The 71265-nt window shown below is 38.6% G+C and overlaps 1 protein-coding gene across 9 annotated transcripts; it reads left to right on the top strand.

The window, feature by feature from the left end:
• Positions 1-20878: 20878 nt before the first annotated feature.
• TRIP12 (thyroid hormone receptor interactor 12) lies at positions 20879-71008 on the top strand (the record flags this gene model as incomplete). Of its 9 annotated transcripts, XM_084267710.1 has the most annotated exons (42): positions 20879-20986; positions 29232-29357; positions 30254-30906; positions 30994-31053; positions 37999-38104; positions 39243-39379; positions 40300-40383; positions 41739-41834; positions 42841-42989; positions 43289-43324; positions 43412-43507; positions 43882-43974; positions 44109-44270; positions 45858-45926; positions 46054-46219; positions 46955-47072; positions 47206-47362; positions 47664-47817; positions 48341-48569; positions 49148-49266; positions 49854-50061; positions 51103-51203; positions 51315-51489; positions 51879-52020; positions 52958-53149; positions 53866-54017; positions 55752-55909; positions 56312-56385; positions 56492-56691; positions 57488-57615; positions 57857-58008; positions 58483-58625; positions 59867-60023; positions 61117-61215; positions 61742-61856; positions 62137-62291; positions 62794-62958; positions 63999-64163; positions 66495-66608; positions 67539-67633; positions 67781-67884; positions 68775-71008. In XM_084267710.1, the coding sequence occupies 42 exons, from the start codon at positions 20889-20891 to the stop codon at positions 68969-68971; spliced, it is 6099 nt and encodes a 2032-aa protein (XP_084123836.1). In that variant the 3' UTR covers positions 68972-71008. The 9 variants fall into 9 exon arrangements, with proteins under 9 accessions (XP_084123836.1, XP_084123835.1, XP_084123834.1 ...); XM_084267709.1 differs by having other exon boundaries at positions 30254-31053; positions 47745-47817; positions 55737-55909; XM_084267708.1 differs by having other exon boundaries at positions 30254-31053.
• Between the last annotated feature and the right edge of the window lie 257 nt (positions 71009-71265).

Raw genomic sequence — 71265 nt, 5'->3', positions numbered from 1 at the left:
GGGTTCGAGCACACATAACCAATCTGTTTACTCTCACTGTCTATAATAAGGCTTGTCTTGCAGTGTACTGACTGTTGCCAGTCTTACTTGACTCATGAACATACTTGGTACAAATATGGTAGAAAGCTGGATGTATAAGAGCAACAGGTAGTCAACTTCTGACATGAGCACTTTTGTGTAGGGAAAAACTGGGTAAGTTAAGTGTATGTCAACAAAGTTAATCAGAGTGCTCTAACACTAAACTTCAATACTAAAGATACCTGAGCAATGGCATTAAAGCCACAGTTGCCTTTAGTTGATCCAAAATAGCATCTTGTGCTCTGATTCATGGAGTAAGCCAGTTCGAAAGGGCCCCTGGAAGTCCCTTGGCCTACCTCCCCACTTGCCTTCCTCTTATTTAGAAAAAACAGTTTTTCACTGGTCTCTCAACTGAAGACAGCTCTTGTCTTCTGGAGTGATAAAAAGGGGGACAGCCCCCCTTCCCCCCATCCCCCATCCTAAACGCTAACAAACCTACAAAGGCGTTGGTGGAGAAGAAACTGGCAGGATTCTGTGATGTTTAAAACAGTAGGATGCTGTCTCATGGAGCAGGGGGAGAAATCAGTTTCTCAGTATTTTCTGTACGTATTGGTCTGACTTGTGATGATGTCTGTGATCAGCTGTGCATGCTGAACTGCAAAGATTTCACCTTAAGAGGCATGACAGGGACTGAGTCATCTCCTGGTATATGAACCTTGAGTTGTAGGGAACACTTTGGCATTTCAAAATAGAAGCTGAGGTTCCTGGTACTTGTTGAAGAAGGAAGGTGGCTTTTTTAAGATCTGGAAGGCAAACTATCTTATGTTTATTCTGCTTTCAGAGTAATGTGATACTGACAATCCTTTTTTTAGTGTGTAACATCCAAATAGATGAACTTCAGCAAATACTTGCCCTTCTTTATGCTGACTTTTGTAAAGGTTAAAATGAGAGAATACAAATAATACACGTGCACAGCACAACATAGTTATTTGGGGACAGAAGTTTTCAACTTCTGGAAGGCTTTCTTGTTGTGAGATGGGCATTAGACGCAATGCCAGCAATCTGCATCTCCTTTAGACTTGTGGCTCAGTACTGTTGTGTGTTTAAAGCGTGGCTGATACCAATTGTTACTGATGCAGGGCAGCAACTATACTTCAGCGTATTTTTAGGGGTAGTTCCTAAAGGTCAAATGATTAGGAAAATTAGGCCTGGGACAAACCTTCATAGGTCATCTAGTAGAAACTTATATTTCAAGGTAACTAGGTCTAGTTTTAAGCTATTTTGGCTTTTAGAGAGCATGCATGCTGTCTTAATCTTTATCCATGATGAACTTCGGTCTTACTAGCCTTACTATGAGCTTGTTATGGTTTGTCATATTCATTCTGGGTAGGAGAAATTATCTTTTTTCTGCACTGTGGGCTTCTGTGTGCTTGAAGTGTGTTTTGTATCTTCTATCTTAGTCCAAGACAGCTTAGATATAGAAGTATAGGTAAATAGGAAGACCAAAACCATATTTTGTGTAGTATCTTCTAAGTTCAAAACATGATTTTTTTTTTTTTTTAGTAGCAGTATAAGAGCTGAGGCACAATAAAAGGAAAGCTGTGAACAATGCATAGTAACCTTAGTGATGGTGGATTTCAACATTGCCCATGTCGGTTTCCCCTTGTTCCCTCTCTGTCCCCTGCAAAAAAAGGGCAGGGGAACCTCACACTGCCTCCCAAGCAACGTAAGAGACTTTGGTTAAATGTCCATGATGCTGGTGTTACGATTAGATGCTTCATTTAACTTCTGAAATTGGTGAGGAGAAGCTGTTTTTACATCACTTACCTTTGTGGGCTATGAATTTTTAGTGGATTTATATTTTTGGACAAGATAATATTGTAAGATGTGGTTAACATCAGGGCTAGAAGATGGCATCTTATCCATGTTAATAATGTTCTGTGTCTTCTAATGACAAATCCCTTATGTAATTAGCTTATTCAGTATAGAGAGTGTCCCTTCCTGGAAGGTGCATGCAATGTAACTGAACCTTCTGATCACAGGTGAGATGTGGTTATGCATTTAAAGGGAACTAATGAAGAAAGTAACCAAAGGTGCATATTAATAGCCTGTAATCTGGATACAAACTTGGAATGCTTCCTTCCTTAGAGTGAATGCTCTCTATTTTGATGATATGGTTTGCTAAAATCTGGTTACTGACTGGAAATTGTAATTTATCTTTAAAGCTACACTTGTTATGACTACAGTTGTTTCAAGTATAATGGCTTGATGAACTCATCCATCATAAAAGGGTGGGGGGAGGTGGGAAATCACTAACTTGAACAAAAGCATGCAGTCATAGTCCATATGGATAAGCCTGAGTGATCAGCACCTGAGAAGAAGCTGCGTAGTGAAGTGGCTAGGTTGCCAATCTTTAAGTAGCACCAGTATAGTGCTGGATTCAAGTAATGGAAGGGGCAGGAATGCCATTAGTGTGCATCAAAATGCAACTTCATTTGAAGTTAGTAAGAAAATTTCTGGAGAAAAGTTTCAGGTGTATGACAATTGAAGTGATGGAAGCTACATAAGTTTAGCAGACTTTAAGGTAGGATTCCAAGTGTTAAAAATCGTGTTTTCAAGATTTGCTTCAGTCTATTCCACTGTGTTTCTCATATTTATGTAATGTGTGCTTTCATATCTTACTCTAGTAGTATTCTGCCTCATTTATTTAGCAGATAGCTTTCTACAGTAAAACACTGGTAATAAAAATGAAGATCTACATTATACCATAAGATTATGGATTAAAGAAATTAGCTTAATTCCCTTACTCAAAACTTGGCAAAAAACCAAATGTATTTCTTTCCTGAAAATAAGACAGCAAATATGTGTTCTTTTGACTTGTAGGACAGATTTTTAAGTTGATACAGTTCTGCTGCATACACTTTAATTTCTTGTTCACCTCAAGTATTTGTAGCAGCCATGTTTTATAGTAAACTCAGCACTCCAGCTCAAAACTTTCATTAGCACTTCATAGCTAGACTTGGAAGGAGCATTGTAAAGAGAAATGCCGTTGTGCATCTTGATCTGCAAATTTAATTATGCCATGGGAGTGTGGAAACAGCTGTCTTCAGGTTAACTGTGAAGAGGAAAAATTATTTTTCCTGAATTTAGTATGTGAAATTTCACTAATGTTTAAATGCTCAACCACTATGGACACAGTAGTAAGGATGGGAGCTTTTCCTTTTTTTTTAAGAGCCCAGGGGTTCTTGACACACTGCCAAAACTAAACTGGAGTTGGAATAGAGTGGGCACTGAGGATTCTGACTGAACTGTGCTGTAGGCAGATGAGTTGAAGTAAGCTAGAACCTGAGAACTGTATATTTGGAAATTTGAAGTAAATACTAAATACAGTACTGAGTTAATTTTTGAGACCACACTTAAAATTAATGTAAAGGTGTTTATCAGACACTGCCAAAGTAACAAGCAAAGTAATCTCAATATTTTCCTTTTAAAAATACAATGAAATGAACACAGTTGTTGCTATACTTCATTGCCTTCAGGGGTGGTGTGGAATAAAGTATGTTCCCTGGGTACATCAGGCTTTTTCCTTCTGTCACAGACTTAGCTGAAAGCTGGTAAAACTATTCTTGAGATCTTAAAGTAAATACATTTCTATTCAGTAACTTAAGTCAATGGATAAACTTAATGTAGCTATATCATCTATTTTTTAACTCTTTACTGTGTGTATTTTGTTCAGTTAAATCTGAGTTTCTATCAGATTGAGATCTCAAATTCTAACCACGCTTCCTGCAGGCATCACCTGTAGTATCACAAGAACCCTTTGTCAACTCTCTACCTGTTCTTAACAGTCTGGCTGTACAGAACTAGTGTGGCTTCTGGCTGTAGTATCTGTCATTGCAGTTTCAGGAGTGTTTAAAATTACTCGAAACCCAATTAAGGTCTCACCTGTACTATTAATGCAATGAACTTAAATCTTGTTTTGGTAGTGTTGGAGCACTTTAGAAACTTGATCAGAAGTAAGACAAGTAGGTTGCTGTGGATAGCAAAACTGCTTAACGTGTTTTCATCTGAAAGCTGTTCCCTTTAAACTTGAATTGTTTCTTCCTTACGGATTTTTAGCTTTGGAATATTATATTCTGCCAACGAAAATATGTAAGGCTGTTTGGAAAGTCAGCTCAGTAAGATGGCAAATCAAAACTAGATAGCAGGTGAAACTGTTAATTGATCTAACGGTATAAATTAGTTTTGATTTTTCTGTGCTGTGACCCATTCTGAATTATCAGTTATCTTGAAGGTTGGTAACTTACTTAATTACAGAATCTCTGGTACGCTTTCACAGCATACTTGGTGTTTTTGTCTGCTACTTCTGTAAGGAGCTTTTTCAAAAGAAATAAATCAAGTAGCTGGTTTGGTTTTCTGACTGTATCAACCCTGGCACGTTTGCCTTCTCCCCGCCCCCCCCCCCGCACACACACATTTGGGAGATATCAAACGTGAACATATGGGCACAGAGTGACACAGCAACAGAAGGATCAAGCTGGATAAACAACCTCTGCATAGAATAACCCAATCCAGAAGTGTGGTGTATGGTTTGTGGTTTTTTTATATTTGAATCCTAGAACTTGCTGCTTACTGCAGTAACGTGCTTTGTGGAGAGCCAGCGTTGACTTCTGTCCCCCTTTCCCAGTAGATGGCGTGGAGACAAGTTTCCTTTCCTTAGTCACAACAGAGGTGCAGTGGTAGGTGCTGTGGGACAGGACAAGAAAAGCTTCACAAACTGCAGATAGTACAAGTGTGCTTCCTTGCAGTCTTCTCAGACTTTTTGCCTTCGGAGGAAGAATGGGTGTTGTAACAGGAATGAGTGTTCCAGTTAATTCCTTGGCTAAAAGATCCATGTGGGGGTACTAGCTTTTCCCAGGAACTGAGCTTTTAAAGTACTACTTGTACCTGAGCATCAGTCCTGAGGAATTATGAGCTGTTCATCTCTCCATTGGCCTAGTAGAACAACAGAATGGTATTTCTGAGGTCACCTGTAAGGACAGTGAAGATCTTAGTGAGAGACCTCATGGTGTCAAAAGTGTAATCTGCTAATATTGTTGGTACATCACTTAAATCTCTAGCTTTCAACCATCTAAGAATTAGCTAAGTGCATGTGTTTCATTTTCATACTCATTTTTTTAGTTCCTCAGTCCTCCTGGAGATTCTTTCAGCATGTCATTTCTTGAAAGTTAAGATTATCTAATTTCTAGCCTGAAAGTTTGTCTTGCTGTTTTGCCTGCTAACTGTATCAGTGCTATCCTATCATTAAGTAATTTTTTGGATGTTTTACCCTTTGTAGTAGCATGTGTCCCAAGTTCTGCTGTCACAAAAATCTTCCACTTCTGGAATCTACTGATGTTGTGTCATTACTGAGTTGAGTTTCAAGATTTAATTCCATAACAAGTTTCAGATTATTACTAGCCTTCAAGTGTTACAAATGTTTAAGCACTCATAGTTTTCAGAAACTGTAATTTCCATCTCTTTCTCAGCACTGGGCCTCTGCACACTGATGTAGTTTTGAATATTTGAAGTCCAGCTTTGTCAGAAAGACAGACAAATATTCTTTCTGTAGTGTCTGCTGTAACACAGTTTAGAAATAGACAGGGTAGAAAGCTGTGGTGTAATAGTCCTTGGAGTACTTGTTCTCTTGCTGAACTCTGGTTCAGTGAGAATGAATGTTCAGAGTAAAAAGCCACAATTCCATGGCACTATGGACTTAGTATAGGAAGGTAGGCTGTTCTGTGGAAAGTACTTGGAAGAACCAGCCTTAAAGCTTACTCTAAGGAAGGGAGAGGGCCTATTCCTGGAAATACAGTCAACAATAATTGGATCTCATGAATAGTTTGGGACTTTTTTAAAGCAAAAGGACACTTCTTCCTTACTATGTTTGTGGATCACTTGTCATTGGAGTACTTTAAATACCTGATGTGTAGCCTAAAATACTTCATTGTCAGCTAAAGGCTAACAAAGAGAAAAAAACAAGACATGGGAGTATGTATGTGTGTCCAGTTTCTGTAGCACTGACTAGCTGTGATGTTACAGCTGTACCATGGAAGGCAGTTGCTCACAGGGGCATTTCTGTACTTCGTTTCCCCTAAGGGAAGGTGTTGTAAAAGTGTTAATCCAGCATGCTTAAGCTCTGAACAGCCGAGGCAGGAAATTCATGGACCTAGTTTTGTGCCCATTGGCTCACTGGTGCTGCTCTGAGGTCATGAGTTGTGACAAGTAGAGATGATGCAAAGTATTTCCTCTGATTCTCTGATAGCTTGTCTGAGAAATAGCTGAGTTGAGGTTTGCAAACCTCTATTGTTGCTTTATGTGTATTATGTAACTTTACAAAAAAAGGCTACTTGAGAAGGGTTTGGTCTTTCCATTGACAGTATCAAGAGTGGAAAGTGACTAGTGAAAGTCCAGACCAGTGGCAGCTAGAAGCAGAAGCAGAGCCTAGAGTAGAATATAATAATTTAGATGTCTGAGTTTAGTTACAGTGTGTCTAAAAATCAAGGTAGCTTGTTACTACAAAATAGTATTTCAGGTTATGACAAAAATGGGAGTTGCACCTATTGTTGGTGTTTGCTGCATCTTTGGGAAGGTTGGTGGCCCAGCTTTGAGGTGGGAAGGATTTTAAAATACATATGACTGCCTATCATCTAGGTTGTTCTTGTCTTTATGCTTGCAGGGACTGGAGTAGCATTTGTGGTGGTAGAGTGGGGGAGAAGCTGACCTAATTTCAGGTTGCCTCAGCAGAATTTGAAAGCTTGTACTGATGACAATTAATGATCGTTCTAAGTGTCAGGTTTTAAATTATCTGTATGAACTTGTACAGATGCAACCATCTGTATTTGTGACCATGCCCTGACACTTGGGACGTTGAATTTGAACGTGAAAGTGGCCTGCACAAGCATTAGAGAGAAACTAACAATAATACTCTCTTCCTGTACTTCCTGAAGTGTTTTTGTGAGAGAAGTACCTTGAAGTAGTGACATACTCAAAGGCAGGAACGTACATAGTAGTTGGAAAATATCTCTACCAAGTATACAAGAACTTTCAGTTAGTTTTTTGGATTCGAGAAACTAACTGTCCTTTCTAGGTTATTTAAATGACCACACTGATGAAAACTTCTCCCAATGAACTCTAGTTGGGTTTTTAACTTCCATCAGTGCTGTGATTGTTGCTCTTGGGAAGACAGTGGAATTCAGCTGCCATTTGATAGCTCTAATGCCCTAAGGATTGCCTAGGTTTCCTCTCCTTAGTCTTTACTGTAACTTCAGTAGTAATTTAAGTCTTGTATGTAAAGTGTAAGGAAGTGTAGTAACTAGTGAATGCAGCATTAATAGGGTTATAAGAAAAGGTGTGTTTGGCTCAATGTCTGTAATGCTTGAAAATGTGCAGAATGTTTGTGATGTCATTTTAATAGGAAAGTGTCCATTATAAAACACACTGCTATAGTACATCTGAAATACTTTTCTTGAAAACAAAAAAGCATCCCTGAAGCATCTTGCACCTGCTTAATGTAATATTGTCATGTTCTTGGATGCTAATAGCATATGGTATTTGAAAGTATGACAGCAGACTGCTGTGTTGAGAATGTAAAGTTAGAAGCTTTGTACCCTCCACTTCTGATCAGTCCAAATATTTAATAGCAAATAGTTCAAACTGTTTTTTAGTAGATACTGTAAGTTTGGTGAGCAGTGTTTTCAAACTATTCAGTTTCTAGTTCTGTGGAAGAAGTAGTAGCAGGACCAGTCAGACTGTTTTTTAAACTGCAGTGTGTAGTATCTGTGTCCCAAAACCTTTCTGCCATGGGAGCCTTTAAGTAACAAGAAAACATACAAATAAAGCTTGAAAAGCATATAGAGAAGACCCAAAGTTAGTATCACTAATTCAATAATACTTGGTAGCTGATGAGGGTCGGAGGTGCTGGGAAATAATTGATGAGAGAAGATTTGTTTCAGACTTAAAGCAGGGAAGCAGAGGTAGTAAAGGTCCTATGATTTATGAAACACTTGATTGCTCATTAATAATATGTGGGATGGGGAGGTGCATGCTTCTAGTTGAGTATCTTTGATTAACAAAACAGATGTAGGATGAAGAGAGCCTTTGGGAAATAACTAAATTTTGCATTTGCTAAAAGGTATTATGTAGAGGGGAGAGAAGGAAGGAACTGTGCTTGCTTCTGTGCTGCAGGTATTTTTCCTCTTTCACAAGTCTGCCTACTTGATAGTCTTTCTCTATTCTTTCCCTGAAGCCACTTCGTTCCCTATGTGTTTTTTACATAAATGCTGTAAAGAGAGCGACACTATTTAGCACTGTGATGAAGCTGTCTGCTCCAGTTAAATACCCTTTTGATTGTCCTGTCTACCTCACTAGTGCATTTTACTGAATGGCTTAAAATAGTAACGAGGATAACATGGAATAGTTCTGAAGCTATACGAGTGTCTTGTGGATATTGTTAAAGTAAAAACAAAAATACAAGACACTTTGCATAGGAGTTGAGTGAATTTTGATTCCAGTTTAGCGTCATCTTAACAGTATAGGTGTGTTCATGTTTGCAGAAAGGTATTTCAGGAGCGTAGCAAGACGGATGCAGAACTCTTGGAGCAAAGGATTTTCTTTGAGGTACATACAAAATACATAAAAACCATCTTCGTTTCCTGTCTGCCTCACCATATCCTTTTCCAATTCTAGACAAACCAGAATCAGTATGTGTTGTTTGGGGGTGGTAGGTTTGCTTGTAGACTTAGTTAAGCATTAGTGTAGAATAAAAAAGAAAAACACCTGTATTGGAGGCAAGTCCTGAGTATTCTGATTGGGTCACAGAGCAACTTGCAGGAGCAATGGGCTGTTAAATGAACTGTCTAGTTCTTAATTTTGGTACTCCAAGCCATAGAAAGCCTACAGCTCTGCTGCTTTTTTAAAATAAGTATCTCAGAGCTGTGGAGTAACTAAGTTTATTTGGTTGTATTATCTGTGTTACTGACAATCTGAATCCTTTTGGTATACCAGAGCAGCAGTTTAGTTAGGAGGTAACAAAAAGCATTGAACAGATTTAGACAGCATCTATTGGAGCTTCTTGTGAGGAAGCAAGCAGCTTTTTTTCCCCGACTGAATTGACTAACTATTGGCAAGGAATTCAGGCTTTTGCAAACCTGGCCATGCTGTGATCCTGAGGAAGAATACCTTATTATTATCAAGTTCATCTACTGAACTCTAAAATACGGACATAGTTATGGTTGTTGCTTGTGCAAGGAAAGCATGTGGGTAGCCTGGGAGAGAGGAGCTAAGAGTCATTGGTGAGGTAAAGTTCCAGAAAAGGCTGGTGGTACTTGCAGATATGGGAAGGCAGAAATTTGTGGTAGACATTTTGGGGTGGGGCAAATCTGTATTAAAGTTTATAATGCTGAGTTCTTATGTATCTTAAGAATTGAGACTAAGCATGCCACCCTGCTAAATAGCATTTTCAAGAACTCTAATTGATTTGTTCAGCATCTTAACTCTCTCTTCAGGTTCTTGGGATGCTCACTTGGGACACTCTGTGATTCCTATGTATAATACCTTATTCCCTGTCATTCATTTTATTTGTCAAGTACTGAAGAGGTGCGTACGTGCTGAGTGCAGGAGACCATCTCATCAATGAAATGTGCCATAAAGTTGTTGAATTATTTCATAAGTCTTTGTATGCTGGCTTCTGCCAACTTTTTCCATGACTGTAAAGGTTGGAACCTTCTTAAAATGTAGTTGTAGAAGCTCTTATTATACCTTTTTCTCTGTAGTTACAGTGCTTAGAGCTGTTCTTTCATGGTTAAGTCCCGGTCCTGTCAGTGATAGGATCAGCTTAAAGACAGTTTAATCCTTAGTGTTTAACAGGTGTTTCTTTGGGTGTGACTTCCTTTTCTTGAGCTTTATACACAACTTTTGTTTATCTCTACAGGTTCTTGGTAGGTAGTTTAGTTCATGATTTCATATGTGGTAAATATCTCTAATTGTGCCTATGTCAGTCATTTGGTATGTGTATTGGAGCTCACTCTTAATTACATCACTGGGAGTTATAATGTCAATGTATAAATTGTTTTTCTTTGGCTGAGAAGATGCATCTGTGGCATGTAGTTCCAAGATGCCTTTGGCTTGAGCACTATACTGTTTAGAAACCTTAAATGTGTTTTAATCCCTTTGTTTGTTGCAGTATACCTGTGATAGCTGAAGGTCCCTATGCAGATCAAGTGCTGAGGAAGCCGGAAGTGTAACCTGTTTTAATTGGATTTCTTCCTCAACAACTACAATTAAACTATTTCCCAGATTGTATCATGTGACGTAGGAATCTTGCTCTGCATTAGCCCTATGACCTTTTTTGTGTAGCGCTTGGGTAAAAGTCTGTGTTCAGTAGGATAGCCTAACCTGCTTGAGACAGTCTAGGAAAGGAAGCATCAACAGACACCAGCTTGAGTTAGTGCGAAATATTAGTGATTAAAAAGCCAAAAGGAAAATTCCTGAGATACTCCTTGTCTTCGAAAACTTCAAAATGATGGTTTGAAGATGCAAAAACTTGAGACCCATTCTAGTTGAGTAGATAACAGGTGAGCCCTCCTCTCCCCTCTTTCCCTGGAAATATAAAGTATTACTTTTCTAAGCTTTGAAGTCTTTCTATAAAAAACAAACACAATAGTACGAGTGAACAGGCTTCTCAAATTCTGACTTTTCTGTATGTAAGCTTGTTTCAATGAAGACCCAGTCTCTTCCCTCTTTACCTTGTTTTCAAGGTAGATCTATGTAATGCCCTTAGACCTGTAATCTTGGATTTATCTGTGGCACTTGGTTAATCTGCTTGTACATGTCAACTGTTTTTTGTGTTTCTTTTTCAAGCAGTAATTTCTGTAAGGTCTAGTCTCTTAATTAGCCACTTGAATGAAGAAAATAAATTTCTCTTCTGTTTCCACCTCCTCCCTGAGTTGTCTAGAAGATTGCAGACCTCATGGTATGTTAATTTAGACTTTGGGGGGGGTCAAACCACGTCTTACTAGCCACTGATCTCACTAGGTCCCGCTGTAATTTAAGGCAGCTTGGCAGTTGATTAGGACTTGGCAGGGCTCAGGCAGCCTGCCATGCAGCAACCTGGGGCATGTATTGCCTAACAGGCTCTGCAGGTAGGGCATGGGTATGTATCATATCAGTATTCGTCTTGTAGTGCTATTGCACTTAATTTTACTAAGGACCGTGTGTGCCAGTTGCAGGTGAATCACATGCTGCAAATAAGGCACCATCTGCTCTGTGGGGTTAGAATAGGGAAGAAGCTTTGTGTTGTAGCAGCAGCTTCTTCATTCAAACTCGAAGTAAATGCAGCTCAAAGGCAGTTGGGTGTTAAGCACTGGACAGGGCAGCATTGGAGTGGGTGGTAATTTTGGATATTTCTTGGTTGACTTGCATGATAGTACTGAAATCAAGCTTCTGAACTGAAATTTACACCACTTAACAGACTTTTTTCTTCACTGGTCATACGGGTCCCCAGCTATGCCATTCATGCCTGTTTCCTTGGCTTTAAGTTGACCATCTACCTGCTAGTTTGTCTTAATTTCTGGCACAGACACTGATTACTTCATGAAGGATTCTGTGCTTTTGTTCATGTTGTCTCAGAGAAGGTAAAAACTGCTCATTCAAATTCATTCCCCTATTCTGAAAAGAATGTTCTCCCTCAAGATTGCCAGACAGCCTGTGTGGTGGGGTTTTTTTTTATAGTGTTAGTGAAAGCTTAAATCACCACACACATAGTGAATTTTGGCTCCTACATAACAGGGGTTTCTAGAAAAGCTGAAAATAGAGGACAGATTTTACCTCTGCCTGGGATATTTTTTGTTGGGAATCTGCTAGAAACAAAGAAGAACTCACATCATTTTATTCTGGAGTATAAATAGAGTTTTGGTCAGAATTTGGTTGCTGGAAATACGTTACTTTCTGTGGGATAAACCAGTTGCTTCCTTTTTTTTTTAATTAAAAGGAAGAAAAGAGTATTATTTCTGCTGTTGGAGCAGCACTTGTATTAGCACCAGGTAGCAGTTTTGCGTGCTGAGACTCTCAGTGTAAACTTCTCTGTCTAGCAGCTTGTCAGTGAGTGTGTTAGTGACAGTAAGCTTAAGGTTCCTGTAGAGGTGAAGTCAAGCTTTTGCTATAGGACCTGATTTGGTAGAGGACTTGTGGTGTAACATAAGTATACAGAAGAGTAAACTGAACACACCTGTTCCTTGCTTTTACCTTCTCTTTCCCATGGGTATACTAAAAGGGAGAGCGACCTGTCAACAAAGACACAAACTGGTTCAGTATTCTGCAGCTGATGATTGCTGTTTTTATGTGCCTCTTCTGTGGTATAACAAATCTTTGCTACTGACATGGCTTAAATATATCTGTCCTTTTTCTGAAGCTGAGGTGTTGCTGTCTGACTTGTAGCTATGCAGATCAGACTCTTCTTTTACGGAATATAGTCTTAATTCAGAAGTTTCTGGGTTCTTAGCTTTTGGTAATCCTCATTTTTGACCAGAATTGGCCAGTTTCCAAACAGAAATTAATATATTTGTTTTTTTTTTAACCACTACACCAACCCTAACAAAAGAGCACTACCTACAAAGAAACTACAGGTGTTGTAAAAGTGAAAGTATTTTCTTTAAGTGTTGAGTTGTGGCATTCTGCCACCCAGAGCATACCCTTCCTCTGTTAATAACAAATCAAATGATATATTGATGAAAACTTATTTGAACTAGTCTGGGCATATTGTGGTGGCATGGAAAGGAAACAAATTCTGTTTATTTGGAGAAGCACAACTCAATTATTTGGGTTTTTTTTTAACAAAGGCAGATTCTTTGAATTCACTTGTGATCTACCCTTGTAAATAAATGTTACAGGAGTTTGTTGTTATTACAAACTTCATTGCTGATGTTCTCAAGTGAGAGGAGTAGTTGCTGTTAGTAACACTTGAGCATTCTGCTTCTTTGAAAATTGAAATTATAGTGACACTAGAGAAAATGTTTTTTATTTTCCTTACTACTATTTTGGATGAAGGTCTAGGATCTGAATGATATGTACTTTGTGAACCAATATGCAGCCCAAAGAATAGGGACTTGACTTGTGATACTTCTGTCCTTGTTGAACATATGAGAAACAAAGCGGTGAGGTGGTGGAACTAAAGAGGGTTGTGCTCCACAGCATATTTGATGCAACTCCTTCACTTTTTCCTCCTCAGACTTCTGCCCTTCTAGAGGAAAGGAGTATAGGAGGAAAAGGCTCTCACTATCTTAACGATAGCTAGTTCTCTTCACCAGTTTGCAAGAATTGACTTGTCAGCGCTGGAGCTTGTGATAGCCTGTATTTAGGTTTTTGACTTAAACCAGTACTTCACCTCTGCCTTCCCTAGACTGTGTGTTCTCAACCTATGGTATCTTTTGCACAAGTACCTTCCAGACAGTGCAAGTAGAGAGAAGCCAGTAGGTAAGAGTGCTACTTTGCTGGCTTGGGGTCGTGTATGTGTTGTATATGTATGTACAGAACCTTTTTGATCATAAAGTTCTAACAATCTGGTCATTCCTCCAGAAGTGCATCTTTTCAGAGGAATTTTCAGTCGTCTTATGCCCTGTGGGAACTTGTAAATCTTCAGTTTGAAGCAATGAATATTTTGACTGCCACTTAGTAGTATAGTTTCCCCCTAATTTTGAACAATGAAATTACAAATGAAGGTATCTTTATTTAGCTCTTCTCCCTTCCTCTTCTATGTCAAGACATTCTCTTCCTAGTGTTTGTCTATAGATTGTTATGTATGCCTAGATGAAATTTAGAGAATTTTTACCTGGTGATGACATCCTTTCAAGTCCCTAGCCACTCACTGTGCTGATTCTGTGGAGGTGGCCTTCTGGATTGTCACTGCCTTGGCTAGAAGGTTAGGCAAGGTCTAAGCTCCTGAAAGACTGAACAAGGGAAACCTGACTTCTTCCTACTGTAGCAAGGCCCAAAGATTGCTGTGATCTTCTGATGGCTGTCTCCTGTAAAGTCAGAGGAACAGGGTAACTCTTACTCCTTTGATTTTCTTTCTTTTCTTTTTTTTTTTTCTTCCCCTGTTGAGTCTGTAGCTTGAGTGTATTTATGTCTTGGGAGTGTTTCAGTTTTCAGCAGTATTGATGCCTCTTGATCTATGGTGTATTTTTGAAATGGTTAAGAAATACTTCCACTCTAAAGATTACAGAGTAGCCAAATTAAAAGGAGCTTTTCCATTGTAAATGAATCTTAAGAAGAATGTTGTGCCAAAGCTTCCTTGTTTCTCAGCTATTTGGAGAAATCTGTATCTGGCTAACAGCTTATATATATTCTAAAGCTTACCTAGTGTGAAAATGGACATGTGAGCTAGTCCTAACCGATGTCTTCAGTGGTTGGACTTCTTTAATATTGTAGCTTACATGTCTGTTTTGCATACTTTCTCATCTTAGTTCAGGTTACTACATTGTGATTTTTGAGGAACTGGTGGGGGAAGGGTTTTCTGAGGTATATGTAACTGCAGTGAAAAACAGGGCCAGAGATACTTCTCTTCCTCAGATGTTCATTGTGCTGGGGAGGGATGAGGAGTGTGTCCTTGCACGTTTGTACAAACCTTTATGGGGCTTTTTAGCATTGGAGAAGGAGAACACAAAAAGAATGTAGTTCAGCTTAATGTATAATTCAGTACACAGGTCTGAGATCTTGGGATACTTGAACTGACATCTATTACATGATTTTATCAAATGCTTCTGATGAAAATACTGTATTCTCATAGTCTGCTAGTGTCTTCTATCTGGCATGGTATTTTGATATTTAAGGTGGGATTTTTTTTTTTCTTTCCTCTTTCTTCAGTTTCTCCTAATTTACCATTTGCCTTTCTGTTCTATCTTGGAATGTTTTTGTTGTCGTGGTTGGAAATTCTCACGTTTCAACAGAGCGAAGGAGCTCTAATGTAATCTGTGGCCTTGCTCTTAAGAGGAGGGTGATTGGACTGGGTAATCTCTAGAGGCCCTTTTCAGATAAGGCTTTTTTAAACTGTTCGAGTTTAAATCCTGTTCTTCGGTTGAACCCTGCATCAATATCTTACCCATGTCCTCAGAGAGAATGGACAAAATTATGCAGCTATTCTAAATTGGTAGAAATTCTGTGCTGGAAGAGGTGTAGAAATCTTGTTTTCTTACCACCTAAATATGTTTATTTAAAACAAAAAGCAAACACAACTTCCTTGATCCCTATTTCTCTGTCTTCCAGTAGCAAAGTAATGTTAGAGTTCTAGGAAGCTGTAGTATCTTGTCTGTCCTGAAGATTTTTCTAGGTGTATTGAATTTGCTGTAGTTAATGTGTCTGTGTATTTCTGTGTGTCTTTTAGCATTGGAAGAAGAGAATACCATACATTAAGCTGAACTGTATTCTTTTTGTTTCTGAATCAGAAATTACTCTGGTTAGAGTACAGCAGGTAAGCCTTAGTGTACTTCAGCATCTTCAGATGTTGCAGACATCTTATGGCTGTTAACCAGGAGAAGGTAGAAATGGTAGCAGATAAGAAAGTGGTAACTTCATCCAACATAGGAAGAAGAAAGACATGCCACTGCAGTTGCATGAAAGCATTGAGCCTTACTAACCCAGAGTTTGAGTGAATGCCACTGAACTCCAGCTGCTTTACAGCACCTGGCAATTCATGGGACAATACGCTTCTCCCTTGTTTCTGTGTAGAATTTTGCTGACAGGAGGAAGGTAGGGATGGTGAGAATTTGGGAGGTGGCACAGGTTTTTCTAGGAAACTTTCAGTGTACTGTTGTACCTGCTCCCTAAATTACTGTGAACTGTTTCTACAAGTATAAGGGACAAGAGGCTGCACATGCAAGCTTCTGCATGCATGGAGTGTTGATGTGAGACTTATGTTGGGAGATGGGGACTGAAGTGAAAAAAAGAGCTGGGCAGAGTGGGTAACTACTGCAGTTAGAGAGTATAGTAAGGGAAAGCATGGTCTCAGTCTGCTGTACAAGACTCAGTTTAAAGCAACAAACTGGACTAAAGTTGTCTTCACAAAGAATTTGAGCCTGCCACTAAAGTAGTAGAAGTAATTGAAAGAGTTCTTGCAAGTGCTTGCTTGCAAGGCAAGAAAATAGGTGTGTACGTTTGCAGAGAAATGAAGAAAAACCTTGTGAGCAGTGAGCAAAAATGAGGTGCAGCTATGAGATCAGGTGAAAATGAAGTAATGTAGGTCCAGAACAATTCAGCAGTTACTGAACCATATGCAGGAAGTTCTTCAGTTGATCTGCAATTACTCTCAACTCTTAATGTGTTGTCTACTTGTGTATTTAGAATGCTGCCTCTACCTTAATGTGCAGTTAATCAGATACAGTTGCAAGTAAATTAATGTTATATGCATTGAAGTGAAGGAATACAAATCTGAAGCCCGAGACTTAACACTTTCTGATAAGTAAGCTGAACTTCAGATTCTGGTTGGCAAGATATGCAACTTACTGGAAGAAAATGTTCTGAACTTACAAGGCACATAAACATCCTCTTGTCTTCTCCTTCTCTCCTGCTCCCCTTTGCCTAATACTGACTTCAGGGTGATAAGGCTTTGCATTATTGAGAAGCTGGCTTGCTGCAGTAGCTTTAAGGCAGTGTGTGTTGGGCTAAGGTACAAATGAGAGAGTATGCTGACCAGTGTGCTTAACTACAAGTAGTTAATAGGCATTATAATGGGGTATTACAGGCAGAGGTGCTGGGCATATCCTTAAAGATACAGGGAATTGGAGTGCAGGAGCTTGAGAAATTCTTCCTACTAGACCCTTACAGAGAACTTAACCCCCTCTCCCTCTTCCCCCCAAGCAAGCCACCAAAAAAAGCTCCAAAGAAAAGCAAGCAAGCTCTAGAACTCATCTAGGTAGATTAATAAAGCCCTCTTAGAAAGCGTTTAAAAATAATTCAGTTTTTACAGGGGTTGTTACTTGTTTGTCTTATGCTATTAGTGCCCCTAGAGCCTGTTGGAGTGCTGCAGTTTTCTTTCTGTCTTCCCCTCTAGCCTGCATCACAGTTCATAGTATCCTTCAGGAAAGGTTTTTGGATGCTAAGTAAAAGTAGATACAGGCTTGTTCTGTAGTTATCTGTGTAATTCAAAGATAGGGAAAAGTGTCAGTTACTGCTGTTGGCTCTTCCATGAGAAGAAGGATAAAGGTTTCACTGGAAGTGGACAGGTGTTTTTGGTGTATTGTGTTCCTGTGGAACTCCTCCAAGTGATGTTTGCTATATGTTAGCTATAATGTTTGTGATAGGTATGCTAGGTTAACAGAAATAAATTCTAATTGCCTTCTTTCACAGTAATAAAGACAACTGTTAATGGTAATCAAAGTATTTACTCAAGAATACTGTGCAGGATAATAACAATTAGATGCCAGTGCTGTTAGATGTCTTAGAAGACACATTGTAGGTTTATTTGAAATGCTGTTGTTTTTTGGAATTCATCCCTGATCTAAAGAGCCTGCTTATGAACAGAGCCTCTGCAGGCCAGTGCTCTGGCATTGTTACAGCTAAGAACATGGGATTGTGAAATGCAAACTAGAATGGCTTGTTCACAAAAAACTTTATGCTACAAGAGGACCTGAACTTAAATGTCTCACATGGCAAAGCCTGACAACTGACGCATGCAGGGCTGATGTGCGACTGTGGATCTTTCTTATTGTGGAGAGATTCCTTAGTGTTGCTGAGATAATGTTAAAATGTGGCAGGACTGCACTGGCACATTTACTGGGTTGTACATCTCTCATGGATTTAGGTATCTAAGGAGGGGGAGGGGAAAGTCTGAATGAGAACAGTTCAGATTTAGGGACCTCAGAGCTCTTTTTTGGGGTGGGTGTGGGTTTTTTTGTTCTAGTATGAAGGCAGACCTGTGACCTGTGAAAAAGACCTTTTCCCTGCCTAACTGGACGTGGTATTGTGTGGCTTCAGATACTTGCAGTGAGATTTAAGTTAATGTTTCTGGTGTTACAAGGTCATAGCCAAGTCGTGAAGTAGTATTATATTTAAAGGCAAACTGGGAGTCATATGGTAACATATGACACAATAAGAAATGCAGTTAAGTTGAGAGGTTTCAATAGGGAAGGTAACTTTGGACATCAGCTTTACTTGAGAGATGCCTTACAGGATAAACAGCTGCCATTTCATTCTTCTGCACAGACAAAAATATCATGTATGACAACACACTGTGCTGCATAGCTTCAAACCACAAATGACTCCAAGTGTCTGGCTGACCCAGGCAGATCAAGGCTTAAATTTCCCTGGACAGCACCAGGGTTCCCTGTGTGATGTTTTCTTCAGTTAACTCGTCTCTGTTTTGTGGAGGAGCCCACGTACTGGCCCTGGATGGGAAAGCATATGGCTGACCTAACAGAGCTCTAGAGTGAGCACTGCTGCTTGTCGAGTGAAACTGTGTTCTTAGAGTCAGTACAAGGTGATAAAATAGATCTATGGTAGTCATGTTATTGTATGACTGATAGTTTGACATTTAGTAGCCATTTTCAATCTCATTTTGACAGGGGGCACTACTCCCTCCTTACAGAAAAGCCACAGAACATACATCCTTGCTGATGTTTAGGAAGAATTTGGGTGTGGGAGTTGTTATTTTTTTTTTAATGGTGTAGGGGTGGGTTTTGTAACAAAGTGTGGATGAGCAGCAGAGTTTGACATTACAGGTAATGGACTTCAGCTAGACCCCTAGGTAGTGCAGGAATGTGGACAGCTTTCACTCTGGTTAATGCTAGGCTTCTTGTCTGTGGTGTGTTCTGCAGATAATGCTGCCATTTAAGTTTTCTTCAGACTGAATCTGATGGCACCAGTGAGCTGGCATAATTTCCACTTGTAGCAGCCATTTTCTGTTCCATTTTAAAGATATTGTGCTCTAAAATAAAAGAAGCTGTAGACTAAAAGCATCATGGATTGCTGTAAACCTTTCTGTTAGTGGGAGCATTTGCTAGGATTAAGGAGTTAAGAGAATAATTATGAAGAGGGAAAAGCCAGCTTCTGAGGTTGTAGGGCTTACATCTTTCTCAGTTTACCAGTCTTCAAGACCTCTAGCTATGAGGTTCACTGAGCAAGTGAAAAAGTATTTTGTGGGCTTGTGTATTTTCTGCTCTACTTAAATTCTTTTGAGTTCCTCAGTATAAGATAAAAAAAGCAAGTGTAAGCAATGATTTGCTAATTAATCCTTCTTTCTGTTTTTGCTGTCTGCTGCTGTGTTGGACCTCTTAGGGGAAAGAACACAACTTTCAAAAGATGCTTTTGACTGCCTGTGATGTGGGGATTAGGATGTGGAGCAATTCTTCTGTCCAACTTGTATTCTTATTTGATTCCTGCAGCTCTTTTCTGGCATGCTAACCAGGAGCTTTTCGTACTGGGATGTATCATTACAGTTTAACAAGACTGAATCTGAGCTAGCAGAATCACTAACTTATTGTGCTGCACAGGGTCTTCATCATATGCATGTTCCTTTTGGCATTGTACTAGATGTCTGAGGTGAAGGCTTGCATGATACCAATTTATGTGCCTGGTTTCTTATGGCCTACAGTGAAATGGAATCATAGATTTTTTTTCTCCTCACTTTTGTCCACATCTATAGGCACTTTCACAGTAGAAGAACCAACTATAGCCAGGTATTGTCTGACAATGCTGGGTCTTGAGTGTTGTTTTATTGAAGACATTTGAATTTGAACTGAGCCTTAGTTACATGCAGCTGAAATATTTTAAATTTTTTGGCAGACTCTTTGCTTACTGTGCTATAGATGTAATAGACACTGAACCAGCATGTAGACTATTGTGTCCTTAAACTTGGGCTGTTTTTCTTCTTGTGGCTTTTTACCTGTGAATACTTTTTCCTTACCAGCTTCCATGCAATTAGAAACAGTAAAACTGGATTTGCTGGTTGTGGTCCTGTTGTTATTCTGTCTGCATAGAAATACAGATAAAGCACAGGATATAAAAGTTACTCCTCACAGAGGAGGAAAGTGAGGTTTGATCTTGAAATACTTCTGTTGGAGGACTGCAGCTGGGTGTTTAGTTAGCCTTCTATAAATACCTGCTGATACCTATAGACCTCTAGCAGTCACACAGCAATTTCCAAAGTAGTAATTCAAAGCCATCGTATTGATGATTTTAAAAATAAAGTGCACACATTAATTCCACTAGCTTTTCCCACTAATTAAGCTCTCGTGAGCAAGGACTTCTTGCTTATGTAGTTAGAGCTCTTTTCCTGAATTACTTTACCAAATGGAAGTTGCACAAGTCTGACTAGAGTTCAAGATTGCAGTAGTTCAGTTACTTCTGTAATCTTGTTGATATTGATGCTTATTCTGGAAACTAGCACTGTCATCTTTCACACTGAGTTAAGATTCCTGCTTATCAAGTAATGAGTTTTACTAGTTAATGTGGTTTTCCTTAGTGTTGACAAATACAGGTTCTCCTAAATTGTGTTTGTCTTGTCTCCTTAAAATAGTCATGGAAACCTGCCAGAAAATCAGCATGTTGTCATAGAATAGTTTGGGTTAGAAGGGACCTTGAAGTGTCATCTAGTCCAGTAGGTCATCAGTATGCTCTATGTACTGAAAACTGGGTTTTTTATGTTAAGGATCTTACTGTTCTTCAGAAGACTCTTAGTCCCTGTGTCTTAACTCAAGTTTTTTGCTTAAACAACAGTGTCTCATATTTGCCTCTTCAGGTGTGGTTCAAGTTGTCATGTCACATGTCTTACGACTGTGTCTCTCTTGTCTTTCAGTGAATGGTAGTGTCTAGAAAGGGTATGTCCCTTCAGGAGAGAGGTGCCAATGTCCAACCGGCCTAATAACAATCCAGGGGGGTCACTGCGACGTTCACAGAGGAACACTGCTGGGGCCCAGCCACAAGACGACGCAGTAGGAGGAAGGTATGGCTGCTGTGTATCAGTCTGTTCATGTATAAAAGCAAAGTTGTTGTGACGTAGAGTGATGTTTTCTAACCCACAATCAAAGCGTTTGAACTTGCTGCAATCTTTTTGCCCCTCAGATGTTACCAGTACTGTTACTGCATGGGATGAAAACATGGATTACTCAGCATTATGCATGTTGAGCTAGAATAGCAGTAGTAGATCTATAGGGGAAAAGTTAACTCATATATACCTCACAAATCACAGGTGGTAGCAAATTCCATTCCCCTCTTCCTTGTTGACAAAAATAGGTGGAGGGGACAGGGAGAGTCTAGTGTGTGAAATCAGGGGAAATCGGTCACAGTTAGAGAAGACTGAGTAATAGGTACCCTTGTTCCCTTGCACTGCATGTCATTTCATGCAGTTCTTGAATAATTCAATAACAAAAGGTTTGGTATCCCTTAATACACTTGTTCTAGGGAGCAAGTGGACAGCATTGTGTTGGTTCTGTAAGTGATTCTAGAATGCAAAACAAAGATTATCCTTGAAACTTCTATGAATACTGTCTGTATAACTATCATGTCCTTTAATGAATTATTAATCCTCTTAGTGAAGCCTGTGTAGATAAGTCTTCCTTTAATTGTGTTTAAAATATGGTGCTATAACCTTTCCTTTATTAGAGTATTGGCAGGCAGCATCTGTCTCTATTCTACATCCTCAGGTGTTACTGGTGCAGTTTAAATATCTGTATCTTGAGCTTTTTTATAAGATTAACATATTACAGGTCAGTGGCACAAAATAAAAAACCCTTACTGTGAATGAATCAGGGTACAACGTATAATGGAGAGATGTATTTTGTACTGATACAAATAACTGAAAACAAGGTCACTGTTGAATGGATGGAGGCTAGCTGTGGGGGGAATAATTCAATCTGTAAGATGCAGCTTCACTTGAGAAAGTATTCTTTATTTTACAAGTGGAAAACCACATAATAAACATAAGCCTTTCATAACACATAAACATTCTGTAGCATCAAGTGGGGGATGTGGCTGACTTATGTACCTGATTATTTTGCAAGCTAGAATTGGTTTTGGAGAATACTCATTGAACTTAGTCATGGTGAACTCTCCATTCCACCCTGTCTTTTCTGCATTATCTGCACATCTGAATGGATATTTAAGTTAGATATTGCCCTACCAATTGTTTCCTCTTACACTGAACTTGATCTGATGTGAATAACCCTTTCCCTAGAATAAAGAGCTAGATGCAGGTTGGGCATAGGGTGGTGATTATTCTTCAGATATCTACTGTTTATTCTGATTTTTATAGTAGAAGGCTGGGGAGAAGCTGTACAGTGAATCAAGAAAACTGGAGGGTATTAGGGATAGATATATTTTTGTATAAGGATGTTACTCATCCAGAGTTTTGGTGTATTGTGATTTGTTACTTATGCTATCACACAGTGATTCAAGATGCAACTTGTCTTAAATGACTGAACCTCTTCCACCCCTCACCAAATTTGTGTTAGTCAGACTTCCATGAGTAAGTGTGTTGCAGTCTTGAACTGTGTAAGACCTCGATTGGAACCAAGTCTCTTTGCTTAAGTAAAAAGCATGGAAGCTCACAATTCTCTTTGAAAACGTGGGTTCTTTAGAACAGGATGTCCCCTGCCTTTCTGTCTCTGAACAAGTGTTTGTGGCTGGCAAAGGATCTAAAAAGGCCTGGATAATGCATGCTGGTTAATATAAACTTTGTAATGAATTCAGTTTCTCTTACAGATTTTTCTGTCTTCTCTTTAGGCTGCTGGGTAGAAAAGCTATTGTACAAGGAACAATATAAGGCAGATCTATCAAGTCCTTGAAAAATTTGTAGATGAAATGGAAAGAGGCAGGAGCTTTAGTAGCAGTTGCTTTTTATTGGTTGCTTCTCTTGATACACCAGCCTCAGTACTCATCCTTCCATGTATCTAGGATGAAGTGGGTTAGTATGTTCTAGTTCTGCTGTTGAACAGTATATAGGAGGGTCTGGAGTCCACAGCTCAATGTACCTTCTTTATTATGCCATGCTGTTCTCTGGTGAATGTGGGCTGCTTTGGCTGTTATATTAAAAAACCACAAAACAACAAAACAAAAGCCTAAAAGCAAGCAATCACATAAACACACATCCCTCAACCAAATGCACCTTTTGTTACATTAGTTTTTTTGGGGCACTTGAAGCATTCATGTATTTCTAGTCTTTTCCTCGTGTTTGCTATCTGTCAAGTGAAAAATTCCAGCTGTAAAATTGAAGTAGAATGAAGAAACTGAGAGACCAGTTTCATTTGCTCATGTTGGGCAAATAACTGCAAATAACTGTGATGTCTTAGAACTTTAGCTGGAGTTGGGAATGCTCTTTTGAAGCAAATCTGTCATGCTCACCTGCTGTGCTTTGGCTAACATCATGGAACGCTCTTGGAGCACTTGAGTCTCTTTAGATCAAACATAACTGGAAGCTGTGCTCTAGGAGAGCAGTTCATGAATCTTGGTCACTTGTGGTAATCTGCCCTGCTTTCAAATAGCAGGGGTTGAAATGCATGGATGGTGGATGTTGGGTGTTTATTGGCAACTATCTACGAATTTTCTTCTGTTCTGCACTACTGGTTGATGTAGGTGTACACAGTGAGTTTTTACTCAGTCACTTCACTAGATGTGTGTGTTGCTTAAATCAAAACAAAATCAATAAACAAATACAACCCCTGAAAAACCCTACACAAACCAGAAACTTCTGCAGAGGTAATTAAGCAGTAATGTGAGTCTGTAGGGGTTGTTGCTTCAGGCCTAAAATTAGCCATGGAGTTTATAAGCAAAACTAAGGGCCACACCTTCTAAAGTGTTGTGGAAGGTTACTTCACTTTGGTCATAGATCTGTAATCATAACCTTTTGAGCAAGGACAGGTTTCGATACTGTCTGAACTTGTGTACTCGGTTGCACTTCTGCTTTGTATAAATAGCTTTCTAAATGCTGGAGATACACAGGTTTTTTTGTAAAGCTTTTGTGTGCATTTTCAAAACTTAGTTTGCAGTTTGTCACTTGTGCTGTAATTTCAGACTTCGTTGTGAAGCTGGCTAATACAAGCAGATCCTACAGCCATTGATAGTATAACTGAATGGCTTTGTAATAGCCTTTACTTTGTCTCCTGTGCTCTGGCTGCGATGTACATTATATAATAGTTAAGCAGCTATTCTTTGCACAAAGACTTTGGAAAGTCCAAGCTCTTCTGTGGTTTAGTATGTAAAACATAAATGCTGAATCTTCCTTCTGTAACACCTAATACTGGCAGATTTGGCTTAACTTGTAAGCAACAATGGAAACCCATTTTCCTCTAGCCTGGGCTTGCTTCAGTGTCACCCTAACATCAATACTTGCAGTCAAAATGAGCAGGGGAAGACTGATGTGGTTTCTGCTAAAGTCTTACTAGCAGCCCCATGCTCAGTGCAGCAACTTGATGTGAGTTTTGGATGTTTGATTTTTACCGTTGCATTTAAAAAATAAAAATCCAATAAACAATTGTTAGGCTCACAGAAGGTGTAGAAACACTGTTACAGCACGAAGTGAAAGAACTTAGTATCTATGCCTGCTTTTCTCTAAAAGAAGCAAGGTAAGTATTTGTAAATAGATGTGTGAACTGATGAAGTGTTTTCCCCTGTGTATGCACATAACCAAAGAAACAGTTGGGGAAGTTGGACTAATGTGACTCTTCACTCTGTTTCAGTAGTGATGTTGAAATAACTTTGTGCTTTGGATGAGTCTCTACTTTGTGGATATAGATCTTGCTGGTTTTACTACCAGATTGAAAAGTATTCAGTGTTATCCTTGTAACTTAGAATTCCTGTTCTGATGGCACCTTCCTAACTGTACAGCATGAACCCTTGTCTGAACTGCCTCTTCTAGCACTTTCCATGGAAGGATTACTTTTTGCAGGTTTGTAAGGAAGCAATAATGGTACTAAAGCTTTCTCTTGCAGTAGTAAACCGAAGGGGAGTGGGAAACAGATGCATTGAGACCCATCTTTCCATGGGGACAGGAGGAGGAGGTAGAAGGTGCTTACTGTCACTTTCTTAACTTTTTATCTTGGTGTTGAACATTAGTGCCCATGAGGCTCAAGTTCCCAGTGATGATGTAGGATTTAGTTTGAATGGGGGCAACTTAAAAATGGTGTTGAGGCACACAGTAAGGTCTCTTCTGAAAGTGGTGCACTTGACTGTTCCTTTCAGTTGAGAGCAGTGTTTAAGTATGTTGGTATGGAGTACTAGAAGCTGTCCTATGAACTAGAACTATATATTGTTGCAATTTTTTTAGTAGCATGAAATTACAGTGGGGCTTATCTTTTAATCTGCATGTTGTTACTGTTCTGGAATCTTTAGGAACAGCAGTATTTAAGTAGGGTATCAATTGGACATAAATGACTGCTATGCTGTTGCAGCTGTGTATGAAAGTATAATGCTTTATACAAAGGTTAAGTTTTTCTAATATACACTTATGTTCTGGTGTATTTGGGGTTGAAGACTAAGTAAGAAATAGAGATCCCTTTTAGCTGCGTAGAGGACACCGGTACAAGCAGAGTTCGAAGACACTTTGGCCTGACTTTTTTCAAATACTGAAGCAAGCAGAATGCCATTGTCAATTACACTGCTGTTCTGAATAGGTATTTTTTTTACCTGTACTTGACAATATAGTAACAATTTACCCAAGCCTTCTATGAAAACTAAATTTAATGTTTGAGTTTTGGATAAAGCAAGTGGAGTATTTCTAGGGATCAAGTAGGGCTTTTAGACAGTTTTTAATTTGAGTTATTGCTTTGTTTTTTACATCTTGCTTTTTAACAGAAGTAAAAGGGTGTTTAGTTTTGTAGACTTCATATATGGCAGTATTTATTACCGTGCTTTTAGCTGTTGAGGAATGTGATTTGGATGAAACACTTTGTTTATCCTAACTTCAAAAGGTATGGTTTTTGGTTTTTTAATATACACAGAGTAACTCTTTGAGGATAGATTCTAGTTGGTTCTTTATTATGGTTTGGTAAGGGCTGGCAGTTTCCATGAGACTGTTTATATGAACACTGCAGACTAAATGATGGGTCATTTGTCAGGTTCTGTATTTGTTTCTCTCAGCATCTGTCTGTGAATTTAAGTATGTATCAGCAGACAGCTTTGCCCAGGTGAGTGAAGCCTTGGAATAGCTTATGAAACCCCAAAACACCTACTTGGAAGGTACAGCAAGCAGCCAGTCTTTCTGGACCTGCCCCTGCAAGCAGATAGGGACAAACACAAGCTCATAAATACTTACCTTATAATTTTTCATCATTAAAGAGGAACTTAGTCTCTCAAACTACTTGCTGCTGGAATATCTGTCCAAATGAAGTTTGTGAATGAATGCTACAGTAACGGAAAAGAATAAAGAGCTTGTAACAGCGTTACTTCAGAGCCTTGAATTATGGGCAAAAGTACAGATAGCTTACAACCTTTGACAAAAATCAGTCTTCCAGCTGCCCATGTACCTTTCACAGTGCTTAGGTCTCCAAGCGTTGCTCTCTCTGTTTCTACCTCATCAGACTATTGTAACTACCTTTGTATGTAAGTTAACTTTTAACGAGACCTTAAGCAAGCTGTCACAACCTTAATATAAATTGGCATAATGATACTTGTTAGCTGGTGTATGGTTAAAGATATTTTACCTTAATCCTGCAGTCTCTCCAAATTGTCAGTCTGGCTGTTGTCGTTTACATCTTAGAAGAGAGGTAATTTCTTGCTCCTCTTAACTGACATGCTACTGCATGTACAGTTGCTGTTGTGTGCCTTCTCTTTGCAACACATGCAAGGTGAATGATTAAACCTCAAGAATGAGAAGTGAGAGCACAGTTGGTTTTCAAAAGTATATTTTTAAAAGTCATCAGTTTTGATTCCCCCTTTGTTATGTTTCTGGTGTAACTTTCTGCTTGGGCTCTGAGTAATATTTCTACTGGTAGTTTGATGGATAAAGAAAATAAAGCAAATGCAACTCTAGTCTACACAATACATTATTCACAACCCCCAGCATACAGTTTTCAGCTTTGAGATGCATAAATTGGACACTGGTATGAAATGATGTTTGTAAAACTTCGAAGAAGCCGAAGGGTTTAAAGGTAGAAGGAAGGAACCCTGGAACAAGTGGAAACTGCAGTGTGTAATTGATGTACTTAATGTTTTGGTGTATTACTTTAGCTGTATTTTAGTTGAAAGGATCTTCAATTATTTGTGTTCTGTGAACACTTAAAGTGTTAAGTTGAATTCAATTCTAATTAAAACAAAACAAAAAAATCTTTAAGGGAAAAGAATCTTTTAAAATATGCTTCAAAATAAATGAACTTTGATCAGTTAGCTTACATAAAAAATGAGATTCCTGCCAAGTGTAAATTATGTAATAACTTATGTTACTCCCATAATAAAAACATTTCAAGGGGAAAATTAAATTTCATGCCATAATCATTTGTTGGGAAAAGGAAAATCCAAGCTTTCAGGATTAGGTGAGACATTCCCAAGCTTACCTTCAAGTTTGATATTGTGAGCTAAATACATAACTTTCACTTCGCTTGATTTTGCTAGTAAAATATTTCTTCCACAAGAGTATGGAGAAGATGCTGTTAATTTAGTCTCTTCAAACTGCTGTCCTCTTGGAAAGATGAGCCACAGAAAATGTTTTGATTATGTGCTGTATAGCTGCACTCATCTGTTTGAGTAACTAATTAATGAGAGTACTTAGAAAATGGAGGAATGAAAATTGAGAATAACAGTCATGTTAGCGAAGTTTTACCACTTCAGTGCTGTAAGCAAGTTACCAGGTGGTTATCACTTGGGTGCTTAGACTTGCAACTTTTTTCCCTAATGTTTAGGTTGAAGGTTGTCTTGAAGCTCTTACGATGGTGAAACTTTCTGCTCAAAAGCAGGCTTAACTCTGTCTTTGCTGCTAGATATCTGGCATTTAAAAGCTTATGGAATTCTTCTGTCTCTTCCACTTACTCTTTTGGCCTGTGTTGATGTTTATGATCATGGGTTGGAGCAGGACACTTAAGTCTGTGTCTCTCCCCTTTCCCCACGACTCAGACATTTGCGTTACTCAACACAAAGGACTAAATAGCCATGGTTAGTAGCATATAGCATGTAATCAGCAGTTTTTAAACTTTGAAACGTTGCTTTTTCTGGCATTAATGCTAGGGTAGCTTGATGTTTCATACAGGTTACTGGTGCTTGGGGTTTCTGTATAGGTAAGACGTGAGCAGTGGAGTTTTCTGGTGACAACTGAAGCAGTGTGTTTTAGCCAGGGAAGCAACAAGCAAGGTGTCCCTTGCCTTAGCAGTTATTTATACTGTGCTCTTTTAAATGCTTATGTGTTTTCAGAGTCTTCAGATGGTAATTCTTAGTGGTTTTGAAAATAGACATGGGGTATGTGGTGATGTAACTTAAGTCTTACATTTTATCTGTGTTATAATATAATCTTTGTCAGGGCTCTCACAGTAAACCAGTTTTTGCACGTAGCTGAAGCTGCTTGGAAGACTTCTTGAAGCTTATCTATGTGAAACTAATTCCTTCCTCTGACATCACAGGTTTGCTGGCTCATCTGACTACCTTCATCAGTAGCATGTGTTTCTTCAGTCCTCTTCAGCTGTTCCTGAACAGCCCTCAGTCTTTAGAATTTCTGGATCTGCAGCCAGATAATAACTCAGAGTTGGGCTTTCCTCCTAACTGTAACTGATTACATTGCCACTCTGAGCATTTGACTTAAACTGAAGAGCAAAGACAGAAACTTGTAAACACTTGTAATTGGATAATGTCTAAATGTATGGAATCTTGAGGTTGATGAATATATGTTTATTTCTGAGTATCTGTGTATTTCTGAGAAGAGACCTTGGACAGGTGTTCTAGTCTTGTGCTTTACTGTGCTATCTTAATTCAGTAATCCTGCACACCAGAAAAAATGGAATATATCTGCACAGTTGAGGTGTGAGATATTTTTAATTTCATTCAAAACAACTAAATTGTGTGCTTTACAAAACAGTTACACTAGTAGTAACTTGTAGCTGCACCAGGTGATTCTTGGAAATACTGCTTAAATGTTAGGTGTTGATATTGGAAAGTTTGAAACTGTAAAAGAAGACTTATAAATGGTCAAAAATGAATAATAATTCCACCTACAGGCTTGTATCTGTATCTTGGAATCCTGATAGCTTTTTGTTTTGCCTTTCTGCTGACAGGTCACACTTAGGGCAGGCAAAACATAAGGCACATAGCCCTCCTGAGAGTAGAAAATCTATTTCAAAGACACCCAAAGTGCAGTCTAATACTACTTCTGAGCAATCCAAGGGACACTTTTCTAAAAGGTAATTTTACTTCATCTTTGTATGTTAATCAGTATTATCTGCACTTCACAATTGTGTATGAGATCTCATTATACCAACTTCTTGTAAAGTGTATGACTAATAGATTTAAACTGATCTAGGCATTGCATTCAGTGGATGTATTTCAGTGTTTCTCATCCTGTTTGTGTTAATTTTTTTCTTCTAATTTACCAGCTAAGAGCATTTCATCAGTGATGGGGAAGAAATTATTTCTGCATAACTAGTTGTGGAATACTTATAACGTCTTTCTCCCCTCTTCCTGCTTCGTGTTGGGGGAAGATTGCCCATACTGTTCTGAGCAGTGTCCAATATTAATTGAAATATGTAAAAATCTGAAGGCCATGTTTTATCTAATATTCATATACTTTTGCTGTGTACACACTGGAGCAGCTTTTTATAATTTAGGAGAGACTTTTGCCGCTTCTGTGTAAGTTTCTCAATCTTGAAATTGAGGTAATAAATCAGTCTGTTCATTAAGAGCTTTCCTTAAACTAGGGTCCACTTATGAGTTATGTATTACTGAATATTCCTTACCCACTTGTAGAACTTCTCTAAAGAACTCAGATAATAGCTTCATGGCTTTAATTTTTTAATCAGTTTGACATACCTATTAAAAAATCAGATAAATCTGTCAAAGTTAACATCATTTTAAAAAAATGTACTGTGCTTTTATTTTGCCATTTTTAAGTTTTCATGCTGGCCAAGATTTACAGTAGGGCTGTTTTCTTATAAGCATGACTTTGTTGTTGTTGTTTCAATGTAAACTTAATAATCAAGAGTTTTCTTTACTGTTAGAGAATGCTGACATTTATCTTAACTGTTGCAACTGTAAGGTTTCTTGAGTTCAACAGTAACACTGTTTCTGCTTATTTCTACAGAGGCTGTAGTTCATCTGCTGTTTTAATACCAGAGCAGGAAGATCCAGAGAGAGTCAATACTTCAGAAAAGCAAAAAACGGGGCAAGTGCCTAAGAAAGAGAATTCTCGAGGAGTTAAACGCAGCGCTAGTCCAGATTACAGGAGGACCAGTTCTCCTAGCTCTGCGAAAAAACCCAAAGCACTTCAACACCCTGACACTTCCTTGGAAACCAACAAGCCACATTCTAAATCTAAGAGAAGACATTTAGACCAAGAACAGCCGAAGTCTACACAATTGCCATCGACAAGCAAGGCTCACACCAGAAAGGGTGGAGCTGCTGGTAGCTCCCGAAGTCAGAAAAGGAAAAGGACAGAGAATCTGTCTTGTATAAAGAGTGGTTCAGCAGTTGAATCAACTGGCGCTGAAGAGAAGTCAGCAAAACTCTCCAAGCTGGCTTCAAAATCGGTGACCTCAGCCAAAGCTGGGTGTAGCACCATCACTGATTCGTCTTCTTCAGCTTCCACATCTTCCTCATCTTCTGCTGTTGCCTCTGCTTCTTCTACTGTTCCTCAGGGTGCCAGAGTGAAACAGGGAAAGGACCAGAATAAGGCTAGACGTTCCCGTTCTGCATCCAGCCCCAGTCCAAGAAGGAGTAGCAGAGACAAAGAACCAAGTAAAACAGGTGGCTCTTCAAAGTTTGACTGGGCTGCTCGATTCAGCCCAAAAGTCAGTCTCCCTAAAACGAAACTGTCTCTACCAGGCTCTTCCAAGTCAGAGACCTCAAAACCTGGACCTTCAGGACTACAGGCTAAGCTAGCAAGTAAGTTCTTTTGTGGAAGAATAAGTATGTATGTTTAAAATAGTCTTCTACAGAAATGCTTTCATTCAGGCTTCTTGGGATCATCTTAGAGATGTCAACTGTTAGTGCTGTGCTGAGCTTTTAAGGAAAGTGATGATTAAAACTTTTTACAGCTAAAGCAAATAATTTAGGTACAGTCGGTGTAGGTTGTTTCTATCAAATTCAAAAATAAAATATGTGCAAAATAGCTGGATATTGTAAAAGGGACACACAAATTGTAGAACTCTCTTCATTATATTTTTCTTTTTATTAAGATTTCTGTCCCAAAGTAGGAATGGTAAGTGCTGCTGCAAAACAAATGATAATATGTGGCTTCTTGTTTCAAGCACGTCTTCTTATTTTTTCCTTACTGCAGGAATCCTTAATGTTACTGAGAACAGTAATCTCTTCTTCAACCTAGTGATATAGTTGCTGGGATGTTAGTCACTTTATCTTGAAATTTTTTCTTATAAAATATATCCTGTTTCTGGTGCTGAATTTGAGTAACAGTTACTGTTCTTGGACACTGGCATTAAAATATAGCCTGTCTTCAAGAAGAGCACATCCTTGCTAGCATGGAGGTGTGCTTGTACCTCTGCTGCCTTTTGAAATGCATCATACTGCTTTTTGTGTACTGCATAATTTATTTAAAGCACATGTTCTCTAAAGCTTGATTTAAAAAGCTGTGTTCCTAAGCTTGCTTACAGTCACCCCTTTATGTAGACATGATCATAAGTAGCCTGTCCTAACTAGGATATGCCTATATCTAATACTAATGCAGGAAACATGTGAAATAAACACGGGCAACCTGATGTCTTCCTGTGCAAAGTAGATTTAATTGATCTAACCGACTTGTTGTGGATAACTTGTGTGACTGGACCGTTGATTCTGGACTGACCTAACCTAATTGAAGAGTGGCACTGAGGAAGGGGAGAGGACTTGCTTGCTTTATAGCAAGTTTTTTAGTGACCTCCATGATTTAAGACTTAACTGGGTGATTAAGAGAAAAAATCTGAATTTGCACAGGGTGAGTAGTAATTGGGCAAGAACAGGACTGACCAAGTTCTTAACTAAGCCTGTTCTTGTGACAGGCAGCTTTTTAGCAATGAAGAAAAGCAACAAGGAGGAGGAGGAATTTACCTCCAGTAAGTGAACATCAAGAAGGTGAAGGCAGAGAGTGATTTATGTGACAAGTTACAAAACTTGAGCAAGGAGTGAGAAGGGGAAGGATGGGATAACAGAATCGAAGGGGGGGGGGGGGGGTGTTGAGTAGGTTGGAAAACAGCACAGAGAATATGATTCTGCACAAAGAATGTGCTGAGAGCCAATTTGACTAGCTTTAGCTCCTCCATGACCTAAAAGTCATCTTTTGCCAGAAAATAAACTTCACTTGAATGCCTTAGTTCAACTTTGTCACAAAACCAAGTAGATTCGGGCTGTAAGGATGTGTGTATATGTTCAAAAAGTCAGTGGTAAAGGGCACAAACCATGGGCAGACTCAGTAGAGGTTGAAGTTACTTACTCTAGATGGTGTCCCAGTCAAGGGAGTACTAACTAACAAGTGATATTAGGGATTCTAAAATCTAATGCTTCTATTTTACTGTAGGTGACAGCAAAAATTATTCCAATGGCTATTACATATTCAATACTATTGGTGAGAGTAAACAATGATACTGGATATTGCCAAGATTAAGAACTCAACCTACAATAGAAGAAAAGTTTAAAACTTTGATAGCTTTCAATAGTTTCAGCCTTTCAGATAGTGAATTAGAGTTGTTTGACAACAGATTGAAGTGATCTTTGAATCAATAGTAACTACTGTTAGCTTAGCCCTTTCAAAAGAGTAAGTAATGTCTGTCTGTCATTCTCTAACTCAAAATATTGGGACAAATTTGAAATATCTTAAACCCACCACATTTTGGGTAATAATGAGATGTGTCAAGAAAATACAAAGGAAACAAACCTCCAGGGTATGTGTTTAAGGAAGGAAGGGTAAGATCAAAATTAGTTTTTGTAGCAAGCTAAGATACCCCATAGCTTAGGTAAGGCAGCAGAAGTAGGTAATTTCTTATACAACTTTGAACATACCTAAAGCTTTCTAAAGCAGTAAGGCAAGCAATGATCTAGATTGAGTTATTGAGGTGTCCATCTCTCTACCTGGAAACATGCCCTTAAGTCATAGTAATCCTGTGTAGAAAGTTAAATTCTATATGGGTATAATATGAAACAGCTGTCTGAAGAAGCTTGAAATATGGTGTGTAGAACCAATGGGAGATAAAATGCAAATATGTGAATAGGAGTCTGTAAGGTGCTGCAAAATATTCAGGGGGAAAATCAAGTGGGGGTGAATGGTTCCAGGAGGAAAAGGCGGGGGGGGGGCTCTTTCTAGCTAATGTATCATGTTTATGTAAATTCAATGCTGGTCACTTTGGAGTATTGCAGTTTGGAAGTACAAGAGAAATTACTAGTAGTTGTGATCTTCGAAGGAAAAACTGGAAGAGCTGAACTGTCTTCCATGAAGAGAAGAATGAGGAGAGACATGGTTGCTGTCTTTGCAGGAGCTTTTCACATGTTCTAGGGCAATAACCTTGTCCAGTCCTCACTTGGTAAATGTAGCCAGGGTAATGTTCAGAGCCTTTAGCTGCACAGCAGTCTGTGTAACTGAGCAGTGACATTGCTGAATAGCAGCAATAGAATTTGTTGGAAGAACAGAAACAGGCTAGACTAAAGTTTTTCACTGGTGGGTTTTTTTTTTTTGGCAAATGTTCTGTCATGAGGAGAAAAATCAAGCTGCTGCTTTGTCTATCTTGATTTGACTTTTCAAGCCCTGTATCTTGTAGGGGTTTTCAAAATAATGTGAATCAGGTCATCTTACCAATTAGTAGGGAAATCTCTAGTGCCCACTGTGTAGTGTCTTGTGGCCTTTAAGCTGGAGGAAGCTGGCAACAATGGCTGGGATAGGGATGGGAGCAAGGTAATTTAGGGAGCTGTCCCTGACTGAGAAGCCTCTACTTAATGTGTTAAGATTTGGGTGACTGGAGAGGTTGTTGGGATACACTAAAAAGCCACATGAAGGTGAACATGGAGCATGAATAGTGTATAACTTCAGGCTTGAAGGAGTGTGGCAGAAGGGAGAGGAAAAAGAATTTCCAAGTAACACTGAGTTAGTTGATTAGGGGTTCTGAGTGACAGTACTGTGTGTGATGGTGGTTGGAGCCTTAGAGTTGTGGATTTGGTTTGAGGAAATGACTAGCTGGAGATACTTGGTTTAACTGCAACTATTGACTGTGGTGCCATGGGCAAGAGCTAGGGATCTCTGGGTTGGTACTGAGAGGGAGTATTAGAAACACACAAGGCTGTCTTGCTTTCTTCTGCCACAGCTATTTACACACTTCTTGCATGAGAAGAGCAGCCCAACACAAGAGCCAATCTGAAGTCAAAACTTCCAGTCCTAACAAGTGCTGATTGTCTACCAACTGTTTTCCTGAACTGCAAATAGAAGGCTTTCCAGGTTATGGACTTACAAAGTTTGACTGATTTTGCTTTGGCTTGGGTAATACACTCAGGCTTAAAATAAGCCAGTTCAGTACAGCTACAGTCAGAACTCATTTCTTTCATGTAGTAAAAAATGCCTTAAAAAAAGCTGACCAGTAAACACACTTAAATGTGAAGATATTGGTAAGACTTTGTATCTGTTAGGCTGTGCTGTTTCAGGTTTAGCCTGTTTGGGTCTGTTTTCCTTCTGAGTCATTAACGTGAGTGTTTGGCATGCAAATAGGATGATGTCAGGGCATAAGCAATGTATCTGTTTGCCATAAGGAAACCTTTGCCTCTGCTTCAATTCTGAAGTTTGCATTCAAAGTTTTTGCAGCAGCTGAATATGAACTGCTTAGACCTAATTTTGTTATGGTTTGTTGAAAGTCCGTCTCTGTTCCTAACTCTTGCTAGCTCTTTGAAACAAGCCTCTTGATACCTCTGTGTATTACAGAAATAGTGCTGAATAAACAGCTTTTCAGAGATGAACATGAAACCAATTCCCCTGAAAGCCCCTTTCTGGCTTTTCTGACTGGTGTTTTTCTTCACGGGGCATCTCTAATCCCATCTCTCTAACTGCTGTTGGACCCTGTTAACCAGTTTGGGGCTGTTGGCTTCCTGTAACTCATGTAGATAGGAGTAAGGCTCAGTCCAGAGGCCATCTGGCAGTATATTAAGGCGGAGTTCAGATTTTGACAACAATGTAAGTGAAAGGAAGAAGGTTCAGCCCTATGCTGAAGACATTAGTGGTCCTGAGCTTCTTGCATTGGGAAGACTCAAAGGATTTGGCAAAGGTGCAGGTGGTAGGATTGGCTTAAGTCTTCTAAAGCAACAAAGTTTAAGGGCAGATTGAACAGCAGGAAGGGAACAAGCTTAGAGGTCTGTCCGCTTCCTTTTTAGCCTTTGAGTTTAAGAGGGAGGTGGCAGCTCATGTGGATACATCAGAGGTAGGGAAGTACAGACTTGGGGAAGGAGAAACATGGAAACAGTTCTGACAAGTTGAACACTTTTCCTGAGCAGCAGCAGAAAGTGAGCTCAACTCTTGAGTGCTCAGGCTGCCATGTATTCTGCAGCTCATCTGCCAAGTGGTAACTGGGTAATTCACATTCTCCAGAACTGTTTTACTGAGGTAATTCAATTTAAAGAGGTTGTTCAGCTAATTTAGGACCTCTTATGGATAAAGGCGACCCATTTCACAGCTTCAGTGCCTTACTGCTTCATCATCCGTGTGCTTGTCTGACCAATATTAAGCAAGCTCAGATCATAATGTCTGAATCATAATGGAACAAGGAAGTGTATCAGGTGTGCGCTTTCTGCATCTTAGGATTGGTCTGGGGACAGTAAGGCATGAGTGAGTGTACCATGTTTACTGTTAAACACCAGTAAAGCTGTTAAGCTACCTCTGCTGCTTTGTGAAACCATTGCCCTTAGCAGAAAGTCCTATTTTGATGTGATTTCAGTCAGTCTTAGTTCACTTATAGCAGGTGTGCGATGTCTCACTGATATCCTATTGTTAAACTGATAAGAAGTTAGTCTGACTTACTACAAAGCTGTGGGTACTCATTTTCAATAAGTGGATGCTGACTTAGAGAATTAAAATGTGTACTTTTCCAGTGAACTCTACTGTAACAGGGCCATTAGCTTACACCTTTGCTTTACATTTAGAATTTCACCACACTCTTACAGGTACCAAGTAGCTGCCTCTTCCACATACGTAATACAAACACAAAGTGATAAACAATATTTTAGCTGCAGAGTAGTTTAGTGCTGTAGCTAGTGCCAGTTTAAGCATGCATTTTCTATTGTAAAGCACAATAAAACTCCCTCCTTATCCCATTGCATCTGTGCACTTGTAATACTTAAGCAGCCTAGATATTATGGCATGGGATCTTGGTACAGCTTTGTCATGTACACTACTTCATAGTATTCTTCTTCCCCCCCCTTCCTCCTGCAGGTGTCTTACCCTGTGTAAATAGGGTTGGATTCATCATGTAGTTCTGCAACTTCATGTTTTCAAACCAAAAGTTTAGTGAAAATGCTTTTTTAAAAAATATTTTTTAAGTACCTACTTTTTTCTATATGTATAAACCATATGAATGTACAGGTAGCTGTCCAGCTTCACTTCAGTGCTTGGTGACTGTTAAGACAATGAAGTTCTGTGTTTAAGGCTGCCAAATTTCTTGAGTTAGTAAGCCAGGTGTAAATACATGAATACTAGGTTAACCTTCATCTTTATGGAACTTAACTGCACCCGGCATAGTGTTCCTGGGTCAAATGCTGTGTTTTGAAAGGACAGGTTAATAATAGCTTTCAGATCACTTCCCTCCTCCTGTTACAAATCTAGTTAGAAGCTGTATAGTTAGCATTTTATCTTTCAATACCACAACTCAGCATTTCAGGAATGTTTTAGGATAAGGAAATAGAGGATCCAGTTCAACAGGTACTCTGTTCAAAAACATGGTACATTTAAGTAGGTCTTATTTCTGCTTTATTGCCAGAAGAGGGAGCAATGATCTAACTTTCTCATCTTTTAAAAATTATTTGCCTCAATTCTAGCAATAGTATTTGTAAATCAATGTAATGGGGATCTCATGTATTGTAGAGGTAGGGAGGGGGGACTGAATTGTCAGTCCCAGTTTTGTTTTCAACACTTGAATTATCAACCTTCTGGTTTGGAAGCTCTTTTGGAATATTTTAGCCTGATAGGAAGTGTGTTCATCAGCTGAGAATGTGCTGTTGCATGGGGGTTTCCTGTGTTTTAAGATTTTACCTGGTTCTATGGCAGGATGATAGGTCAGACTAATGGCTTCATAGCCTACAGCATATTAATATCAGTTGGTTCAGTCTTACAGTACCTTTAAGCTATACAAATGTGAATGAAACTGACTAAAGATTGTGAAGAAAGATTTATGCTGCACAGGTTTACTTGAAGGTGGTGTTGGGAGAAGATGCAACCACTAATGTTCTCCCTGCTCCCCCTCCCATCAAATTTCTTTTTCTCTTTTTAGATGAAGCTAAAGAATCTTTTGTTTTGAACTTGAACATGTGAACTAATAAACTTGTATCCTATAATGCAGTATATGTTTAGCCCGAGAGACTTACATTGTATTGATAGAAGAGCTTGTATAGGTTAAAAAGAATTGTCAGGTTAACAACTGTGAGTCAGGATTGCTTAACAGAAAAGAGTGACTAAAAGTAAGTATCTAGACCTTTCTTTTACTGGTGTAGCAGTTCAGTGTAGGTTGACTAAAAGCTGATGTGAACTTACTGTGGTTCTTATGTAGAAGCTGTTCTTCTACATAGAGATTTACTGTATGCAGAAGCTTCATTTTCTTGTAAAACTGCTGTATATTTAAAGACTCCTTTAATCTCCATTCTTTAAATACTACATAGGTCTAAGAAAATCTACGAAGAAGCGCAGTGAATCACCACCTGCTGAGCTCCCCAGTTTGCGGCGGAGCACACGGCAAAAGACCACGGGCTCCTGTGCTAGCACCAGGTGAAACTTAACATTATGAAATGTCATTAGGGTGGTAGCAATGTCAATGTCACTTTCATGCATGAAAACTGGCCTTCTGTCTCTTACTTTGCTATTGTAGAAGTTGCTGTAGCTCTTCAGACTTTCTGGGATACTCTACACCAGTGTCATGAATAATGTTTAGAAGTTGTAGCTGTCAGACCTTCAATAAGTCCCTCAGTTGTGGGGGTTGGAGGGAAAGAAAGACTCAAAGCAATTACCACAGTCTTAAGTAATCTTTTCATTACCAGTGATCTTACCAATATTTACAAATGGCTAAAGGGTGGATGTCAAGAGAATCACAGAACTTTGGGGGTTGGAAGGGACTTGGAATGGTCATCCAGTCAAACCCCCATGGCCAGAGCAGAATCACCTAGATTAGGAATGGGGCCAGATTCGATGGTGCCCACTGACAGGACAAGGGTCGGCAGGCATAAACTGGAACACAGGAAGCTCTGTCTGAACATAAGAGGGATGGTGGAGTGTCCTCTGGAGATGCTCAAAACCCACCTGTGTTGTACCTGTGCAATCTGCTCTAGGTGATCCTGCTCTAGCAGGTGGATTGAGATAAGTGATACCCAGAGGTCACTTCCAACCCTTACTTTTCTGTGATTGCATTTGATTGTTTAATTTGTACGTATATTTACTTGTAGTGGTGATGGCAGTAGTGATTGGGGAAAAAAAGGCTTGTGCCCTCAAACTTGTTCTGGCACTGAAAGCTAAGGTGAATATCAGAGTTCTGTTTGTTTTCAGTAGTTCAGAATTAAAACACGTTCACTCTGTAATAGAACTTTTCAAATGTGTACGTAATTTGTATCTAACAGTCACTTTAATCTTGTTTTGACTGTTATATTTGAGCAGACCACCTTGTCTTGAAGGGTATAATGTAAGAATGGAGCTGTAATGCATGAGTATGAAAAAATCATTGGCATGGTGTGAGGAAAGGATTGTAACAAGTTGGATAATTTTGTGAAGATGGATTCTTAGCAAATCTGTTAGTTTGCCCAACTTTGGGTTGATTACACAAATGTTACATGGGGGTTTTTTTGAGTGGTCTCACATGAATAAATATCTTGTATTAGTTCATAAGGCCTGAAACTTTGGTTTTTTAAATCTTTAGTCGGCGAGGCTCTGGCCTGGGCAAAAGAGGAGCAGCTGAAGCTCGCCGACAAGAGAAGATGGCTGATCCTGACAACAACCAGGATGGAGTTAACTCTTCAGCTGCGCGTACAGATGAGACTCCCCAGGGCGCTGCAGGTAAGAAGCAATTCCAAGTGAAGCAGTTTAGTACACTTGCCAATAAAAACTACTTTGCACTTAATATTTAAATGGAAGGAAGCTCTGGAGAGTAATTTTTAAGCTGGTACAGCTGATAAATAATTCTGGAAGGTTTTCCAGACACACACCTTAACTTTTGAATCTGGTCTCGTGGATCAGTCTGGTGCATGTTTCAGGTTTGGGGTTTTTTTCTAGTCTTTGTGTATGGCCATTGAAGTAGTGTCTACACTTTTTAAAATAACTTCAGCTGATGCTACATAAATTCCTGTGCTGTCAACTGGAGAGACACCAAACTGTTCCGAATACAGAAGGCATGCATTTACCTGTAAAAGCTCTTTTGTAACTACTCATAAATATTCTACAAGTTTTGTGTTGAAATTGCAAGCATGTCTGTACTGGAGAAATCTGTAACCAAGTTCAATATTCTTACTTGCACAGTCCTATGAAATGGTACTTAATTTATCATCTGGACCTAATCAGTAGTGCATTCAAATGAGCTTTCCAGCAATTAGCTGGATTGTAGAAAGCCTCCAATGTGCTCTGCTTAAAGCTATCTACATCAGTATAAAAAGTCAAAACTAATGGAAACCAATTGCAGCATAGCACTCAACTAGGAATTCATGAAGGATACAAGTAAATTTGTCTGAAAGGTAATTTGCTGATCTAGCTGTATTTTCTGTCATCTTACGTTTATATAGCCCCTCTTCAGCTCTTGGAAAGTATTAGACCTGTGGACTGCTTTATGTAAAATGACAATTGTGCAGAAGTGTGATGGTGGCAGCGTTAAATGCAGAGCACTCTTCTGATGGTGGATGCTTTCCTTGATGGTGAAATTGAGAATTTGCCAGTATTAAAAGTGCTGTATGTAACTTGCAGTAACCTCTATTTTATTTCTTTAGCTTCTAGTTCTGTTGCTGGGGCTGTAGGTATGACAACCTCTGGAGAAAGTGAGTCAGATGATTCTGAGATGGGAAGACTACAAGGTATAGAAGTTACTTACTTTTTTCTTGGAGCTTGTAAATAGCCATGGCTACTCAAGTTCTGTATGATGTGTAGTGAGAAGGCTGTGTTTTGTTTCTCTGACTGTGAATGTGTTCTTATTACAGTAGTTCTGAAGTACATATATTTACAAGCCTTAATTCTATGAAGATGCAAGAATTTGGAACTAATGTTTGGAGGGGGTGGCATAGCATCCTTACTCATTGGCATACTGTATAATACACTAGTATTGATGATTTTTCAGGAGGAGGTGGGTGGAGAGAATTGACAACTCAGCCCTGTTAAGCATGTAATCTCAAATATGAGAAGTCTTTGCACAAATGTTTTCAGTTGACAGGCCAGGTTAGGCCCACTGTTACTCTGCCTGCTTCCAGATAACATTTTTTGTGCTTGTCACTGATATCTGTGTTGCTGTAAGCTTTGATCAAACAAAATGTACAAGTTGTTAAAATGCTTGCTTTTGTGCTTGGGCTAAAGGATTCAGGTGTCTCTCAGCTTGAGAGTACAGACAAGTATAAAGTCATCTTGCATGTCCTGCAACTGTTTTGATGATCTTACTGCTACATTGTAAGGAACTCTGAGATGGTCATCTCCCTTGAAAATGACAGGTTTTGGATAGTCTGGGAATGTAATGTCAAAATGAGTGCTATGTCACTACCAGTTCACTTGCTTTAAGCCCTCAGGAAGAATAGGCATGCATTAGGAATATTGAGCTAAATTGTTCTTTATTATTAAGTGTTATTGTATTGATCAGCAGTAGCCATACTTGCTAGAATAGAAATCAGAATCACCCACTTACTTTAGACTAAGTAGCACTACTGAAAAGTGTTTAAGAACAAAACTGAAAATGCCCTAATATCTAATGGAGTATATCTAATGGAGATCTTCTGTCTCCTCATCAGCAAGTAAAGCTGTGAACTTTCTTCAGTGTCACTTTCTCAGATTAATAGTGCTATTCAGTTCCTGAAAATGTGAAAATAAGCTTAACCTGTTTTATGCAGTTTTGAGTTCTGGTTCGTAAGTAGTCTGGTATATCTGCTATTCTAGGTCTAGACTTAGAAGACCAGACTTATGTAAAATACTTAGTTCTGGACACTCAGTGGGTGACTTCTTAAAGGGCCATAATGCTCTGATGCATACAAAAAATATATTTGGTCCTAAAAGTCGTCTTTTTGGTGGTTTATTTTTTTAGAAATTGAGATAGCTGTAGTTATCTAATCTTAAGTCTTCTAAAGTATCAAAATTCTAGTAATCTTCAATTATAACATCATGGAATTTAAGCTTTTAAAAATATTTGTAGAAGCTTTGACAATGGCTGTTATCCTCTGTTTGCTTTTAGCTCTATTAGAGGCTAGGGGTCTTCCTCCTCACCTGTTTGGCCCTCTTGGTCCTCGGATGTCGCAGCTCTTCCACAGGACAATTGGAAGTGGAGCTAGTAAGCAAAGTTTGTCTAATTTGACTTAATTCTTTCCACTTCCAGACTAGTAGAATTCAGCCACTAGTAATTTTTAATATCTGTATTAGCTTCATAGTTTAATATTTTACATGTTGGAGATTTGTATGTCATGATGATACTAGGCTACTGGTCAATAATATTCATTTGCTTGCCTTCCTATAAGGAAAAAAAGGGCATTTACTTGAGCCACATTTCTTTTCTTGTCTCTAGTGTTTGGGGGCATCTTAATGTTCCCTTTTAGGTGGGGAAGGGAGGGTTCTTGCCTTTTTCACCCCTTCCATATCTTTTTCTTTTGCATGATGGGCTGCTTAACAAAAGACCTCTCCCAACCCCCTTGGGATTTTTGCTAGCTTTAAGTGCTTAAGCTAGCTTTAAAACTATTAGTAGATGTCAGTTCTAGGGTATGTTGTTTGTAGTTTGTAAAGTGTCTTAGGTTTCAGACAGAAATTAGTTCCTTCAGGCAGTGTGTCACTGAGAACACAGGTCCTTAGTCTTGTTCCACCATGTCTGCATTATGCAGCTGAATAAGGTGTGTACCTTCTAGTCCAAGTCTTTTTGGCTTCCCAGGAGAGCTGAAGGCAGCTTTTTATACTGGCTGCCAAGAAGCTGATGGGGTCTCATGAGTACTCCATGTGTTGTGTTATCTGGGGGTTCTGTTGAAAAGTCCTTTGCTTTATAACAGTGGAGTGGTGTGGGTTCTGGCGCCTGCTGTAGGTTGGCAAGATGGCTGTGGTGAGCAGTGTGGTGAACTCCCTGTGCTGACCAGTCTGCACTGGAAAGACAGCCAAGAGATATTTTTTTTTTTTGCCTCCCTATCTTATCCCCACCCCCCTTCTTATGACAGGGAAAGGAAGTGAAACTACAAATACAGAGGAAAACAAACTATCTCTGGTCTTCCACTCTGGCAAAAGTATAGCGTAACAGTTCTTTTGAACACTTATGTCTTCTAATACCTTCTTTCCTAATCTGTTTTCTGGATAACTAGGTTCCAAAGCCCAACAGCTTTTACAAGGCCTCCAAGCCACTGATGAAAGTCAGCAGCTACAGGCAGTTATTGAGATGTGCCAGCTGTTAGTCATGGGAAATGAAGAAACATTAGGAGGATTTCCAGTCAAGAGTGTTGTACCAGCTTTGGTAAAGATTAAATCTCATATGTCTATTTGAGGACTTAGTATTTCACTCACTTTACTGCTTAAATAAAATATTATGAATCCATATTGTATACTCCGAAGTATGTATGTGTATATATCTCATTATTTGGATTTGAAGGCGTGTTTTGCAAAGTTTTTTTTAGTCCTATTAATACTTTGATAGATCATAGCTCTTGAAACTTGACTAAAATTCTCAGTCCAAAGCAGTGATGCTGATTTGTGCCCTTTATGTTGATATCTGGATACTTTTTATGAAACTAACAAGATTTTATTTTAAAACAGATAACGCTGCTGCAGATGGAGCACAACTTTGATATTGTAAGTGAATTTTAATGTTTCAGAATTCTTTTTAATTAGAAAAATGTATTGTGAACTGAACACCAAATATGTGTGTCTATTTAATAGATGAACCATGCGTGTCGGGCCTTAACATATATGATGGAAGCACTTCCCAGATCATCTGCTGTAGTAGTGGATGCCATTCCTGTCTTCTTGGAAAAGGTAATTAAATCAAAACAGTGTCAAACAAATCTGAGGGGATTTTCTATTATGTTTTAATTCTAAGATATACCATTAAGATCACAGCTTATAAGATAATGCTTAATGCATGAGAAGGTTTTAAAAACAGGTTTATTCTTTCTTCACACTTTTAGGGGAAAGCACTGATTCACTGAAAAGTCTTTGCCTGATTGTGTTGCAAATATACTGTTATGCAAAATTGGAGTAACTATATATCTAGCCTTAGATGGGCTGCTAGCAGTGCAGCTGCATTAGTGTGTGCTTTAGTACATGATATAACTGTGCAAGTGATAACGAAGATGGTTTCTAAAGCAGTTTGTAAAAAATATTCTACAAGCTTTCTTGTTTTCTTGTAGCTGCAAGTTATTCAGTGCATTGATGTGGCAGAGCAGGCACTTACAGCCCTGGAGATGTTATCACGCAGGCATAGTAAAGCCATTCTGCAGGCAGTAAGTAAAAAACAAAGCACATCTACCTGTGCCACTTCTACATCTTGGTAATAATCTGAAGATGAAATAAGAGAAAAAACCTTATGTGGCTTCAGCAGTATTGAGAGTGAAAATGTTTGTTTATTTTATTCCAGGGTGGGTTGGCAGACTGTTTGCTATATCTGGAATTCTTCAGTATAAATGCACAGAGGAATGCACTAGCTATTGCTGCCAACTGCTGCCAGAGTATAACGCCTGATGAGTTTCACTTTGTGGCAGACTCTTTGCCACTGCTTACACAAAGGTTAACCCATCAGGTAAGGAGCTGTAATAAAACAGAAAGCTTCAGTTTTGAACTGAAAGTAGTATAAAGCTGCCTCCAGATACCTGGTTCTCTACTGTGTATCATTTGCCTTTGCAGTGTAGTAACTGCCTAACAGTTTCTGGGCTGTCAAGTTGTGATATGACATGCCTAGGGACTGTCTGTTCTTTGTATATGTGCTGTAAGGACTTGTGACACCCCTATTTATTGTGCAAAATTAATTAAGTTAGTTACTGTAATGTAGACTATAATATTTGGGTTTAGCCCTTGTTGCCCATCTGTAAGAGAAAATCCTGTAGCCCTACTGGTCCTCTTAATAAATGAGTTGCAAGGTTCTCTCCCAGTTCACACTCAGGAAAGCTTCAGTTTCAGTTTTTGTGGGGTGTTTTTTTTTTTCTGATTTGGCTTCTGAGGGCTTGTGGCACTGAAAGAAAGTTCATGCTCTTTCAAATTAGTTTGAAGAAATTGTATTCCTACAATCTCCCTATCTTGAAATGCTTCTATGCTCATAAATGAGCACTCAGTGGTTATTGTACCAAAAGGGATGTGAATATACTGCTTGATTGGCATATTTGCTGTTAAAAAAAGGTGAAAAAGGAAAAATATTTTGATCCTTAAGAAATGCAACTGAACGGAAGCTTCTGGATAATGTTGTGTGTTCTTTTGTTGCTCTTAAGTTTGCTAACATCATCTTGCTGAGACTACTTGAGTCTGAGGCAGCTGTATAGAAGTCAAATGTCAGCTTTAAATGGTGCTTTGGAAACAAGGAGTGCCATTCTCAGTAATAGTAGGGACAAGTGCTGACTAGCTCTCTGAAGAGAAGCTGTAGTCCACAATTGCAAGATTTCAACAAATTTTGAAGTGGAATTTCTCTAGCAAAAAAATCAAGTCTTGAGTTAGCTTTTAACAGAGGAGTAGAGGTTGGAAGGCACTTCTCAGTTACCTAGTCCTAGCCCCCTGCTTAAGCGAGGTCAACTAGAGCAGATTGTCTGGGACCCTGTGCAGGTGATACTTATAAAAATAATTCCAAGGAGAAATGGCCTCTCTTGGCAACCACTTCAAGTGTTTAACCACCCTTACAGTAAAAGCTTTTTATTACTTTCAAATGAACCTTTTTGAGTGTTTCACTGACTTTTTAACTAGAGCAGTTCTTAACTGTCTTGGTGTCTTTGCATTTGCTGTCTTGGCTGCACTGTATGATAAAATACCAGGCTTCATGTAGTCTGTACAACAGTAGCTGTCACTCCTGCTTATTATCTGTATCTTTTGTTGCTCTGGTTTTGTAGCACTTAGCCCTTTTGTTTCCTCCTTGCAAAATCCACAAAAGGATATTCTAGACCCATTTCTTCAGCTCTAATAGGTATTTGTGTTACAAGTGTGAGGTGTTCCCAGGGAATATACTGTATCATGGGGTCAATTGAGACTGTACTGATGAATTTAAAATGCAGAGTTGTAATGTTCTGTAAAATTTGGTTTGAATGACCTCTTTGGAGAAACTTTATGGGTGCCTCAAAATGACAGGATTAACCTAATGCAAGTCAAAATATTTTAACTCAAACAAATTTAACTTTTTCTATAATAGGACAAAAAATCTGTTGAAAGCACGTGTCTTTGCTTTGCACGGCTAGTGGACAACTTCCAGCACGAGGAGGTAAGGGTATGGGCTTTAGGGGCATGGATTCTTGTTTCTCTTTCCTTCCCTCAGTTTCTCCTAAGGGTTTACCATTCAGAGTCAAACTAATGTTTTCAATTTTGCTGTTCCCCCCCCCCCCCCGAAGAACTTGCTCCAGCAGGTTGCATCCAAGGACTTGTTAACAAATATCCAGCAACTCCTGGTAGTGACGCCTCCTATCCTGAGCTCAGGAATGTTCATCATGGTGGTGCGCATGTTTTCCTTAATGTGCTCCAACTGTCCTACACTTGCAGTCCAGCTTATGAAGCAAAGTGAGTTCTTACTCTTTCATATTGTGGGGGACCTACCTAAGTTAATGCCTACAGTCAAAATGGAACTCTTTGCACTTGATTGTACAAGTACTATTTTCTGTTACCTTTTTTTTTCTTCACTTACTATGCTTCCCCATGGAAATTCTTTTGTTGAAAGTTGGTGTTTGGTTTTTGTGGTTTTTTTTCTCTTCCTTCTGAGCAGTGTTTCTCCCCTTTCCTGTCTCTGGCTGTTGCCTGCTAGAGTACTCACCTGATTTTGAGTCTGTATTAGCAGCACAAGTGACACTTATTTCAGAATAATTTACACTTGTTTCAGCACAAGTCAAATAATTATTTTGGTAGTTACTAAGTGAGGGAAACATGATTTAAGGGCTTTTGTGAAGGTAAAACATTAAGAAAAATATTCACTGTGTAGCTATTTTATTACTTGTTTTCTTCTTTTGGTCATGTGAATTTTGACTTGTTACTTCAACTGCCCTTCGTGTTGCCCTGTTTTCTTCTGTGCTCTGTGTATGGAGTAATATTCCCCTTTCCCTTAAAGGAGGAACAACCCCCAAAAAAATCCCCTAACAAACCCTGCATCGGAAGCCAAACATTTCTTACAACATTTGAAGGCATGGCTTTTGTCTTGTTGTCTAGTGACTGTTTGCTTATTATTCTTCTGCATAGTGTCTATAACATGAGACAGAGTTTATATTCTGATATAGGCAATCTCATAAATAATAATTTTTGTAGATATTGCAGAAACACTTCACTTCCTCCTTTGTGGAGCCTCAAATGGGAGTTGTCAAGAACAAATTGACCTTGTTCCACGAAGTCCTCAAGAACTCTATGAGCTTACTTCTCTTATCTGGTAAGTTATGCAGCCCTAGGTTTTGGGTCTGTTTTGATATGTTAAAATCCATAACTTCTCTAAAATGAAAGAAGTTCTTAGATGGATTTCATTTTATACTTCTAGTAAAGTACCGTTTTAATTTTACTTACAGTGAACTGATGCCTTGCCTGCCGAAAGAGGGAATCTTTGCTGTTGATACTATGCTGAAGAAAGGAAATGCCCAAAATACAGATGGTGCAATATGGCAGTGGAGAGATGACAGGGGTCTCTGGCATCCCTACAACAGAATTGATAGTCGAATAATAGAGGTAGGGATTTCATACACTTACATGGTGATGTTCATATGTATGTGGCTGTGTAGGGAATTGAGTGCTCTCGTAGTGTTCTGAGAATGTCAGCTGCCTTGAGTAAGAAACACATGAGTTTCCTCAGAACTCCTGCTGTAATATCACACTGTTTTGGTGTTTGTGTTCAGTAATGGATGAAATGCTCTAATCGCTCTTCTTGTATTTCTATCAGTCGTTTCTTCTACTGTTGCCTGTCTCGCTGCCTTTTTGTATAGCATCCTGTTCGTTACAAACTTCTTAACTTCAATCTCTTGGTTTTCAGGCAGCTCATCAGGTTGGTGAGGATGAGATAAGCCTGTCTACGCTCGGGCGTGTCTATACTATTGATTTTAACTCTATGCAGCAAATAAACGAGGATACTGGAACAGCACGTGCCATTCAGCGGAAACCAAACCCTCTAGCCAATACAAACACTAGTAAGTGCAGCTTAGGATATCCCTGGTGTATCTACCTGTGGCAAACTTGTGCTGGGTTATAAAACAGTCTGCTACTTAGCAAATGTATTTCTTGTGCTTTCTGTAGAACATCAAACTGTTCTGATTTTCTGTGAATGGAGAGAGCTTTACAACAAACCTGTAACTGTTGAAATGTGTTTTCAATGGGTAAACGGTTTTCCTGGGAACTGCAAGTATTAAAATGGAGGGGAATCTGGGGGTCTTTCTGGCTTGAGACTTCCTGAAACCATTTTCTCTATACAGCTCTTCTTTTAACAAAGACTGTGTGAAGCTTTCTCACTACTGTACAGAAATAGATAAACTGAAGAAGACTCCTCAGAAGTGGAGGATTTGTTCCTACATTATTGACATCAGGTTGACTTCTGGTTCTTAAATTAGATCTTTCATTCCATTGAAGAGCTAAACTAAGTGTTTTTTCTTAAAGTGATTATCAGGGCAGAGGTGCAATGAACTGTGCAGTGATTTGTTGCACAATTTCTCGCAGGTGGACATTCAGAATTGAAGAAGGATGATGCTCGAGCACAACTAATGAAAGAGGACCCAGAACTGGCAAAATCCTTTATCAAAACATTGTTTGGTGTTCTTTATGAAGTATATAGTTCTTCAGCTGGACCTGCTGTTAGACACAAGTGCCTTAGAGCAATTCTTAGGATAATTTATTTTGCTGATGCTGAACTTCTGAAGGATGTCCTGAAAAACCATGCTGTTTCAAGGTGGGCTGGTTACACGTTCTGAATGAAACTAATTTTGAGCTTACAGCTCTTAACTTGTGGTTAGTTCATTTTAATCTTCTTTGTCACTGGAGATTTGTACTTTTAAGAGTGCCAACTCTTCAGGAAATGTTTACATTTTGGGTTTTGCAGTAGGTGCCACCTCTAGGTGTTCTTAAACTTAAGTTGTCTATATGGCTGTGTGTACTAGTAACAGACTTGTGACATCTAACTGGTAAGTCTAATTGTAAAACCTATCTTACGTGATACACCATAAAGTTAGGGCTTTAGACAAAAGGATGCAATTAGAAAATAAACTGACTATTTTTTCCAAAACAATACCAAGTTCCACACCACCATGTTATTTAAAAGAAGTAAACTCTTTTCTTTTATACATGTGTTAAAACTTGATAAAACTCATTTAGGTGGGAAGAGAGCTTTTCCAGTTCTCTTACCACGTTTTTAAAAGCACAAGGAAATCTGTTTGCATGTAGTACTACTTATGCAGGATGAAGTGGATTGATTTTATAATTATTTTTAAAACAACATAACATCTAATTCTGGTAATTTCTCTGTTTTAGTCATATTGCCTCCATGCTGTCAAGTCAAGACCTTAAGATAGTAGTTGGTGCCCTGCAGATGGCAGAGATTTTAATGCAAAAGTTACCTGACATTTTTAGTGTTTACTTCAGAAGAGAAGGTAAATCTTGGAGTTTTTTAGTTCTGCAGCTCCTTATTTAGCACTTGAAATGTGTGTGCATGTGTGTAGAACCCATATTGTTTACTCTCTCCCCCAAGCTGTAAAAAATTAATACTGTTCTTGAATAAAGCTGTTGTCATATGACAGGGTAGGAGCTGACCAAGACTCTGGAGGAGAAAAGTTTGTTTTTTCTGAATCTGAAACAAGTTTGTACAGGCTGACAAGATGCTAATGAACTTGTTTCTAGGCTGAAGATGGCTTGCTGAAATTACATGGATAGTCTTATGGGACAAAACTGATGAATCTTGGGCAAAAATTCTTTCTTATAATCTACTGGGGATTCTTGGGCTACTTAAACGATTGTTCATGCTGCTACAATTTTTCTTAAACTATGTAGCTTAACTTTTTCAAGAAAGGGTTGAGCTGCTTTTAGAACTTAGTACTGGTAAGCTAATGCTGCCAGTAGCCAAAACACAGGCTCTAACAAGAGACTTTGATCTTTCCAAGTACTTTGTTGCCACCCTTCCTTCTCAAATAGCCCCAGAACCAAACCAACCCTCCAAACAAATGTTTCTTCTTTTGCAAAGGGGTGATGCACCAGGTGAAAAATTTAGCAGAGTCTGAGGCTCTGCTGACAAGCCCACCAAAAGTATGCACTAATGGATCAGGAACACTGGGTGCCACTACAACAATAAATACTGGAACAGCCACTGCTGCCAGTAATGCAGCTGCTGATTTGGGCTCTCCAAGCTTACAGCACAGCCGTGAGGATTCTTTGGATCTGAGCCCACAGGGGTAAGTGCACTATTTGTTGTGAACAACCTGTGGGTTTTTTTGTCTGTGGTGGTTTTCTGGGTTGGTTTTTTGGTTTGGGTGTTTTTTAAAGTCTACACAGGCTGCTACATTATCACCTACACTTTGCAGTGATATTTTGATCTAAGGAAATAAAATGGAGTGGTGTTGATGCTATCAAGGGGTAGTTTAGATTAATTTTATATGAAATAAAATAAGAGACCAGTGACCTGCTCATTAGAATGTAATGATATGAAACTATCCCTGCTGTCTAGGGAAATGTGGAGAATGCCAAGAGCAACAGCTGTAGACTCATGTATATTCTTGAGGACAGAGTGGTTCTTTCAGACAAATTATAGCTGTGGTTCATGGTTCCTTTCTCCTGGAGACTGGAGGAAAAAAGAGGTCACACTTATGTTATTTGGTTGGAATGTGAGACTTTCGAACACCTGGAGGATTAGTATCTCTTGGAGGAATCAGTTATTTAAGTGTTACATAGTTTGCCTGTATTTTAAAGGTGTAATGTTTGTCTTAATGTATTGCCATAATAAGGACACTTGCCTTAAACCAGAGTTCAAATATGTGAAGTTGGTAGGTGAAGGGTAGGTGAGTAGAAAACTGCTGGAAAAAGTGCTTTTTGGCCTTTAATGGGGAGGGCAGGTCAAATACAGGTCAATCTTTTGATGTTTCTTCAGTAGAGATTTGTGGATTAATTTTTTTTGTCTATTCAAATAAATGAAAAACCAGATGGTTACACAAATAAAACCATGAAACACTTCTGTCTGTATTTCATTGCCCAGAGTGGAAAGGTAACAGCAAGCAAAATCCTGCCTTTCTGGATACAGTAGTCACTTTGTCCTTCCAGTTGAAGTAGACCTGAGGCCCCTTCTTTCAGACCTCATTGTTCCCTTGTTGCCCTCCTTGTTACGTGGTGGGAACCTCTATATTGGTGAAATAGTTGACAGATGGGTCTTACACTGAGGGGTGGGGATGTGTATGAATGGAGGATGGAAACATGTTACTCTATTTTTAAATTTGGGACAGACGACTCAGTGATGTCCTGAAGAGGAAGAGACTGCCAAAACGAGGGCCAAGGAGACCAAAATACTCTCCTCCAAGAGATGATGACAAAGTAGACAATCAAGGTAAAGAATTCTTAAAATGTGATACTCTAAGCTTACTTAAAATGAGACATAGGTAGTCAAAAGTGCAAGCTGTAATAAACCTATTGATTCGATTAATTTTATCTTCTGCAGCTAAAAGCCCTACAACTACTCAATCTCCTAAATCTTCCTTCTTGGCAAGTTTAAATCCAAAAACATGGGGAAGATTAAGCACACAGTCCAACAGTAATAATATTGAACCAGCACGAACAGCAGGAGTAAGTGGTCTTGCAAGGGCTGCTTCCAAGGACACCATTTCCAATAACAGGTAGGCTCACAAAAATATTTTAAATATTTTCATGTCTTGGCTTTTAGGTACATCTGCTTATAGCCATCAGGAGATGAAGTAGCACCCATCAAAGAACTTTGAGTTTAACCACTTGAAACCTCTGGAAGAAGAACCAAGATATTAGGGTAGAGAAGAAAAAGCCTCTTAGTGTCAAGTAGCATGCTGGGGAGAAACTGGAGAATTAAAGAAAACTGGTGTGAGAACTATTCTCTACAGAATACAACTTCACTGTGTTGGAGTCAGAGGGAAGGGGTATTCTCTGTGCTGTTAAACACAGGGAAAGTAATACTCTGGTCCTATTTACTTACAATATTGGAGTATGCAAATGCATAGTGTGGGCTGAATGCCTTTTGTGTGCTTCTTCACAGAGAGAAAATTAAGGGCTGGATTAAGGAGCAGGCCCATAAATTTGTAGACCGTTATTTTAGCTCTGAAAACATGGATGGAAGCAATCCTGCACTAAATGTACTACAGAGACTTTGCACTGCAACTGAACAACTCAACCTCCAGGTTAGAAGTGGCAAACTTATTTGGAGTGATGGTGGGAACATAAGCAGTAAAGTATTTCAAGGCAGCTAGAGGAATGCTGGCTGTTGTAGACTGTGACAAGTATTTTAATTGTTGTTTTACACATTAAGGTTTTATTACTTGAAATCATAATAGTGTTTCTTAACTTGCAGTGGTTCGCTTGGGAGTTCTTTTAGAATTAATATATAAGCTCTGATACATACCACTGGTGACAAATGACTAGTATTAAGAAGAATGTTCTTGATTCCTGGCAACATGCTACTTGGAATTTTATTTCAGATTTCTATAGTTAAGTGTTAGGGATAGATTGACTGAAGAACAGTTTGTAAAAGAACTTTGGGTGTGCAGGTTGGATGAGGTGGAAGTAGCATTTGGTTGAGAGGATGGAACAAGTAGATTGGACCGAATCTACTAGCATCTCAAGAACTTGAGCTGAGCTACTCAGATGGTTCTGATCCTTAAAAGATGGTCTCAACCTGTAATGTCTAAATGAAACAGCTGAATTTTGTTCTGTGCTTTGATCTAAGCAATCATTAAAATAGGAAAATTTCTCTCCTCCTAGTCCACACAGATGTCATATGAAATGTGGACCAATCTGCATTTGAAAAAAACCCACATAAAACAAGCTTTTGGTGGGAGCTCATCTTTATGTTGCATGAGACAGAAATGGACCTTGCATTTCTCTTAAAATAGGAAAAATGTAGATGTAGCCTGTAATTTCTCCTCTTGAAATTGTGTGTCCTCAGATTATTTGCCCCATTGTTGCTTGTATTGAGTTACTATCTACTGTAGACCCTCCCTTCTCCTCCTTCCGCCCCCAACACTTCCTTTATAGGTGGTCCATGCAATTGGAAGAAAAATAATATTTTTTTAAGCCCTTAATACCTGGGTAACAAAATACTATCTTGATGTTCTTCAGGTGGATGGTGGAACAGAGTGCCTTGTAGAAATCCGTAGCATTGTCTCGGAGTCTGATGTCTCCTCATTTGAAATCCAGCATAGTGGGTTTGTTAAACAACTGCTGCTTTATTTGACATCTAAAAGTGAGAAAGATGCTGTAAGCAGGGATATCAGATTGAAAAGATTTCTTCATGTATTTTTTTCTTCTCCAGTAAGTTTTCTTGTTTATTGCTGTGTCATTCTTAATTGTCTTTCAAATTGTATTTATCTTGCCATTTGAGAGGTTCAGCAATCACTTTAAGTTCAAGTACGAAAGGAATGTTTTGTGTATGCCTAAGCTGTATAACACTGCAACTTTGATGTGATTCCATGTATTTAAAAGTTTTAAACTTAGAATTGAAGAAAACTCCATGCAACAATGGAAAATTTTAAATGCTCAGTTGTCTGAGCCTTGAACAACGTATAAGTTGTTCCTGACTTGAAGTTGATGAACAGTTTGGGTAGTAGGCGTACTGCTTGTTCTCTTAGTCTTAAATACTTCAAACAGCTAGGTTGTCCTATTTTTAAAGGGAGGAGTTTAAAGTGGAAGAGAAGAAAATAGGGAACTTGAATTTCCATGAAGCTAACTGTTCCTGTTGAATGCTTAAAATCTGTAGGGCTTTTTATTTGAATCCAGGAGAGAAAAGTGTGTTCTTTGAAACAGGTCTTTAATAAACTTCTGTCTTCTAGTCATCCTGATACTGCTGACACTGTTAGTGAGAGCAGGGATTCTTAATTTCAGTTTGTTGGTTGGGTTTGGGTTGTGTGGTGGTTTTTTGGTTGGAGTGTGTGTGTTTGGGGTTTTTGTTAAAAACACAACAGCTTGTGGTATAAGTTTTTAAAGATGGATTTTCAAGCATATAACTAGATGACTCCAATGTATTTCAGCTTCCCGGAGAAGAACCCCTTGGAAGATTAGAGCCATTAGAAAATGCACCTTTGTTGGCATTAGTCCATAAAATGAACAATTGCCTCAGCCAGATGGAACAGTTTCCTGTCAAAGTGCATGACTTCCCTAGTGGAAATGGGACAGGGAGCAGGTAAGGATTAATGCTCAGGTAAAAGTTTCGTTGGAAGCTTTTGTTTTTCAAAACTTCTTTCAATCCCAGAACTTCCTAGAAGTAATGGAAGCTTCTGACCCTGTTAAACACAAAAACAGTTGACTCTATTTAGTGGGAAATGAAATAATATTTAACTAAATGCTTGCTTACTATCTTCAGACTTCTCTTGCTTAGATTGGGGTTGGATGTGTAATTTATATGCAATCTCTAAATTTAAAACTTGAAAAATTCAATGTCTCCTTTGTTCTAATGTAACAAACACTGAAAAGGAAGAATCTATTGCTAAGACACTGATATTTTTGCTGAAGTAATGAAAGTGTGGAGAGCTTGTGTTAGTGTTGAACGATTATTCAGATGGCATCTGTTGTCCAGAGTGATAATGGGTTGAGTGATGGGTTGGCTGTCATAATTTTAAAATACCTGTAGATCTGCCAGTATGTCTTCAGATAGATCAAATAGAATCCAACTTCTTAGTTGCATTATAAATAACGTATTTTAATGACTGAAGATTTATTTCTACTATTGTTTTTGTGCACTGTAAATCAATGCTATTTTTCATTTAGTGAATAGCATACACTAAGTTGCATATAAGCTTTGAAAGTTTTTTTGTGGTGCTGGGTAAAAGCTGAACTTTATTATAGACATATTCTTGTGACTATGATGAATTTAGGAGGGGAGGAGCATTGAAAATGAATTTTTGAAAACCTTTCAAATTTGAAATGTCAAAATAATTTGTCTCAAGTAGTAAGAAGGTGTGGATTTTTTTGTCACTAGTTGTGACACAACTTCTGTTACAGTAAATATATTGGCTTCACACTATAGCATTGATCTAACTTATATTACAATTCAGTACTTTTTTTTGTGAAAGTGTTAAACACAGGAAGGAACACAATAAACAGATTTATAATACTTGAATTTAATTGTCTTGATACTGGCTTTTGCAAACAGTATGTCCGCTGTTAATCTTAGAATGCTCTTTAATATACACTGTTTCTGTAAAGAGTGGGATAACTGTAAAAGTTAAGCTGCTAATATAGAAGTAAAATTCTATTCTTTTTGATAGAAAGTTAAACAGCATTGTTTGACTGCTAGTCTTACTGTGCATTATCAGTGAGGATTTTGAGGCATTAAGGTTTGGTGCTCTTTTGCTAGTGCTGGAAGTAGAAGCAGCCGAAGTGAAGAGGTTTGCATATAAAAACAGCTAGAGTATTGGTAGCTTGGTGAGATGCAATGTGTATGTATACTTTACTTAGCAAAAACAGAGGAGCTTTCAGGTTTTCTTTAGGTTCTTGTTAAAGATGTGAATGGATACTTGGTGTTTTCCACCCCCAGTTCTGATCCGTGTTGTACTACAGGTAAATGCAGCTCTAAATGAGATGAGCTGAGCACTGAACAGCTTCAGATTTCAAAGGCGGTCAGCGTATTGCAGCCAGACTCCAGGCTGGACTTCCTTTTAATCCATGCAACCTCCATTGGAAACTTCATTTAGTCCAACGTGCATTCTGGTTTTCTTGGAAAATGAAGTTTTTAATCTGTTTATCCAAATCTTAATAGCTTATTTCTAGAGAAAGGCTGAGAAATAATACACTGATCAAGTGAATTTGTAAATGCATGTGTAAGCCTATTTTAATGCATTTTAAATGCCATTATGGTTATTAGATTCTTTGTGTAGCAACTTTTTTCACAAATTATTTTGAGTTTTTCTCTTAACAGAGGATCCCAAGCTTTAAAATTCTTCAATACACATCAATTAAAATGCCAACTGCAAAGACATCCGGACTGTGCTAATGTGAAACAGTGGAAAGGTGGACCTGTGAAGATTGATCCTCTGGCTTTGGTGCAAGCCATTGAGAGATACCTTGTAGTTAGAGGTATATATATGTTATATAGTGATGTGAGTTCTGTTTCTTGGGATAATGATTCTGGCCAGTAGTGTAGAGTCTCTAAAAACCTGTGGGGATTATATTGAAGACAAATGGGAGGTATCTATAAATGTATCTTGCTTTTACAGGGGAGGAGAACAGATTGCAGAGGTGGTTCTTTGTTCTGGGACAAACTCTGTCTTGTAAACAGTTCAGTCTAAATACTGACAGTAATGTAACCTAGTTAACTGTCAGATTGGCTATGACTTGGCATTTTTATGCCAGATGTTGATACTGGAATCTGTTCTAACACATCTGAGTTACTTAGACAGTTCCAAAATATATCAGTTCAAACAGTGGAGTTTATAAAAGTCAAAGTACAGAAGCATCTTTTTTCCTCTCTTTCCTCAGGCTATGGAAGAGTTAGAGAAGATGATGAGGATAGTGATGATGATGGGTCAGATGAAGAAATAGATGAATCTTTGGTAAGCTTTTGCTTTGGGTTTAGGGGAGGGAACATCACGGGGAAAAGCCTCAAGAAAAGCCATCAACAAGTTCTTAATCTGTGTGTGTTTACTTTGTTTTGTCCAGGCTGCTCAATTCTTAAATTCAGGGAATGTGAGACATAGACTGCAGTTTTACATTGGAGATCACTTGCTGCCGTACAACATGACTGTGTATCAAGCAGTTCGGCAGTACAGTTTGCAAGCTGAGGAGGAGAGGGAGTCTACAGATGATGAAAGCAACCCGTTAGGAAGAGCTGGGATTTGGACAAAAACACATACTATTTGGTAAGTCAGCTGGCTAAACTTGGGACAGCTTTTTTCCAGTTTCCTGCATCTATATACATACAGAAAATAGCAGAATAGCTGTCTCTGTTCTGCCCCCCACCCTGTCCCCAAACTGTGAAGCTTTGAATCTTCTGATGTGCTTGAAATACTAAATCTTAGAAAGAACTCTTTGTTAGTTACTGACATTCTTTCTAGCTCAGATAAAATAGAAGTTCATGAATAAGAAATGGGGAATCTTAAATGACACCTGCTAGATAGAGGGAAGTCGTTCTTGCTGTTAGGTAACAAACCACAAATAATAGTGAATGCCTGCAGTCTACAAATAACAGCCAGCTTCATCCTGTTTTGTATAGCTGATAGCTGCGCAGGTGTATGTATTCCCTGCCCTTGCATTGATTGCTAGGAGCAGTACTGGCCTATGACTATGCCAAATATTTTAACATGGAGTATCATCTCTTTCCAACACTCGTGTGTTACACAAAAGCAAAAAAACCCTGTGAACAGCCCCACTTGGTGTGCCTGTTTTGTGTGTGTATGTGTGTCTACCTTCTGCTTCTCTTCCAGTTCACGTAGCTGGAGGATCCCTATTTTTTCTTCCCCCATGACACTTCTTGACTCTGAAGGCCTGTCTTCTAAGGCTGGATCATACCCAGATGCATTTTTCTTGTCTTTCTGCTTTTAACCGTCATTCAAGTAAAATTCTAGTGATCAAAGGACTAACACTTTTATAACTGCTTTTGTTTCTGTGTAAGTTAGTGTTTCTGAAATGTGTTTCTAACTTCAAATTACTTTTTAGGTACAAACCTGTGAGGGAGGATGAAGATGGTAATAAGGACTGTGTTGGTGGTAAAAGAGGAAGAGCACAAACTGCTCCCACAAAAACCTCCCCTAGAAATTCGAAAAAGCATGATGAATTGTGGCATGGTAAGTGTGTTGCACTCCTACAAGAATGAGGAGGAAGAGTGTTTTAGGGACACGGTGTTTGTTTTAAAGCAAGCATACTATAAGAACAGTAAGCATATATTGTGTATATTGAAACTAAAAGTACTTGCTGAGTTGTCTAATGAGGCTGTTGCAGCAAAGTGGATGCTGTGACTACTGCCTAGGCTCCTTATTAAATATTAGGAAGATTTCAAATTGATTTTTTTCTTTTTTTTTCTGTTAGATGGTGTGTGCCCTTCTGTCTTAAACCCTCTAGAAGTTTACCTCATATCTACTCCACCTGAAAACATAACATTTGAAGATCCCTCATTAGATGTTATTCTTCTTTTGAGAGTTCTACATGCCATCAGTCGATACTGGTATTACTTATATGATGTGAGTAGAGCACTTGTTAAATTACTTCGATGGTTGATAACAACTCTGTCCTGAAATACCTTACAGTAGGCTATTTACCTTGTCTGCTGCCCCCTCCACCAGGATAGAATAGTACAAATAACTATGAGCTTACCTTATCTATTTATCTCACTTCTGGTAAGGTAAAGACTAAATTCTCATAGTCAGTCATATTTTCTCTATGGTGTATTGAACACACTTTTCCATGCCTTTACCTTGCTGAAGTTCAAAGAGGAACATTGTTCCTGAAAAGAAATTTAGTAGTACTCAGGCTTCTTTTTTTATGGCTTAAACTCTGTATGACCAAAGTGACCATGTAAGGTGTTTTCTTTTATGATAAGGAAATTAAAAGCATTTAAAAAAAAAATCCCTTTCTTAAAGCTTGGTATTTCTTACTTTGTGAAAACATTTAAAGGAATTATGTAAAAGGTACTGTATTGTTTTAATTGAACACAGAATGCAATCTGCAAGGAGATAATTCCAACCTCAGAGTTCATCAACAGTAAACTGACAGCAAAAGCAAACAGGCAGCTTCAGGATCCTTTGGTGATTATGACAGGAAACATACCAACTTGGCTGACAGAACTTGGAAAAACATGGTATGAATGACTTGCCCTGTTACGTTCCTGATGCGAGTTCAGTAGGCTTCTGGGCTGGGCTGCCTCATGCATCATATGTTAACAAGGCTTTTGGAAAGGCTGGGGGGGGGGGGGGGGGCGGGGATAAAATGTAGTTGGAGAAGTCCTTGCTAAGTTAAACAAATACATGTGGATTGATATTTACACCAGTGTTACATAAACTAAACTGAATATGGAGGGGGTAGGCTGCGGGCGAAGATTTTCTGAGCAATTTGAAGTTTTCTTATTGAAATAATAGTATTTGGCTATTCAGGTCACACTTTTCTTCTCCTATTGGCATTTTGTCTTTCTCCTTAATGGCATTTTTGTCACACTACTACATCTGTCTTGGCATATTAAGTATGGTACAAAGGAAAATATTTTCATAATGGCTGACAAATAGATGTCATACCTATTTATAATTACAAATTACTAAAATTTATAGCTTTACATTTTAAAGTTATATTCATAATACTTGACAGTATCTTGATAGAGTATAAGCTGTAAAACTTGCAGTTGAAAGAATGTCAGTTGACATTCTTCACTTTTTTTCAAGCATGTTAATTGAAGGAATGTTTGTGACAACTGACTTAAGAGAAACAAATTGGCTTTTAATTTTTAAAAAATCTCTACATTTCTTCATAAACATTCCAGACAAGCAATGATGAGTATGAATCTATGTTCTTATATGAACAACTATAGCAGTATTTCCTCTGTGAAAACTGCAGTTTTTTAACGTGTCAGTGAAGGACTATGCTGGTAACATGCACATGCCTTCATAAATAGTAGAACTGAGTTTCTCATAGTCTGTTATAGATTATTTAACATGTGTTTTGAAAAAGCTGAAAGATGGAATGCTGGCGCTGCTGTAGACAGCTTCTTTCGCCTCCTCAAGTATGGGAGCTTTTGAGCTACCTTAAAATCGTTGCTCTAAACTTCTTATTGCTGAGGTATTGGAGTATTTTCAGATTTATTTTTTTTTTCCAGAAGGGTTAGAACTGTCTGGAATTTTTTGTGGTTCCTTGTTATTTTGACTCTTGTTCACATGCTTTGTAACTAAAGTGTGTTCTGGAAGGCTTCCTTTGGAGGCTGCTTTCACCACAGTGCTTAATAAAATAGTGATTTTAGGCATATGACATTTCCATTGTGTGTTGAACTAAAACTGTAACTACAGTTATAGATGTTAGTTGGAACCCAGCTGACTAATCCAATACTCTTTACAGCCCATTTTTCTTTCCATTTGATACCCGTCAAATGCTGTTTTATGTAACTGCTTTTGATCGTGATCGAGCCATGCAAAGACTACTGGATACTAATCCAGAAATCAATCAGTCAGATTCTCAGGATAGCAGAGTGGCACCACGACTGGACAGGAAAAAAGTAGGTATATCTTGTTTAAAAATGGAATGAATGAAATGCTTATTTGTATATTGTCTTTAAGAATGTAATTGTGAGAAAGGTATCTTCTTTGTAAAACTTCAGGTTTTAGTAGTATACTGATAGAGGGGAAGTTTGCTTTTATTCATTTCAACCCCCCTGAGAAAGCACTATGCCTTCTGGGTGTCTGCCACTAGGTGTCAGAAGGGACTAGAGTATGCTACACTGCTTTCTCACATCCTGCTTAAATTTGAAGTCTACATAATTTCTGAAACTTTGTACTCCAGTTTGTAAGCATCTTTATGTAGAAATTCAGAATTGTTCAAGCATAAGGATTTAGACCCTTAAGTGTTACTTGGATAAGCAGGTGCTCTAGGAGAATATTAAACCTCCTGTCACAACAAAATACAACTAAGTTACAGCTGTTTTAAATTGAGGGAGTCTTGGGTGTCTGCTTTTAGTCTGGAGAAATGTTACCTTAAATTAACGTCTCTAGTGTAGGTCCGATATGTGATCTTGAATACCTCTGGGGAGAAAAAAGGCAAGAGATGAGAATCTAGTTTAACTAGAATATAGCTTCTAACATGTAGGAATCCCAGTGCTGTTGTGTGGTGAATTTTTTGGGAGAGTGTTTGTTTTGGCTTCTATTGTTTGCTTTTTTTAAACCTGACACTTTCCCTACTAGAGAATCTGCAGGGGCAGGGTATAGGATTATTTTTTTAGGTTGCTGGATTTTGGCATCTTTATTCTGTATTTTCTTCTCCACATATTAGTTTGAGGTATATAACATCACATGACAATACTTCTCTGCTATGTTATAGTCCTACTGCCGCATTCTTGGCAAGAGTACTACCACTTAGTTATACTGATACAAATGTAAGGTGTTGTGTTTGCATTTTATATTGAACACTAATTCTAGTCAGTTTTCATATAGAAGCAAGAATTATCAGATTGCAAGCTTACAAATGGTTGATATGTCGAACTATTAGTGTGGGGTGGAAAAACTTGAATAACTAATTTTTTTCCTGTTGTAACTGCCTTGGGAGCTGGGACTTACAGACATAATTTCACTACTTAAAACTTCTCTAATGTGTAGCGCACTGTGAACAGAGATGAGCTGTTGAAACAGGCAGAATCTGTGATGCAGGATCTAGGCAGTTCAAGAGCCATGTTGGAAATCCAGTATGAGAACGAAGTAAGTAATACCAATGCAGTCTAATTTAACCCTTTTTTACTGAAGATTAATACAAAAAAGCTTCAACTTTCATAGAATGACTGGGTCAAAATCTTAATCCTTCCCGTTGCTGGTGCCACAAAGTTGTATCTATTAATTATCCCTAATCCACTTGGTTATGATTTTGAGTTGCTAACAGAAACTTTCTGATCTACTAATTTTCATAATCTGTCTTACTCTGCAGAGCATGTTTTTTTCTAACTCTAACCAAACAGCTGTGTATTTCTTTTATAATATGATCATTAGGTCATTAATACTTTCATTCTGATACTATTCCCTCTGTTACGTGGTCTTTCCGTGCTGTCTCAGTCATATTGCAAATGTCCATGTAGTTGGTTCTCTGGATGCCTTTTGCACCACAGGCTTTTCTTATAGCCAGTAATGTACTATATTTCTCAGACTAAGTGAAGATTTTGATATTGAAATGACCTAATGGACTCATTTATCTCATTTCTCCTCCTCTCCCCACACCCTTCCTCCCATGAAGGTTGGCACAGGCTTAGGCCCCACACTAGAGTTCTATGCACTTGTATCTCAGGAACTACAGAGAGCAGACTTGGGCCTTTGGAGGGGTGAGGAAGTGACTTTAGCCAATCCAAAAGGTAAATGTTTTAGTACTTACCTATCAATATTTATCTAATATTGAATTGATTCTGAGTTAACTTAATTATGTGAATGGCATTAATTGAAGGAGCAGCTCAGTTTGTGGTCAGATAATATGCCTCATGATAGTGTGCCATTACTTTTGTGCATTTTTTTAACTTTATAAGAAGCTTTAGGCTGTGGTAATCTGATAGCTGTTTTTCAACTTTTACGTGCAGTGAAACCAACAGTGTGTTTATTCAAGTGTTTTTTTTTTTTTTTTAATTTCTATCTCAACAGGAAGCCAGGAAGGTACGAAGTACATTCATAACCTTCAAGGCCTTTTTGCACTTCCTTTTGGTAGAACAGCTAAGCCAGCTCACATCGCAAAGGTTAAAATGAAGTTCCGCTTTCTGGGGAAACTGATGGCCAAGGCAATCATGGATTTCAGACTGGTGAGAATAAAATAGGAAATGGGTTTCTGAAGGGTTAAGTGAAAACTCTAGTTCTGACTGTGTTGGGAGGGAAAACCAGCTTTGAGTTGCATGGAATTATTTTCAGCTCCAGCAATTTGGGTGGGGTAGGGGGAGATGCCGCTGAAATTTTGAAGGGGAAAGGGTCATGTCTGTTGAATATCATTACAGTGGGCATTGAGACCACAATGGAAAAAGGACACTGTGCTGCCATGTCTTGCAGTCTCTCTCCAGTCTTATTTCAAGATGACTTTGGGCTGCTTATTCTAGCTCCTAGCTTGCTGATTGTTCTAATGTCTCTGCTCTAGGCAGTCAGTTTTGTTTTCTCAACTCTAAGTGTTTCAGGTACAAATAATCAGATATGGTGTTTTGGTGTGTGCCAGGACTATGAAATTAGTAAATAGTGGTCTAGAACTCGTCAAGGTACAATAGGAAAATATATGGAATAAAACAATTCAATAATAAACGATTTTTTCATTTCCAGGTGGACCTTCCTCTTGGACTTCCTTTTTATAAGTGGATGTTACGACAGGAAACTTCCTTGACGTCACATGACTTGTTCAGTATTGATCCAGTAGTAGCCAAATCAATATATCACCTTGAAGATATTGTAAGACAAAAGAAGAGGCTTGAACAGGACAAAACACAGGTGGGAAAGAAACTCTAAGAATGGAAGAGTGCATCTTCACACATTTGGGTTTTATGAAGTAGCTGCAGTTAAGAGTGTATAGCAGTGCTTAATACTGATGGTAGTAGTGAGAATGACTTCATTCCTATAAAAGAAGTAGTTATTGTCATTAAATCATTGCCTAATAATTATAATGTGGTCTTTTTGTAATGTGGACTCTAACATTGGAAACTTACTAAGCAGTTTCTCTATGTGAATGAACATAACTTAAAAATGGCTAAAACTGCCAGATGTTTACCTAAGGTAGCATCTCTCTCTGGTTTTTGATGAGACTAACAAACTTTTAACAACGGGGTGGGGGGGGGGGGGAGGGGAATCTATCCTTGACACTGAAAACATTCAAAAAGCATGGCTTCTTTATTAATTTGTTTAGTAAAATTATCAGGTTTTCTTTGGAGTGCCTTTTGTGGTAGTGGGTTTTTTTCTACATCTCTGGCATGCACACTTTTCCTAGCATCCAGTGTTAATAGACAGTAGGTGGTATTAATGCAATTATACATCTGCTTTGTTTCTAGTGAAGCTGTTGTGGGCCTTTATTCCTCTTCAGTTCACTGTCTTGCTCCCTTTCCTTGATCACAGCTTTTCATGGCCCAATTAGAGTTCAAAAAACGTGAAACCTGGTGGATGAAAGCTGAAAAAAACCTGCCAAAAATGGATACCATGAACTAGTCTAAGGAAAAAACACAGCCTAAGAGCCATAGCATATTACACATAATCTACTTCTAGTATCTTTGAAATAATGTGCAAGAAGCTAAAGTAATTCCAAAGTTACTAGACAGTAGTGTACTATTGCGATCTTTCAAGTTTATCCATTAAGGTAGTTTAGTTGGTTTGTCTTGGTCTATTACTCCATAAAAAACATCAAAGGAAAACAAGGAACACTAGCAGCATTTAAAAGGAAAATTCTTTTAGAAATGTTTACCTAATAAAAACTGCTTTAGAAGTCATAACATCTCCAAAAGGTAATGTGAATGAACTGTTTTCACTTCCATTTTTTCTAGACCAAAGAAAGTCTACAGTATGCATTGGAGGCTCTGACTATGAATGGCTGCTCAGTGGAAGATCTAGGGCTGGACTTCACACTTCCTGGATTTCCTAATATAGAACTGAAAAAAGGGGGAAAAGATACACCAGTCACCATCCACAATTTAGAGGAGTATCTCAGAGTACGTAAAAAAAAAAACCCCAAAGCTAGGACTAAACTTCACTTACTCTTCCTCACCTTACTCCCAAGTGCTTTGTTTCCGTGTGTAGTCCAGTTAACTTTCATAAACTGGGCACAGCAGTATTTTTTCTACTGATTGTTCTCTATTAGTTTACTACTACAGGAAAAACACTGAATCCTAGTCAGCTCACCTGACTTGAAAATCAGTACCAAAAACGTTTCCTTTATGCATAAGGTCACCAAAAGTGTAGATTTTTTTTTTTTATAAGTGTTGTACTAAGTGGAGTAGTTCAACCTGTGGACTTCGAAAATCTTTTTACTTATTCCCATATTTGGGTCCGATCAGGAATTTGTTTGCAGTGGTGGGTTTTGGTGGGCTTTGAACTGCTATAGTAATCGTGTAACATCTTGGAGTCAGACTTAAGAAAGCTTAGGCTCAGTTGTGAGGCAAAATGCACAAAACCAAACAAAAACCCAAACCATAAAAACAGGTAAGGAATGGAGACAGCATCAGTGCTATAAGTCGATAGTACACCTGCATGTTGATTTATTCCTGTGTCAGAAGGGACATAAAACCCAGAAAAACAGAAGGGTGATAGTGCTGAACAAAGGTATGAAACTGTTTCTGCATCAGAAAATATTCAACAAAATAGGTTAAAACCAACCTGGAAAAGAGATTGGGGAAGGAAGGAGAATGCAAAATTGTCATAGGAATTCATGAGTGGGATGGAGGTAACAGTGATGTGCTGCATCATGAAAAGCCATTATTCCAATTTCTAAACAATGCATTTTCTGATAGGTTAGTCTGCTGCTAATTTCACTGTGGTGACTGTTAAGATTTCCAAGCACTGATAAGAAACATACCTGGTGATTCATGTTACAGACTTGATGTCAAGGAAATGGAAAAGATTTCAGAGGGAACATTAGTCTCCTATCATGTGTATGATGAATTGCAATTTAAAACCAGTATATTTAACTTAGCAGCTAGCCTGTACAGCTCCCCATGGGTCAACTGCCCTGCTCTTGAAAATGTCATTTTCATTAATCTTGTGTGTGGATTACCATTAGAAGTAGTTTATAAAGCTAGATTATCCTGCTGTTACTCTTCATGCCTCTTCTGCAGTCATGTCATTCCATCTTCTTATCTGCCTTTTTCCCCCCAGGATGATTCCCACAGGAGCTACCCTTCTCAGAAAGTAGAACTACTTCAGCTACTGATATAGCAGAGGACATTTCTCCCCATTTTTTGATGCCCCTCTTCCCCTTCTTCCCTGGTACTATAAGGGAGTCCAACTTGCTTGTTCTAAATCTCTGGACAGTTTCCAGAGTGCAGGTTTTTGTGCTGAGCAGTTTGGTTTCCTCTTTGAATCCACAAGAATATGGCATAGCTTAATTCTGCTCCACACTCCTGGTCGTAAAATTAGTCACAATTCTATGTCAGCAACTCTGCCTCTAGAATAGCCATAGAATATTCTGTATTACAGAACATGGTAGAACAGCCCTCTGCACTGCTGGTGCTTACTAGCTTGCTGTTCTGTATTATGAGTTGATGTGTGAAAGCAGGGGCTATGTCTTACCTGATACTCAATGCCTGACACTTGTCAGAAAGCTTATCAAGATCCTGCTGCAGTCTTGTATCAGTTTTCTGTCACAGGTAACTCCTCAGTTACTGGCACAGGGCTAAATACATTTTTCCCCATGTAGTTCTGTAAGATTGAACTTGCTATGTTAAGTCTAAAGGACCCAGTTGTTTCAAGGGTAAAGCTAATACTGTCAATGATGCCCTACAGATTTCTGTTTCAGTTGCTAAATTTTAAGTGGTTTTTTGTGTACAAGAGAGCACATCTAGGTTAGGCCTCTAAAAATAATAAGTATTTAGATTTGTTTTAAAATATTTTGTCAAATATGATCCATTTAGCTATTCCAAAATCCATGTCTTGATTTTTTTTTTTTATCAGTAATAAAGGCAAACAAATTCCTTTTACTCTGCATGAGTGGCATGCATAGGGTACTTTAAATACGGAGTAGTTTGAACTCCAAATGACACTTGCTAACTGGCAATGACAGGCTCCTGCAAAGTTTTGTGACGGGGGGGAAGAAATAAATCCAACAAATTCTGTTTGTGGTGCTGCAGCTGCCCACATGCAGCAGTATGAGCTTACAAATGAAAGCAGAATGAGGCAGAGCTGTAGAGCAGCTCCATGAATTCAAGTTCAAACCCTGCCAGAACTACAGTGAGCACATGGCTTCTGCAGTGGTGCTTCTGCAGCACTGACCTTCGTGACTGTTCCACACTTGCTTTGTTCAAATAACTTTTTTTTCTTCCTTGCAGTTGGTTATATTCTGGGCACTAAATGAAGGTGTTGCCAGACAGTTTGACTCATTCAGAGATGGATTTGAATCAGTCTTCCCCCTCAGTCATCTTCAGTACTTCTATCCTGAGGAGGTTGGTAAACCTGTTTTCACTGAATCTTAGACCCTTGTATCTGCCAGTGTGTGTAGACTGTGTGAACATAGGAGTGCACTGAGTGTGGTTGTGACAAGCCTGATAACAGGCACTTCTGATGCATGCCACTTCAACTTGGTGTCCTTCAGCTTGCATACTTGAAAGCTAAAGATTTGTGTTCAGTGGCCATTTACTTGATGCTTTTACTATGAACAGCTCCATTTTCTTTAACATTGAGTGTATCCAGCTTTTCTGAAGAAAGTATTTTTAAACTAATACATGCAGGTGCTCTGCATTGGTATGGCTACTTTAATTTCTGACCTTGAGTGCCTCTTAATAGCTTTACATGTGGGTCTTACTTGGATGTTCTATTAAAAAAATGTAGTTAACTCTCTTTAACAAAGCTTTAGACTGTAAGAGGAGATTCAGATGAAGGTGTAAAAAATAAGGGTACTTCATCTTACCTTGTTCTCACCACCCACCATATCGATTTCCTCATAAAATTCTTGTGCTCTTAAGTGGGCTGAGCTGAGACACAATTATGGATGTCTCAACTAGGAGGGAATGTTTTATTACTCTGCCTTTGGGGAGTTTATTTGAAGACTGCACTCAAAGGGTTTATTTACCTTCAGAAGCTTACACCTCTGGCTTCATGAAGAACTGCTGGGCATGCTCTGAACTGGTGTGTTAGCCAAGCCTTTGTGTTATTCTTGTTCTTGTCACTTTGCAGAGTAAGGGTCTCTTAAAGCTGAGATCAGTAACTACTCAGTAATTCTTCATGCCTCTGTGGGTACTATTTTCAGAGTACAACCACCTCTTCTTCTGCAACAAATTTAAGGCTAATAAAAATGGCAGATTGTTCTAATTTCTCCAGTTGTACTTCAAGTTGTAAAGGGTAATATTTCCTTCCTTGCTTTTGAATTTTTATAGTTGGAGCAGCTCTTGTGCGGCAGTAAAACAGACACTTGGGATGCCAAGACTTTAATGGAATGTTGCAGGCCAGATCACGGTTATACACATGACAGGTAAGGTGGTTTGGGGCTTGTTCAGAAAAAAAAATAAGTAAAAAAATTAGCACTAGCAAATAAGTATTTAGGGATTATATGACTGAATGTGAATCTGATGCAGTTATTTTAATTGTAAACAATAAGCTTCTTCTTTTCCCTCCTTAGTCGAGCAGTGAAGTATCTCTTTGAGATTCTCAGTAGCTTTGACAGTGAACAGCAAAGACTGTTTCTTCAGTTTGTGACGGGGAGCCCCAGACTGCCTGTGGGAGGTAGGCTTTGTTTGTTGTGTGTTGCTGTATGTGGGGTCAGTGTTATGATGGTGTTTCAGTGGGAGTGGTTTATTTCAGGATCAGAAGACACTACTCACCTGAGGATTTTAACAAGTTATACTTGTTTGACACTTGCAGTTTTAGAAGTGGCTGGTTAGAGTTCAGGTGGAACTCTCAAACTTTGTGTCAGTCTCATGACATGTCATTCAATTGACTCTGTCCAGGTTTAATTTAAGTTGCCAGATAACCTACTGGAGGGTAAAAAATAGTTCAGAATGTAAACAAAAGTGAACTGCCTTAATACTGTATTCTTTGGCTGGAGGTGCATCAAATTCTGACAACATCGAAAGGATGGTTTGCTACCTGGAAGCAATAGTCTTTGCTCCTGGAAATTAGATACTTCTGGCATGGTGACACCTTTGTGCATCTGCTTCATGACTTATGTTTGGAATTTGGTGGGGTTTTTTCTAGTTAAATTACTGATACTGAGAAGAGCTGATTCTCCTAGGAATAAATGTAGAGCTCTTTTGGGGAGAGATGGTGCAGACAAGATTGAGGGTTAGGAGTATAAAAACAGTAGTTGGAGTGAAAAAAGGTGCAGCAGTCACCTGGAATAGGTGTGGGGGTTTTTTTTACACATACTGAGCACAATTAAAAGCAGATTTATCTAGTTTATTTCTTTTTTTGTCTTGAAAACCTAATCCTCAGAATGGATTTCAGGTATTTCTTTAGTGTGCTGTGAGGCACAGGCATACATTGAACTTGTAAAAATGGAGAGGAAGTGGTGAGTTCTGAGATGTGTGCTTCTGTTGCTGTTAGTTATCTACAGCCTTGACTGCAGGGTTCCAAGAGGAACAACCTTATTCTGAATGTCCCTTTCTCATTAACAGGCTTTCGGAGTTTGAACCCCCCGCTGACCATTGTACGCAAGACATTTGAGTCTACAGAGAACCCAGATGACTTCTTGCCCTCAGTGATGACTTGTGTGAACTATCTCAAATTGCCGGACTATTCAACCATTGAGATAATGCGTGAAAAACTCTTGATAGCTGCGAGAGAAGGGCAGCAGTCATTCCATCTGTCCTGATCACAATGAGAAATGCAATGTCTGCCTGTTACAGCAAAAGAGAAACTCATGATTCTTTTCTAAATATATCACCTGAGTCAAAGGAAACGTGTTACGCCTTCTTGTTGTAGAAAAAAAAAAAACGGCTTGCAGATTATAAACAAAGACACTTGGTTGATATTCATTAAAGGCCCCTATGGACTTAAAGTGATCAGGCCCTAAAAGTTGTTGTGACAAGGTTTCTTTAGCAAGTTCTTGTTTAAATTATCATTTATTTGACGAGTGAAGTTTTTAACTTGCTTTGCTGTGTGAAATTTAAAAAGGGATGTTTTTCCAGGCTGGAACAATAAATGTCGCTGTGCAGTTTAATACTGGGCTGTGTGTATCCATCTAGCTAAGTCTGAAGTTTTTCCTCCAAAGACAACTTTTGTACATAAGTACAGAAATTAAAATACACCATGTATTTGACGAATCTAGTTTAGTAGGCTAGTTCTGTGTACCCTCACCTGCCTCTAATTTTACCCATCCTCATGTATTGTCTGATGTGCAATTCACTTGGTTCTTTTTGTGTGCAACATTCAACAATTGTTATGTTTTGGTTAGCATGGACATTTAACTGCTCCATGCATCTTTCTCTGATTAAGATAATTTAAATTTTACTGAAATCAAATATATATTGTCAATATAATTCAGCCTTTGTAACTAGGTAGAACCTTTCTTATAGCATAGTTTTACTGTAGTGGTAGGATATAATGGCGACAGCCTTTACCAGTTGACGCTCTAGAGCTGTTTACACAGTGATTCAGGCAGCAAAAGCCTCTTACTAGAGGCTAGGAAGAATTATCTCTTTCATGTAGTTGAAGTCCAACAGCTTGGGCTGGCCAGTGTGTATTGTGGTAAGGCCAGAGCATTTCGAATTGATGTAAAGTTTTTTAAAAGACAAATTAGTTGTTTCATTCTCTGTTTGAGTAAACAGTTTTCTTGTTCCTGGTTAATTTTGTAGTTCCCCTTCCTACCCCCAGCCCCCCCCCCTTTTTTTTTCCTTTCTACCCCTACCCCAGTGCTAGCTTGGAACAAACAGTTCAGCCTTTGTCTTTTGACACAGATAAAGCACCTGTAAGCAATGCTCTGTCCAACTGTTTTATGTGCTGATTTCTCAAATCTGCAATAATTTACTTCATCAGGTTAATGTTTTTACCTGAATATAAATAAAAAAGTTTGCTTCACCTTTTTGTTCATAGTTTTGTACTGTATGCCTAAAGTTCAATTGTGTAAATTACTGTAATGCAAGTAAATCATCCGAAAAATCTACTTGGCTAACAGCCTGCAACTTGTGGATGATTTACTACTAAAACAAGACCTTTTAAGACCTCCAACTTAGAGGGAAATTTTTTCTTTCTATGGGTTCAAAAAACGGGCAATTACAAATATTCCTGAGATGTACCTGCTATATAGTTCATCTCTCTGAAAACGTGATAGTTACTTACTTTTATTCAACTTTGAGAAATCAAAATTCATTTCAGTGCTTAGAAATTGTAAAGTTCTGGCTAATCAGGCTAGTATTTCCCCTCAACTAACAATAACAAGTTTTCTTTTATCCAGCTGAAGAACCTGTACTTCCAGAATATGTATTTCAGTACCTGTAATGGACATTCTTCCCGTGAACATTCACAGAGTTACCTGTGGTTGCTCATAGCAGTGCCACTGAAACGTGATGCAAATCTGTCATCAGCATGAGTAGAATGTGAAACCCTTTGTGCAAAGAACCTGGTAACTGAACAGTTTCTCCTGCCGTGTTAGAAGGGACAGAAGGCGCTTCACACTGTACATACAATAATGGTAGTGCACAGTGCGGCCTAGTTTTCATAAAACTTCAAGGCAGTGTTTAAACTATGGACTGGTGTTTAAATTGTTCTGATAACTTGATCAAACAGCACAAAAAAAAAGTGTTTATAGTGTGTGGATAGCAATTTGTTCATTTTTTTAAGGTTCTATATTTTAAAAAACCTGACTTGTGTAAAAAAAAAAAAAGAAAAAAGCTAATATTTTGTATTAAAATACCATGTGTATTGATATTTTTTTTACCCATGTTGTCTCCCTTTAGAATCTGGCTTTCATCGACTTAGAAATTTTGAGGAGTTTTCAGATTTGCTATGCAGCCATTGTATAACTGCTTCAGTGGGAAAAGAAGTCCTTGGTTGCCTCTTTAAAACGGAAGGAAAGAACCCCCAAGTACCTCTGGGGACAGCTGAGCGTTGTACTAACTGTCACTTTCAGCACAGACCAAGGATGTAGTTGGTCTGAAAAGTGAAGGA

The sequence above is a fragment of the Gallinula chloropus genome, assembly GCF_964237585.1.
Source record: "Gallinula chloropus genome assembly, chromosome: 8".
Lineage (NCBI taxonomy): Eukaryota > Metazoa > Chordata > Aves > Gruiformes > Rallidae > Gallinula > Gallinula chloropus.
The sequence above is the reverse complement of the archived record's forward strand: the minus strand, read 5'-3'. Positions and strand labels throughout refer to the sequence as shown.